A 71,529-nucleotide genomic window follows, 5' to 3' on the forward strand; every position below is an offset into this window, starting at 1 on the left:
TGTTTCCCATTCGTTTTCTTTTCTTGAGGCACAGTTTAGAATTCAGAATTGCAGAGGGAGGGTGGGTCTGTGATTTTTACAAGCTGATGGGTCTGTGGCTTCCTGCCTCCTGGATGACTCATGTTCGCTCAACTCAATTCTAAAGTGTGATAAAAAGAGAGAGGCAAATCTCATAGACTCATAAACTTTAATGTCAGAAGGGACCTTTATGATCATCTAGTCTGACCTCCTGAACAACGCAAGCCACAGAATCTCACCTGCCCACTCCTGTAACAAACCCCTGACCTATGTCTGAGCTACTGAAGTCCTCAAGTCGTGGTTTAAAGACTTCAAGGTGCAGAGAATCCTCCAGCAAGTGACCCATGCCCCATGCTGCAGAGGAAGGCGAAAAACCTCCAGGGCCCTCTCCAATCTGCCCTGGAGGAAAATTCCTTCCCGACCCCAAATATGGCCATTAGCTAAACCTTGAGTATGTGGGCAAGACTCACCAGCCAGATACCCAGGAAAGAATTATCTGTAGTAACTCAGATCCCACCCTATCTAGTGTCCCATCACAGGCCATTGGGCATATTTACCCCTAATAGTCAAAGATCAGTTAGTTGCCAAAATTAGGCTATCCCATCATACCATCCCCTCCATAAACTTATCAAGCTTAGTCTTGAAGCCAGATATATCTTTTGCCCCCACTGCTTCCCTTGGAAGGCTGCTCCAGAACTTCACTCCTCTGAAGGTTAGAAACCTTCATCTAATTTCAAGTCTAAACTTCCTGGTGGCCAGTTTATACCCATTTGTTCTTGTGTCCACATTGGTGCTGAGCTTAAATAATTCCTCTCCCTCTCCTGTATTTATCCCTCTGATATATTTATAGAGAGCAATCATATCTCCCCTCAACCTTCTTTTAGTTAGGCTAAACAAGCCAAGCTCCTTAAGTCTCCTTTCATAAGACAAGTTTTCCATTCCTCGGATCATCCTAGTAGCCCTTCTCTGTACCTGTTCCAGTTTGAATTCATCCTTCTTAAACATGGGAGACCAGAACTGCATACAATATTCCAGATGAGGTCTCACCAGTGCCTTGTATAACGGTACTAACACCTCCTTATCTCTACTGGAAATACCTCGCCTGATGCATCCCAAGACTGCATTAGCTTTTTTCACGGCCATATTACATTGATGGCTCATAGTCATCCTGTGAAAAGAAAAGGAGTACTTGTGGCACCTTAGAGACTAACAAATTTATTAGAGCATAAGCTTTCGTGAGCTACAGCTCACTTCATCGGATGAGTTGTAGCTCACGAAAGCTTATGCTCTAATAAATTTGTTAGTCTCTTAGGTGCCACAAGTCCTCCTTTTCTTTTTGCGAATACAGACTAACACGGCTGCTACTCTGAAACCAGTCATCCTGTGATCAACCAATACTCCAAGGTCCTTCTCCTCCTCTGTTACTTCCAAGTGATGCATCCCCAGTTTATAACAAAAATTCTTGTTATTAAGCCCTAAATGCAAACCTTGCACTTTTCACAATTAAATTTCATCCTATTACTCCAGTTTACAAGGTCATCCAGATCTTCCTGTATGATATCCTGGTCCCTCTCTGTATTGTCAATACCTCCCAGCTTTGTGTCATCCGCAAACTTTATTATCACATTCCCACTTTTTGTGCCAAGGTCAGTAATAAAAAGACTAAATAAGATTGGTCCCAAAACCAATCCCTGAGGAACTCCACTGGTAACCTCCCTCCAACCTGACAGTTCACCTTTCAGTATGTTCCGTTGTAGTCTCCAGTCTCCCCTTTAACCTGTTCCTTATCCATCTTTCAATTTTCATATTGATCCCCGTCTTTTCCAATTTAGCTAATAATTCCCTATGTGGAACCGTATCAAATGCCTTACTGAAATTGAGGTAAATTAGATCCACTGCGTTTCCTTTGTCTAAAAAATCTGTTACCTTCTCAAAGAAGGAGATCAGGTTGGTTTGGCACGATCTACCTTTTGTAAAACCATGTTGTATTTTGTCCCAATTACCATTGACCTCAATGTCCTTAACTACTTTCTCCTTCAAAATTTTTTCCGAGACCTTGTATACTACAGATGTCAAATTAACAGGCCTGTAGTTACCCGGATCACTTTTTTTCCCTTTCTTAAAAATAGGAACTATGTTAGTAATTCTCCAGTCATACGGTATAACCCCGGAGTTTACAGATTCATTAAAAATTCTTGCTAATGGGCTTGCAATTTCGTGTTCCAGTTCCTTTAATATTCTTGGATGAAGATTATCTGGGCCCCCCGATTTAGTCCCATTAAGCTGTTTGAATTTGGCTTCTACCTCCATATCGTCATTCCCATTTGTCATCTTACTATTATCCCTAAGCTCCTCATTAGCCTCATTAAAAACTGAGGCAAAGTATTTGTTTAGATATTGGGCCATGCCTAGATTATCCTTAACGTCCACTCCATCCTCAGTGTTTAGCGGTCCCACTTCTTCTTTCTTTGTTTTCTTCTTATTTATATGGCTATAGAACCTTTTACTATTGCTTTTAATTCCCTTTCAAGATCCAGCTCTACATGGCTTTTGGCCTTTCCCACTTTATCCCTACATGTTCTGACCTCAATTAGGTAGCTTTCTTTGCTGATCCCTCCCATCTTCCACTCCTTGTAGGCTTTCTGCTTTTTCTTAATCACCTCTCTGAGATGCTTGTTCATCCAGCTTGGTCTACAACTCCTGCCTATGAGTTTTTCCCCCTTTCTTGGTATGCAGGCTTCTGATAGTTTCTGCAACCTTGACTTGAAGTAATTCCAGGCCTCCTCTGCCTTTAGATCCACAAGTTCTTCAGTACAATCCACTTCCCTAACTAATTCCCTTAATTTTTTTAAGTTAGCTCTTTTGAAATCAAAAATCCTAGTCACAGATCTAGTTTTCGCAAAAAGAAAAGGAGTACTTGTGGCACCTTAGAGACTAACAAATTTATTAGAGCATAAGCTTTCGTGAGCTACAGCTCACTTCATTTTGTTTATCCTTCCATTTAGTTTGAACTGAATTAGCTCATGATTGCTTGAACCAAGGTTGTCCCCTACAACCATTTCTTCTATGAGGTCCTCACTACTCACCAAAACCAAATCTAAAATGGCATCCCCTCTTGTTGGTTCAGCAACTACTTGGTGAAGGAATCCATCAGCTATCGCATCCAGGAAAATCTGAGCCCTGTTATTATTACTAGCACTTGTCCTCCAGTCTAACCATTCCTCCTGTCTTACTCAGCCCAGTGGCTGAGATGGCAGGTGAGGAGCACTCTGCACCAAGAACGGAATGTGACATGGATAGGGACAATGACACTGCTGCACCTCCTGTTGCAACTACTAGCCATAAGCTCTGATCCGCAGCCCATTGATGTCAGTGGAGGGTCTATTAACTTCAGTGGGCATCGGACCAGACCCACAGTGCTGAGAAGGGTTAACACTTGTGATGCAGGCAGGCTGGGGAATAGGGGGAGGCAGTGTTCCTGATTAAGGAAAATCTTTGGCTGCTGATCCAGATCTCTCTCCATTTTTACACTGTGGTGTCACTCCAGAGACTTCAGTGGAGTTACTCCTTGTGTAAACCAGTGGAAGTAAGATCAGAGTCTCCTCTGTCTTGCTTTACTTCCAGAGCTGTGTGAAATTTTAATATCATTAGAGGTGGATTTAAAGCAAGACCCTACCCAGATCTGAGTATCCCTGAATTTTGGGGAGGAGCCAGACTTCAGTGAGTGTAACTGTACATTTTCTTGCAGTATATTATTCAGCCACTAGGTGACCTTGTGTGCTGTATAGAGTTCCAGGCAGGGTGCGATTATGCTGGTAAACAAGGGAGACAAAGCTGGGACTCAAGCTACATTGAAGCCTGTTTGTCTCTGTCTTTAGCTGTGGTTTCTTGAATAAATGCCTCCTGTTTAAGAACGGCTATGGTTCTATAAACAATGATAGCGAGGAGGTGACCTGACAGAGGTACCTAAAATAATGAACGGTCTCGAGAAGGCCAGTTGGCAACATCTTCCTCACAAGGGGCATCTGATGAAATTAAAATGTATTAACTTAAAATCGGTGAAAGGAAGTACATTGGGAACAAATAACCTGTGGAACTCACTGCTACATGATATCATTTTAGAGAAAAAGATGGATCTAAAGTAAAATTTGGACAATTATATGGGTAATAACTAGCGTCTGAATTTATACTAACCAGGATAAAATCATATGAGCTATACCTACCATCATTCTGCAAGATAAAGGACTGCCACATGGGAGATGCACATGTAAGCCTGCTGTTGCAAAACTGTTAGAAGAAAAGGAGTACTTGTGGCACCTTAGAGACTAACAAATTTATTTGAGCATAAGCTTTCGTGAGCTGTACTCACGGCTGCTACTCTGAAAACTGTTAGAATTTTGCAACTAACTCTGCAGCATCTTTGGTGCTGATCCCTGTCAGAGGAAAGTTATTGGCAATGTGGACCTTTGGTTTAAGCTTGCATGGTCCTAAATGTTAAACTGGCCAGTTTAGCTTCATTGCCCAAGCAGAGGGAGAGGAAAGTAAAGTAACAACTTAGGACACCATCCAGCACACTCTGGAGGAATTCCCATTGACTCTATCTAGGAAGGCGTGTGTCCCCCTGAGTGCTTAACGAGGCCCATAAATTGTGGGAAATAAATGAGACCTTTCACGTCTTTAATTTTAGTAACTGAAGCTGCCACTAGTAGCAGAGGAATTTGATTACATATATGTTGATGGTCCCCTTTAAGAAAATCAAGGTATTGTTACGTTTCAGAGTAGCAGCCGTGTTAGTCTGTATTCGCAAAAAGAAAAGGAGTACTTGTGGCACCTTAGAGACTAACAAATTTATTTGAGCATAAGCTTTTGTGAGCTACATCTCACTTCATTGGATGCATTCAGTGGAAAATACAGTATTTTATTATTTTATTTTATTAGTATTGTTAGTAGCTACAAGCCGATCTTGGTGGGCGGGGGAAGGATTGTTACAGAGCTTATGTAGCCAATAGTTAATGGACAATGTGGACAAACTTGGACCTAAATCTCCCTTGTATAGAATAAGGGTTTACAGAAGCTAAGAACAACAGAAATGTTGCTATGGTGTTTTTCCCCCAACGAAAACCCCTTTTGCAAACATTCCCCAGCAATGTTTGCTACCCAACACTGTAGCTTTGTGCCAATACAAGGCAACCTGATGGTGAAACTGATTATAAGCAAAGGCTAAGCTGCTGAGTTGAGAGAGAGAGGCAAAAACCAAACCTTCAGAGCAAACAGTGAAGGAAATTGGATGTGTAAAAGCCTTTGTCATAGAAATTGAAGGTGTTGTTAATTACACAAGTACAGAAACTTGCAGTGTAGAACTCACAGGGGCTTGATTCTAGACTCCTCACATCCCTAAAATGTCCATAGGATTTAGAAAGAAGAAAAGGAGTACTTGTGGCACCTTAGAGACTAACAAATTTATTAGAGCATAAGCTTTCGTGAGCTACAGCTCACTTCATCGGATGCATTTAGCTCATGAAAGCTTATGCTCTAATAAATTTGTTAGTCTCTAAGGTGCCACAAGTACTGCTTTTCTTTTTGCGAATACAGACTAACACGGCTGCTACTCTGAAACCTGTCATAGGATTTAGAGGCAGCTTTGGGGGCCACCAGGAATGCAGTTTATACCAGGAGTTTTGGTCCCCTTAAGGAACTTTATCAAATGAAAATTTAAAGACCCAATCTTGCTCATAGAAATAGCTGGAGTCAGGCTCAGTTACACTAAACTGCAGGATCAGACGTATTTTGAATGTGACATTTAAAGGAAGCAACTTTAAAGCCAGTTCGCTCAAGAGACCTCTCTTTTTCTGAACACTGCTGACGGCTGTGCTAGCACTGAAGGCTAAATCCACCAGCTGATTTTCAGTGACAGAGGGAAAGCAAATCGTAATTTTTTCTCTCCCCCTGCTCTCTCCTCCACTCCCACCCCTCAATTAACTTTTTCATTTGGAAAGCTATATTGCCACATGTAACATTCCTTCGTAAATCTGTGGAGTGGAGCCAACTAGGGGAAGCCCAACGAAAAACCCTCAGACAAAGGAGACATTGCAGCATCAAAGTATGATGTGTGCTTTACACTTTCTTAAGGAACATGCTACACAGCAAAAGTATTGGCACAAGAGTGGAGACACAAGGCAGGTGAGGTAATCTTTTTTATTGGACCAACTTCTGCTGGTGACAGAGACAAGCTTTCGAGCTACATAGAGCTCTTCTTCAGGGCTGGGAAAGGTACTCCCAGCATCACAGCTAAATACAAGGTAGAGCAGATTGTTTACCACAGGTAGTGAGCAGCACATATTCTAAAGGATCATACAGGCCTGTTTAACACCTCTCCAGTCATTGCGGGTGGGGGTTTAAAGGGTTATAGATTGTTGTCTATAAAGCAATACATCCAGTGTGTCTATTTGGGCCATGATTTTTAGCATCTAACAAATGAATTTAAGCTCCCAGTCTCACTTTTTTGAAGGAATTTTGCAGGTTTCCTTTGAGGACGAGGACGGAGAGGTCAGCTATAGAGCGATCGCTTTGTGATAAGTGTTCATCCACAGGCGATACGGGATTTTTTGTTTATCATTTTTCTGTGTGACTTCATTCAGGAGCGAGGGGATTGTCTCTCTGTTTTACCCACATGGTTGTTATAGGGGCATTTAGTGCACTGGATAAGATATGCCACAAATTGTGATAGACGTGTGTAGGACCAGTGGATCATGAAAGGTGTGTTGTGGGAGGTGTTGATCATTGTAACAGATCTGAAAGAAAACCTGCACAACACCTTCAAAAGACAAGCATGGGAGCTTAAATTCATAACTCTGCTAGATGCTAGAAATCATGGACTGAATACAAAAATAAAAGGAGTACTTATGGCACCTTAGAGACTAACAAATTTATGTGAGCATAAGCTTTCATGAGCTACAGCTACAGCTCACTTCATTGGATGCTGTAGCTCACAAAAGCTTATGCTCACATAAATTTGTTAGTCTCTAAGGTGCCACAAGTACTCCTTTTCTTTTTGCGATTACAGACTAACACGGCTGCTACTCTGAGGACTGAATTAAGACACTGGATTTATATTTTATTACAACAATCTGTAACCCACTAAATCCCCCGCCCCCAGCTTTCCTACCCCCCTAGGACTGGAGAGGTGATAACTGGCCACTTCACCTTGAATGATCCCTTGAAATATATGCAAAAAGAAAAGGACACGCTGCTACTCTGAAACTTGAAATATATGTTAACTACTTATGTGAAACAACCTGTTCCACCTTGTATTTAGCTGTGACTCACTGAGTGATTTCCCAGACCCGAAGGAGAGCTCTGTGTAAACTCAAAAGCTTCTCTCTCATCAACAGAAGTTGGTCTAATAAAAGTTACTACCTTATCCACTTGTCTGTCTAATATCCTGGGACCAACTTGGCTACAACTACGCTGCGTACCACAGAGTGGAAGCAGGAGACAAGAGATTGAGGCGTAGGGGGCAGGGCAAGCTACGGGTTCTTTTCTTTTTCTTTTTTTTTTTGAGTCAGTTATTGCTAAGGCAGCTGTACTTCTGGACACACTCAGGATATGACATCACTGGGATGGGAGGGGGGGAGGAAAGATCAGGCAGTTTCTTTAATGAAAACCCCAGCAAGGGTTGGTCGTGTGTTAGTTTTTCCCTGACCCTGGGATCTCATAGCTAAACCGAGGGAGCCCAGAAGGAAGCCGGAGGATCTAGCTAGCTGACCTTTCCATACACTCGAGAGGGATTTGGTCTCTAATTCAGATCAGTTCTGGAGTTAGGTGAGTGTTTGGATTTGTTTTGTTTTTAAACTTTCCTTAAGAAGTTTCTGGCTTGGTGAGTGTTTGGATTTGTTTTGTTTTTAAACTTTCCTTAAGAAGTTTCTGGCTTGCTCTGAGAATAACTGTCTCCCAGTTAAGCCCCTCCAACTCCAACCTCATGCTTTCCCTGCTAGCCTGTTGTGTGTCACAGTCCCACTGGGAACAAAAGCAAATGCAGCCAAGTGGATTGATTCCCCCAACTTCAGACCCCAGCAATGAAGTTGCGGAGGGGACATTTCAGGAGCTGGATGCTGCAAACTAGCATTGGCTCAGCTGGTGTGCTTGTAAATATTTAGTATCAGAGGGGTTGCCGTGTTAGTCTGGATCTGTGGCACAGGACTCTTTGCCGCTTTTGTAAATATTTAGTGACCCCATATTTTGTGACATCCGGGGCGAGCGTAAGGGGCCAGCCATAGCAGAGGGGGAATGAATGTGGCTTTCTGAGACGATGAACATAGTAAATGTCACTTCCTGGAGCAGATGAGGAGCCAAACCAGCCAAAGTTTGGAAGCAGTATTCTGTGCTTAGCAGAGTTTGGATGGTGGCCAATTGCCACTGTAAGACTATGCTGAGGAAACTGACAAGGGTCTGGGAGTATGGTTTGTTGTGTTTTGCAGTTAAATGTCCCATAGCTAGTGGCTTGAGTGAGGCCATTGCATGTCCTGGCATCTGGTCCCCATACATGTTGGAGTGAGAGCATGGAGTTTGGGAGGAGCTTGGGTTTGATCAGAAGAGGAGTTGTAGAGGGTTTCGTGTTTTTGGTTTCATGTCTGACCGTCACATGGGAGCTGCGTGGCTCACATGCTCCGAACAGGCAGCAGGAGCCACTGAGCCCAGGCCTTTTGGGGTTGTGCCTCTGTAGCGACCGTTACTCAGGACTGAACCTGGTCCCTCCAGAGCTAGGAGCATGAGCCTTTATTGATTTACACAGGTGTTTACACAGACCCCAAATCCCCTAGCTGGCAGCTGTGGAAGACCCATGTCCTCTGTGGATCAGACACAGAGTGGGACGTGTAACACACACTGGCCAGGGAGCTACATCTCCCTTCTGCTTTCCAAGTAAGAGGATCGGTCTAGTGAGAGAGAGGCTGGGCCGGTGGTGAAGGCATTGGCCTCTGACCTGGGTTCAATTCCCTCCTCTGCCACAGACTCCCCATGTGACCTTGGGCCAGTCACTTAGCCTCTCTGTGCCTCTGTTCCCGGATAACGGCGGCACCCTACCTCACAGAGGTGTGGGGAGGAGAAAGACGTGGATTGTACGGTGATGGGGGCCAGATAGACTGAAGCTGTCTCCTTGTTCCTTGGGGAACAAACACTACAAGGAGGTGTGATCAGAGGCGAATTCTAAGAGGGTGTTGGAGTAGCAATAGCCAAGGTACGTGATGTCAGGCACTCAGTGGGCTAGCACTGGGCAGAGTGATAGGCCAGCCGGTAACACCAGCTTGGGGCAGGGGGATTGTGGGGCAGGCAGATGTGACAGTGGAGGAAGCGGCAGGTGGGCTGGGTGGTACCAGGCAGTGGGCGTGGAGGCAGCAGATGGGGACTGCCTGGCAGTGGGCAGGGTAAAGAGGGCAATGAACAAAACCAGGCAGGGGCCAAGGGTCTGGAAGCAGAAATCTGCTTGGCTCGGTTGTAGGGTTGTGCAGTAGGGGACAGAAGGGGGGTTCCAAGTCCTGAGCGGGGAACAGCCACAGGAGTAACCTGGGCACCGCTCTCCTGGCTGCAACTTCCCAGTCTGTGTCCTGATTGCAGCAGCCAGAAGGGTGATTCCCGACTTGGGTTTTGGTGCCTAGTTGCTATGGTGATTGGTGGTGCCTCTGAACGGCTGCGACTGTTCCAGCCCCATTCTCGCTGTGCGGGAAGTTCCCTTCCTGGGACCCACAGGCAGATTCCCATGACATCTAGCAGGTAAATGTTGCTCTGCGCTCCTTGGAGATCATCTTCTCTCAGCTGGGGCTCCTTCAGATCTTCCTCTCCCAGACTAGTTCGCTTTGGCCTTCACGCCCCAGCCAGCAAGCTCCCACTCCCAGCAAGTGTCTTGGAACGTCTCCTGGAATTTTCCATCGTTTGCGACGGCATCTGGGATCGGCGGTCAATAACCCCGTTCCTCCAAGGCAGTGCAGCCGGGGTCTGGCTTCAGCGGGAAGTGAAAGGAAACCAGCCCTGTTTGGGGACCATTGTGGTCAAGTGACCATTTTTAAATAGAATACTTTCATGTCCCCTTAGATTTGGTTAAACTCAAAGGCTGTACAAGGACAGGGCGCAAATGGCCGACTTGGGCATAATGCTGCTGGAGCCCTAGGGGACTTCTGATCTATTTCCAAACATACGGCTCTTTGGATCAGGGTTGCACTACACCAGTAACGAGGCTCCCAGCCTGCAAATGCTTATGTGCATGCTTAATTTTAAGCCTCTTCGTCCCATTGACTGCAGTGGCATGTGCATACGTGCATGAGGGATCAGAGCTCAACTAATAATCATTAATACAGGTGCAGGTGGCTGATGGGGCAGCTGGCTGGAGAGGTTAATATCCCATCGAAATATCTCGCGATTATCCTTTTTAAGCTTCAGTTAGCAGCTTCCTCACTGACTTCGCCCATGCTTGTCTGCTATGGAAGTAATGTGTCAGCAGGGGGACTTTCCTCTTTTACTGGTGAGGGAAGAGAGGAATTCCCTCAAGCATGAGATTGAAACGAAGACTCTTGCAGTCAAACTTCAGTCAGCCACTGAGACAGCTTGGAGTAGTACTACAGGCCTCTTTATTTTGTCACACAGAGTCTGCCTAGCTGGAGTCTGCAGCACACGGCCGCTTCGGGTATGGGAGAAAAAACAAAACCCACCCAAGCGAGTCTCAGTGCCTAGGTCAACTGACTCAGGCTCCGGGTTTCACGCTACGGGGCTAAAAATAGCAATGTAGATGTTCTTGTTTGGGCTGACTTTTTTCTTTTTCTCTGTGGAGGCTCCACCCCCTCCCCCCGAAGCCCTCCCTGCCTGCCCACTACGCGCTCCTCTCCGACCCGCCCATCATCCAAGCCGCTCGCTGATGGGTAGCCAGTCCCAGGGCCCCTCCAAACAGCTGTGGATGGTGGGTGCTGAGGGCCCCCTGTTTTTTTTCCATGGAAGCTTGAGCTGTGGAGTACCCACGGAGTCAGCACCTATGGCTGGAGCTTGGGCTCTGAAACTCAAACAGGAATGTCTGCTCTGCTATTTTTAACCCCGTAGGACAAGCCATGCAAACCCAAGTCAGTTGACTCAGGCTCTGAGAGCCATTGCCATGTTTGGGTTTTTTTGCAGATACACAGGCCCCAACGTCACCCACAAATCACATGCATGTAGCTTGAGAGAGGAAATTGGTGACTGTCAACTCCCAAAACCCAAGGGTGAGTGAACTAAAAGGGTAACTCTTCACAAGGCTAGTAGAGAGATCTGGTACACTCATGAGCAGGGCAGGGGTGTAGAGTTGGGAAGGGGGTAGGACCACATCTGTCCACTAGAGGGCAGCATTGCGGGGGCATGCAAACCAGTTTGTTGTAAACTCAGGCTCTGCGCAGATTCAGGCAGCCTCCATCAGACAGGTTGATCCAGGCGTTGATGTTTGGAGGGAGGCTCACATTTTGCAGAGAGGCCCGCAAACGTTGGTTGCTTGCCTTCCTACCCCCGGGTTCAAAAATGCAAGCAGGCATGGGGCCCCTTGCTTCAAACTGGGGCCCTGCATTTCCTAAAGATGGATTTTTACCCCCACCAGAAAGTCATGCATGGATTTGAGGGCCTGTGATCTGTGACCTGCCCCTGGCTGAGCATCTCCTTAGGAGCTGGCGGCATGTCAGAGCCATCCATTGGGGTGGTGTTAGAATGTTAAATGCCTCGCTCCGTCCCAGTGTGAGAGCAGCTGTTCCTCTGCTTTAAAATTTGGATCGTGCTGCTCAGTGGCTGTTTGAGGTTACCGGAGCCAGATGCTTGTGTGAGCGTTTGACCACTGGCATGCGAGAGGGGACTTAATTCATTAAAGGTTTCAAACAGCCTCCCAGCACTGCATTTAATTGTAGATCAAGTACCAAGCTGTGATCTCAGCCAATGAGCAGATGGATACATTTTCTTGGCTGATATTTTAGTTTTGGTCACCCAGTGCTCTGAGTTTTCTTTCTCATGGTTTATTAATAATACTTACTTATTAATTCTTTCTGGTAGCACTCACAATGTATGAAGGCCCAGATCCTAAAAGATATTTATGTGGCTAACTTCCAGGCATCTGGGCAAGTCACAACCACCCTGGCTCAGTTTCCCCATTTCTAGAACTACAGTATATTTGAGGATCTGGGCCTAAACGCTTTTCAATGGAGAAGGAAGCCCATTCCTTGCCTTGAGGAGCTTTCAATCTAAGCACAGCAAAACTGAGCAAGGAGAGGGATGCACCATATATACCCTAGTTCTAAAAATGGGGAAACTGAGGCAGGGAGGGTGTGACTTGCTCAAGTGCCTGAGAAAATCAGAGTCGGAGCTGGGATTCTGTTCTGTTCTCATACTGTGCCCATCACCTTGGTATCTGGGCACTTGGATGAGAACTCAGGAGCTCCCCAGTCTCTCTCTTGCCACAGCCCTCAGTTTATCACTTTCCCCATTCGTGCGACTTTCCTTTCCTCTTTTATGTGTACCTGTGTAACAAAGTGGAGGTGACGCTCGATTGTTTGATTACCCCTGTGCCCTGCACCTTACACTATACGCTGGCTGGACTTCTCATGTTTAAAGTTTCTGTGCATATTGGGAGGTCTCTGAAGCTGGACTGATGATTAGGGGAACTGAAACTTAGCCAGATGGGCTGTGGGTGCCGTTTTAGTTGTGGCTTCCTTCCGCATCTGACCCTGGAGGAATATTCATTTTGTATTTGGCTGTGGCAGTGTGATCTAGTGAGTAGGCGCTGAACTGGGAGTCAGGAGAGAGCAGGGTTCTATTCCAAGGTAAATCAGCCAGGACCCCATTGTGTTTGGTGCTATACATACACATAGTAAGAGAGAGCCCATGCCTCAAAGAGTTTACAGTCTAAATAGACAAGACAGACAAAGAATGGGAGAGGAAACAGGCATCAAGAGGTGCAGTGACTGCCCCGGGTCACAGAGAAACACAGCCAGGAACACCAATCCAGGTCTCCTGACTCCCTGCTGCTGAGGTGCTGTGTGACTTTGGACAACTCATGCAACCCCCACCCGTGCCTCAGTTTCCCCATCTGTGCAATGGCACTGACGGGACTGGCCTGGAGCTTTGGCAGTTTGCATCTGAAAAGCGCTAGCCCTCACACCAGTAACGCCTGTCCTTTTGAGGCACAGAGGAACCTGTTCTTGGAAAACTATTATGAGAAGCCCTACGTTTCTTCAGTGTTGTATGCATATAACTATAGCGGACAGGGGCATGATTATTTTAACCAAGATAGTTATACTAGTACAACTCCTAGTGTGGACACCGTTATACCACTATAAAGGTGCTTCTGCTAGCATGGCTTATTCTCCTTTCCGAACAGGCAGGGCAATACCAGTGTAAAACACTTTTCTCCCAGTATAACTCTCTCTTTAACTTGCTCGTGGAGACAGGCTGTGAGTTACAACTCTGGATGTGGACAGCTATTTTGGCTTAACCCTGGCTTAGGTGGTAAATTTACAGGCACAGACTAGACCAATTAAACCGGTTTTAAACCGACCTGGATTTTCCCTGGTTTAATTAAACCAGTTTAAACTAATCCGGTGCCTCCTCTCAGTGTAGACCAGGCAATGTGCCTAGAGGAATGAACACAGTGCAGCTGGTGCTGAAATTGGCAGCTGAGTCAATGCTGGAGCTTATATTCGTGCCTGACCCAGCCGGTACAGGAACAGGGCTCCCCCTTGCTTCCTTCGTCCCCCAATAATGCAGCCTTTCTCCTGCAGCTCGCTGGCAAATGAATCCGGGACCCTGGCTGGTGAATGGACCACTGTGGGGGGGGGAGGGAGTCGTTGCTTTCCAACTTCCTGTCTCCGCAGGCAATTGTGAGATTCGCCTGCCGGGACAGGCCCACTCCCGGGACAGGAAGGGCCCTGCTCATGATGGGGGAGTGCAGCAGGAAAGGCAGCTGGAGCTCCGGCAGGGACGGCCACCTGTTGGCATCCCACATCTGCTTCCGTCCATCCTGATGCTGGGGCAAGGACGCTTTAGGCTGTGCTGCTCGTGAGGGCTGGGAAACTGGATGGAGCTGGTGCTATGAATGCCTGGGAGACTACAGGACAGGCTGATTGGTCAGGCACTGGGCTGGAAGTCAGGAGACCTGGGTTCTATTCCTGGCTTTACCACGGGCCTGCTGGGTGACCTCAGACAAGTCACATCCCTGCCCCGTGCCTCAGTTTCCCTTCCTATCTGTTGGCTATATAGAGTGTAAACTCTCTGGGGGCAGGGACATTCTCTCACTATGTGTACGTACAGTGCCTGGCACGGTGGAGCCTGTAGATGCTATTGCAATGCTAGTTCTAATTCACTAAATTCACTGCAATCCAGTTAGCAATGGGCCCAAAATCCAGGGTGCAAGTGTCCCTGGTCTCTGCGGGAGGGAGGATGATGCCATCCTGAAGTTTAGGTTCTCGGGGTTGATTTGAGCGGCTCTGTGGCCTTTCGGTGCCTCTAGTGGACTGATTTCCATGAAATGAAACAACCATTAGACCATGGAACCAGACTAAGCCACGCAACACAAAATGGGTGGTTTCTCCGAACCCCTCAGCAAGGAACTAATAGCAAGTGCTGTAGTAAGGTCTCACCAGCGGAAGGAATGGTAGGGGCGATCGAACCCTCTGACTACCGGAAGCCACAAATGGATCACTCCATAAGTGCCCTTTCTGTACACTCCCCCTGAAGCACTGGAACAGGCTGCTGTCAGCGACAGGCTACCGGGCTAGATGGACCATGGTCTGACACAGAGTGACACTTCTTATGTATGAAGGGGCACTGTGCAGGGGTTAGGGTGCTAGACCTGGGTTCAGTCTCCTGGTTGGCCACAGGCTTCTTGGGCAACTCACTTAGTCACCCTGTGCCTCTGTTTTCCATCCATAAAATGGGGTTAATGCACTTCCTTACTGCACCGGGCAGTGTTGTGTTGTGAGGATAAATGCGTTGCAGATCATGAGATGCTCCGATACTGTGGTAATGGGCCATATAAGTACGTTAGACTGGGCAAATCCCTATGCAGACTGGCTACATTGTAATAAGCCACGGTTTCAAGCAAGGGAAAGACTGATTGGGACAAACAGCAGCTCTGTCCATCTGCACCATGGGTTGCATTGGTTCCTCTCTGACAGTGGCTATAACTGGGCCAAAGGTTGAAGGGTTATTGATCTACTCCAGTGCACGTCCTTGCATGCCCGGAAATATCACCAGTGATTAAACAACAGCTCAGAGAGAACTGATTCATGATTCAGCATCTTTGTTTTGCAATGGTCTCCTGGTCACTAGAACAAATTAATGAAAGCCTGTGGTTTCCGATCAGTTCCCCATTTGCGCCATGATTCAACCCCTGGGTGGCATCGCAGCCTATACCATGTGCAATTGGCAGGGCTGACATCGCTCAGCAGGGATGAGTTCTGGGCCTCCCAGAGAAATATCTAAGGACATTCTTTTAAAGAAAAGAATACTTGTATAGTGCTTTTCACCTGCCTGTCTACAGATCTGTGGTGGAGCGTGTTAGCCCTTTGTGGTTCCCTGTTGGGAGCCCCAAGGTCCTACCACATGATTCCCCAAGAAGCAGTGAGCTGAAAAGAAAAGAGCAGCGAAGGTGGGTCCTCGAGGCTTGCCTAGATAGGACTCTCCGGAGCAGCCACTTTGGAAAACCACAGAGACCTGGTCCTTCCAGGGCTAGAGGGGCTAGCAACAGCCAATCAGGGCCCTGCTGACCTGGATAAAAGGTGCTGCCTGGGGGTTAGTGGGGTAGTCACTGGCTAGGATTGGAGGAGGGAATCTCTCTCTGACCACAGGAGCCTGACAATACATGGAGTTCATGGCTGGCTGAACCTGCCCAGCTGGGATTGCAGAGAGAGGAATCTGAGGATGCTGGCCCTGACCTAGGGCTGGAGATAAAGGGCCTGGGTGGAAGAAGCCAAAGGAAACAGCAGTGACAGATTGGAGAGGGCAGTACGTGGCTACTGTGCATAGGGTCCCTGGACTGGAACCCAGATCAGTGAATGAGCCACGTTCTGCCACCACCCACTGGTGTAAACCCCACAAAGGGGATGGGGCTTATTTGGGACTCTGAACAAAGGGCTAAATTTAAAGGGCCCAGAGCTGCAGCTGAGGACCTCGGCAAGGGCAAATAGACTGTTTATTTACTAGACTCTTTAATACCCTGGAAGGGTCATTCAGACTTTGTGATTCAGCGGGAGGGCCAAGCCACTGAAGGCCAGCAGCCTGCAGGTGGCACCAGGGGTGAGAAAAGGAAGGCAGTACTGCACCCTGCCACTTGGAGGTGCTCAAGAGGTGAGTGCCCCTATACAGGATCGCAGCTCAGTAGTGCCTCACCAAGCACCCTGGAAAGATAGAGAAAAATTAAACTAAGGCAGGCAGAGTGACTTGCCCAAATGCAGCAGCAAATCGGGACTAGAAAGCAAGAGCATGACCCCAAGTCCCTTTTTGCTGTAGGCCTGGGCTTTAGATTTCCAGAGGCTGAGATTTATTTCAACTGTATCCTTGATAAAGTTTGTAGGCACCTGCTGTAATGGAACAGACTGTAGCTGCTGCTTGTTCTTCCCCCCTGTGGATTTGATGCTTTGGGAAGGAGTTTGTTCTGTAATATGAAAATTAAAAGCAAAAAATGTGCCCCTCTAGGCCACTGTGTTGCTCCAGGATGCATTAAATGAAGAGGTGGGAGAGATCGAGGGAGTGTCTAACGGTGCAAGGCGGCTGTCTGAGCTTATTGCACTGCAGCTCCTGCTAGCCACCTAAGAAGCCGCTGCAGCATGTACTGATAATTGGAGGCCAGACTCTTCCTCCCTGAGCCCTCCTAGAATGTCCTGAGACTTGGCCATCTTCCTACTGTTTATATGGAGAAGTCCTGAGCACATGGGCACGGCTGGAACATCATCCACCCCGCTGTGCGTGCATTCGCTCTTTATAAATAAGGTTGGCTGCTCAAAATCAGAGGCTACTGTTGGAGGGAAGGGGGAAATCTGGACCTACACTTTTAACTGCAGGTTTCCTCCCCTCAGTCTGTTGAAGTAATGCAATTGATTTCCAGGCCTTTGTGTGAAACCATAGCTGAGCGTCTCAGCCCCCTATGAATAATAATACTTTGTACTTGTATAACAGCTTCCACTGCAAGCACTCCTAATGCCCCTGTGAGGTAGAAAAGGATCTTCATCTCCATTCTGTAATCAGGGAAACTGAGGCACAGAGGGGCAATGTGACTTGCCCAAGGTCATGCAGGGAGTCTGTGTCAGAGCCAGGATTTAAAGTCCATTTCAGTGCCTTAACCACAAGAACCAGAGTGGTGATTAGACTGCAAGGCAGCAATCCCTGGCCTCATTGCTGTGGAGGGCAAAACTCCCCCCAGTTCAGTGGGACCAGGATTTCACCCCCTGGGCTCTTAGCTTTGTGCTTTACCCTCCCCATCCAAGATTTGTGCTGATCCTAAACTGCCCACTCTTGAGGGAGATTGAGGAATGATCTAGCTTTTTTATGGGTTTGTGACTCTACAGACTGACTTGGTTTTGACAGGGAACGTTCTGCCTCCTACTTTTTCTGAAGATCTGTTTTCTTCCAAATTCCTGTAAGGATTTACAAGGCCTGTGCAATTTGGCAGCAGTGCCGACAACGACTCACGAAGCAAAACCATGGCAAACAGCTCATGTAGGTGCTGACTGCATTCGGGGTAGACTGGAATGTAATGACCAGGCAGGTCATCCGCTGCCTTTGTAGCGGATTAACTAAAGGACTTGAGCACTAGGAAATCGGCTTGTTCTGGTGCACCAGTTCATCTATATCTTTCATAGAGACACTGTAAGAAAATACAGACCAGATGCTTAATAGCTTCATTGATTTAAATTGGGTTTTAGTAACACAATACATATCCAAAAAGGAAATCAGCCTCCATTTGCATAATGATTGAAGAGATCAGTGTGTATGATAACAAGAAAGTGATACAGTAGAATAAGTTTGTATGATGAATAGGTCCTCGGAGCTGGCTATTGGAGAAGAGTCACTTCCCATTGAGTATAAATGAGCTGGAAAGAGCCGTAGACTATAATGTACAAATAAACACCTTAACAATTGGTGGAACAGGGATTTAAAAACCTCTATTCATGGATCACAGGTTTTCACTTTTTATGTGCCAGGCTTTATGACAGAGGTTCCGAAACTCTCTTGCTGAGCCCCCCCTTCGGCACTTCCTGGCTCATGCTGAAAACAGGAGCGTAGCCACAGCGGGGCGAGTGGTGGAAGGGGCTGGCCACGCCGAGTACAAGCCGATCTGAGACCACAAGGACGTAATCCAAGCAACAAGGCTGCTTACACTGCTGCAGCTACACTTCTATTTTTTTTAGCACGCTAGCTCGATCAGACCTAGCATGGGTATGACTCCTCGAGCTGGAATTTACCTCTCCTGTTCGCCGTGTAGACAGACCTACTCATGGACTTGAGGAAGGAAAGCCTTCCCACCACAAGGGACGCTCACAAGTTGAACACCTTTGATATCCCAGCTCTTCACTCCACCCAGGGAAAAAACCCTACCACAAGCAGAGTCTTTACCTGGCGTGGGAGAAGTGCCAGAGGCTCCAGGAAGCCCACTAGGGACTTGTTATTACTATTGGATTTTACATGGAAGATGCTCAAGTGCTATGGTGACATGCAGCAGGATAAAACTCTAAGATAGATAAAATAGGTCCATGGGTGAAATTTTCTGGGCTGTGTCCTACAAGAAGTCAGGCTAGAGCAGTGGTTTTCAACCGGTGATCCGCTGCTCCCTGAGGGTCCACAGCCTGTGTCTAAGATTTCCAAAGGGGTTTGCACCTCCACTTGAAATTTTTCAGGAGTCCACAAATGGAAAAAAAAGGTTGAAAATGGCTGGATTAGCTGATCTTCAGGATCTCTTATGGCTTTAACTCGATGAGTATGTGACTTTAGTGGAGAGATGCTAATTTAGCCAAGCCGAGGCTCTGGCCCAAGGTATGCAATGGTGACCAAGCTCCAGACACGGGTGCATGTTATGTAGCGTGAGGGACTTTGAGTCCTATTTTAAGTGCAAATCTTGATGCAACCTTAACTATGGTGTCATTACCAATGCCCAAATAGTGTGTGTGTGTGTGTGTGTGTGTGTGTCAATTATATTTAAGGCACTGATCTAGTGAAAGTATTGAAGGACCTACTTCACTTTAAACATGTGAATAGCTCTGTTGAAGTCAATAGGAGTCCAGTAAGTTGCATGCTTCAAGTTAAGTGCGAGCTTCAGCACTTTGCTGGGTGGGGGGGCCCCAGGCGGGTCTATTTTGGAAGTAAATGTAATCCTAAATGTCCAGAAAACTTGCAGTCATGGAAAGCTTATCGATATCAGCAGGGTGTGCCTTGAAAATGTGACAGCCAGGCAGGAAAATACAAGATAGGGCTCATTCTTTATCCGGCAGTAGTTCCAGGCTCAGTAACTGGGTGGATGCTTTGCGTTACAAACCACCAACCTCCCTCTCAGGCCCTCCTGTGCTGCTAGGCAGGAAGCCGTGATGCTGCTAGAGTGACTTGGAGCCGTAGCCAACAAGAAGGCCTGTTACCACTCCCAGATGCCCCCGCTTCTCCCCCCAACACTGCCCTAGAGTGGCACTGAATACAGCCTCAGAGGACTTGAACCTTGTTTCCCATGCTAAGTGGCAATGTCTGCTCTTTAGTCCACAGTGGAGTGACCAAAGCTCCCTAAAAGGGGGGGAGGGCACCTGAACTGTGGCCCCACTGCCCGCATCCCTTTTCCCCCAAAGCTCCGCTCTTGCACCCCCTCTTTCCCCAAGACTCCACCCCCTGCTCGCTTATCTCCCCCCATTGCTTGCCTTTACAGCTGGTAAAAAGTGATTGGAGCTATGGCTCCTGGTCCCCCTTGTTCCAGCGCCCTTGGCCCACAGGTGCAGTTCTCGCTGGCCTCAGTGGAAAAGCCCTGCTAGACTGAGAGCAGCGTTTGCCCTCTCATTTGGAGCAAAAGCCACCCCTGGCCAGAGGGGCAAGAAAATCCCTGTGCCCCAGTGGGAACTGAGGATCTTGCGCTGCCCTCTGTGCGGGGTGAATTTCACCCTTGCTTTCATGCAACAGCAGGCAGCTGTTAGACAGGGAGGCACAGGGCATCCACGATGAAAAGATGAGCATCAACAACAACCAGCTATTGTCTCCAGTTCTTCCTGAGGGATAAAATTAAATACTCTGATGTCTGGATAATTTGCCCTCACCACTCCGACGCTATTGACTTCTAGCCATACTCTGTCTATTGCTGCTGTGTGCTCTTAAGTACCTGTGGAGTTCCACCCAAGAGGCGTTTTCTCTTCTCTAGTGGCTGAAGTGAGTCCAGTGTACCTTGTAATCAAGTCCGCAAAGCACTGTATCGGATCCTGTGGGATGGAAGCTGTGTGTATATCTGTGACCGTTGTTGTGACAGGTGAATGGGGTACTGGATTGGAGTTCAGGTGGCCTGGGCTCTTCTCCCTTCTGCTTGAGACCTTGGGCAAGTTGCTTCCCCTTTCTGTTGCCCCTCGTTCCTCTCCCACCCTTGCTCTGACTTGTCAAAGTAGTTGGCAAGCTTGTCAGGGTAAAGACTGTCTCTCACTTGGTGGACATGAATTATTAAAGTATTAGACCACAAAAAAAAAGAAGAGAATATTTTTTGAGGCGGGGGGAGGGATAGCTCAGTGGTTTGAGCATTGGCCTGCTAAACCCAGGGTTGTGAGTTCAAGCCTTGAGGGGGGCCATTTAGGGAAATGGAGCAAAAATTGGGAACTGGCCCTGCTTTGAGCAGGGGGTTGGACTAGATGACCTGAGGTCCCTTCCAACCTTGATAGTCAATGACATACAGCACCCAACACAATGGAGCCCCGATCTCATGTGCTTAAAAGTATTAACGCTGGGAACTGTAGGACAATGCAAAATGTATTTTAGCTGATCGGTGATGTTTGGCGAATCCTTTGGCTCTTTGAAAACAATGCAGAGATTTCAGTTCATAGCCTGAGTCCAGCAGAAACACAGACCCTCTGCTTCTGTGGTAGTAAATTCAGGAAGGCAACTCGGGGCATAATTAGCAGTTTATTGAATGGCCAGTAATCCCACAATTCATGGTAGTGTTCAGGGTGACCTCCAGATGACTCCTGGATGGGATGACCAGGGGGTTATCCTGGATGGATCAGGAGTCACTGATGCAATGGTGCAGAACTAGCTGCCAAAGCTAGTGTCAGACCTGACATGGCTTTATTATTTTAAAGCAAGGTGCCGATGGCGGCTGATGCAATCCAGCAAGGTGGCAAAAGGAGGTAGACTGTGTGAGACTAGTTTGCATTGTGTTTCTGCTGTATGGGTAGGGGAGTTGATCCTTTTCTATCACAGTGTGACACCCAAACGGTATTTCCCTCAGGACACAATTGTACATGGGATTTGGGCCTAAGGGGCTTTAAAGAAACAGAACACAAACTCCTGCTAAATAATAAGAGCAGTGTGACTGGCCTGTTACCCATACTCACCCAGGCTGGCCGCAGGGGCAGGTCACAGGGAGCACTTTTATGAGCTGGGAAGCTCTGGGGGGTGGGGAGGAGACGACTTCCCGTGTGCCCAAAAAGGAAATCAACACCAAGCCATTTGAGTGACTGGACAGGGGAGGGGGAAGGAGGAAAGCTGCCTTGAACGCTTCTGATACTGCTTTTTGTTTTGCTTTAGAGCAGCTGCCCTTGAGATATTGGTGTGAGCAGAGCCTTTCCCTGTTAAGATTATGCTGTTACTCAAGAGATATTGCTTTATGAAGAGGCTTTCAACATAAGGTGCCTCCATCTTTCACACGCAAGGCTTCCCACCCAGCCAGCCATGGTAGCACCAGCCAAACATTTATTACCATTTGCCTTATGCAGCACCGAGACGCCTCAGGGTTCCTGTTGCCCTACGCGCTATAAATACATCCCTGCCTCCAAGACCTCACCATCTAAACAGACAAAACAATAATCTTTCCTTTATCTCCATTTTGCAGATAAACTGAGGTCATGGTCACATAAGGAGTCTGGGTAGAGCCAGGAATTGAACCCAGATTCCCTCAGTTTACATCCAGTACCTTGGCTACAAGACCATCTAGTCTCTTGAATGTGCCACCAATTCATCATGAGCAGCTTTAGTAAGGGAGAACCAGTTACAGTTGGTGTCATAAATAACAGGTTCAATATTTCTGTCTATTTTCCTTTCAGAAACCCACGATGTCCACCCTGACACTTCCAGGTTAGAAGTCTGCCTTGGGACGTGCCGCTGCCCTTTTAAACCTGGCCACCCCAGCCCAGAATGGCTTTGTGCCTCAGCCAAGTTTTCAACAAAGACAAAACCTTTCGCCCCCGTAAGAAATTCGAGCCCGGCACCCAGCGGTTTGAGCTGTACAAGAAAGCCCAAGCCTCTCTCAAATCTGGGCTGGATTTGAAGACTGTGGTCCAGCTGCCTCCTGGGGAGAATATCAATGACTGGATAGCGGTGCACGTGGTTGACTTCTTCAACAGGATAAACCTTATCTATGGGACGATGTCGGAGTTCTGCACCGAGAAGAGCTGCCCCATCATGTCTGGTGGGCTCAAATATGAATACAGATGGCAGGATGATCACAAGTACAAGAGGCCGACTAAGCTCTCAGCACCCCAGTACATGTGTATGCTGATGGAATGGATCGAGATGCTCATTAACAATGAGGACATTTTTCCTACCAGGATAGGTAAGTGGACTCTAGTTCTTACATTCAGACAGCAACTACTGTGATCATCTCGTTTGGCCTTCTGCAAAACACAGGCCAGAGAACTTCACCTAGGGATTCCCCCATCCACCCCCAACAGCTTGTGGTTCCTCATAGATTTTAAGGCCAGAAAGGACCATCATGATCATCTAGTCTGACCTCCTGCACGACGCAGGCCACTGACCTCACCCACCCACTCCTGTAATAGACTCCTAATCTCGGCTGAGCTACTGAACTCCTCAGCTCATGATTTAAAGACTTCAAGCTACAGAGAATCCACCATTTACACTACTTTAAACCTGAAAGTGACCCTTGCCCCATGCTGCAGAGGAAGGCAAAACCCCCACAGCATCTCTGCCAATCAGACTGGGGGCTCCACATGCTGCCCCCTCCACACATTGCTCCTGGCCCTGTAGCCCTTGGGGGGGCCATAGAGCTCTGCGTACCGCCCCTGCCTTCAGGCACCGCCCCCGCAACTCCCATTAGCCGCAGTTTCCAGCCAATGGGAACAGCAGACTTGGCACTCGGGGTGTGGGCAGCGCACATAGACTCTCTAAGCCTCCCTGTAGGGGCTGCAGGGACATTCCGCAAGTGGTGTGGGGCCAGGGCAGGCAGGGAACCTGCCTTAGCCCCGCTGCACTGCCGGACAATTAGCAGCCTAAAATCTCCCAGTTTGGCTTCAGTAGCCTCTGAGATAGGGCCTGATTCCGGGAGACTCTTAGCAAAACCAGGAGGGTTGGTAACCATACCACCAGCCAGGCCATCAGCTGGCGTGAGCAGCAGCACGAACCCCTGAGCAGCTGTCCAGCTGGAGCAGCGGCCTGAGCCCTGGGCCACTGGCTCACCCGAGTCGCCCCTGGCTGCCAGCCAAGCCCCAGGCTCCTGGCCAGAGCTGAGTCTCGGGGTGTGGGGGAGGAGAGCGAGGGCAGGGCCTCTGGGCGGAGCATGGGCAGGGCTACGGCCTGGGTTAGAGGAGGCTTAGCCTGCCCTTTGACACCTGCCGCACATGCCAACAGGTGTGTTCTTAAGCCCAACAGCATTAGGTTAATGGCTGCTGAAAGCATTCACCCTCTGTGGTGGTAGCTACCATGTCTGCTTGTTCTCAGCCTTGCTCCTGCTCTGGATCCAGCTGTGCTTTACTCCAGGTAACCTGGCTCTGACACTGGTCTCCTAATCCTGGCTACTGATGTCTTCTCCAGCCACTAGCCTGACTGCTTACATCCCAGTCTCTGGCATTCAGAAGTGCAGATCAGCCAGCAGTTCCTTCCAGCCCTGGGATGTGCTGGGCCCTACGAAAAATCAGGCTGCTTATTTAGATGCCTAAATATGGATTTAGGAGCCTAACTATAGGCCTGCATTATTGCAAACCTTCAGCTGGGCTCTCTAGCTCTTCCTTAATCACAAAATATCTAGCTAGCTTTTGTTCATCATCACTGCAGTATCTGAGTGCCTTCCACATGAGATTGGTAGCAGCAGCGAAGTCTCTAATGGACTACATAGTCTCTTGCACATCTCTCTTTCTAGGCTAAAACTCTGCTTGGTTGTTGGGTGGTAGGGTAGTTTCAAGTTCTTGTTTTTTATTTCGGGAGTGCAAGAGGGGGTTGGGCCAGAGGGGGTCTCTTGCAAGGCAGGTTACAGCTGGTCATTTAGTTTTGTGGGTGATCTTGATAGTTTAAAAATTCGGTTTTGTTCTGATTCAGAATGAAAGTAAAAAATGTCAAAATTCTCAGTGGAAAGGCAAAGCCCTTGGGTTCCCAGCCCTGGGGTTCCCAACCCTAGGGCAGCCCACCTGGCTGCTTCCCTACAGCCACACATGCTGGAAACATAGGGGGAGCAATGAACCTGAGCGGCCAGGCTCCTGTGGTCTTAGCTCCCTGTCGGTCTGTCAGGCAGGCTACTGAGGAGCCAGGTGGGTCAACCGACAGAATCCTGCCTGGCAGATGGGGCTCTGGAGGAGCCCTGTCTACATTCTGCCGCAGCTTTGTCAAACTGCCCCCCAAAACAGTTTGATCTAGATGAATTGGCCAATTCCAACAATAGCTGATTGAGAAAACCCTAACGATGGCCACTTTTTTTTTTTTTTTTTGCTTCCCAAAAGCTTTTCCCGTGACAGTCATCCCAGAACCCCTCTGTACTGGGCTGTTTCTGGGTTTTTTTTCAGTTGTCCAGTTGCCAGCTATTTTTCACCTGCATCACTGTGTCCTAGTCAATGCCATAGAAACACATGCCGTTCTGCAGAAACCCACTGGGGTTCAGAGAAAGCCGTTATTGATAGACCTCCAGGAACAGGCAGAACGTTCTCATGCTCAGAACCCCTCTCCTGAGTCTCACAAACAGCGACGTGGAACTGACTGTGGCGTTTGTGGGCGTTCTTTCTGGCTGATAGTAAGAGAATATGGGTCCGTATCCATTGAGCCCTGCAAGGTGGATCTATGCTGTCTACACTGCAATTAAACAGCCCCTTAGCTCAAGCCCTGCAAGCCTGAGTCAGCTGGCATGGGCCAGCAGCAGGTGTCTAATTGCAGAGTAGACATACGCTGAAAGGCTGGAGCCTTTCGTCACACGCCATTGTCAATCCTTCCCCAATTAATGACTCTGACAAGCTGAGGTTAATTACTTTGTAGTTTTGGCATTGCAGAGGATGGAGCTGCCTGGCCGAAAAGGAAATGCCACATTTATTTGTTTCTGATGAGGGCTCTTCTATTTTATGAACTCAACGATAGAACGAGTTTGGGTGAGAGCGACAAGGCAGGGGCATTGGAGCCAGTCGAGGGAATGAAAGCACATAAACCAAAAAAAGATGCTCAATGTGGTCTACAAAGAACCAGACCTTGTAGGGCAGCCTGAGGGATACACTGGGAATGGATCAAGGTGGTGTGAAGGGAAGACGTGGGGCAGGGGAAATCTGCAGTATTCAGAGATGTTAAAAGCCAGGAGGGACAATTATGATAGTCTAGCCTGGCCTCCTCTATCACACAGGCCATAAAATCTGAAAAAATGCCTGCATCAAGCCCATCACTTCTGTTGGAGCATATCAGGGCCAGGGGATTGGCAGTCTGGCTTCGGGGTTAGCATTAGGAGCGGGCTGAGGGTCCAGGAGCCGATTACCAGAAATCAGGCCTGGTTGGAACACCAGGAGATCAGAACTGAGAGACAAACCAGAGGGCAGGGATCATGAGTCAGTTACCAAGACTCCAGACACCGGAGGTCTGATCAGAAGGCAGGACCAGGCAAACACCAGACCAGTGGTCCATGGCAGAGTGAAGCCCAATTGTACAGATGACTACCTATTTTCTCCTCTGGCTTAAATAGGGGCTGCAGCCCACTCAGGAGCTTGCCCAATCAGAGCAGAGGGGTGGGGCTTGTGCCCTGGTTGGGCTTCATGGGCTCCAGTCCCAGCTGCTATCTGAGCTGCCAGTGGAGGACTGGAGTGTGGTGAAATCCGGGTCCATGTTGCGAGTTGAGACCCCTGGGGCCTGACAGAGCTATAGCAGAGCTTCCAGAAAGAAATCCAGTTTTGATTTAAAGAATTCAAGTGAGGGAGAACCCCTCACAGTCCTAGGTGAGTGGTTACAATGGTTAATTCCCCTCACTCTTAAACATTTGCACTTGATTGCTAGTCTTAATTAATCTAGCATCAGCTCTCCATCAGTGGGTCTGGTTGCAGGTGGTTTTTTTCTGCTGCGTTAATGAGCTGTCTATTATCGGACTCCTGCTCCCTGGAGGTACCTTCATTCTCCCCACCCCCCATACCAGCGGCTGTGTGTGCATAACCATGGTCTCCAGTCCCTTTTCCAGCAGCGGTGCTGCGTGAACCCTTATTATCCTCTTTCCTCCATTGAGAGGGGCTGTTTGTGTCTACCTTCCTCCCTCTCTCCATGCCAGGGGTTTGATATGCCCCATTCTGCAATACCAGGGTCCCCCATTCTCCACTCGCCTTCCCAGAACTGGGTGCACTTCCCTCTTCTTCCCCCCCTTCTTCTTGCTTCTTCACACATAGTGAATAGTTTGCAAATGGCCCCCAGACTGTAAAATGTTCCTGTGATTCAGGACAAGGATGGGGTAGAGCAGCATCTGTTTGAGGATAAATCACATGCAGACAGAAGGGCAAAACTCATCCCATGAATTGCTGGCTACAGAGAATTAAATCCTGCTCCAGAAATTCCGCCCCAGGGCAGCTGAACAGTGGAGTCCCACGAACATTTGACATGTCGTATGATTCCCGTGCCAGTGTTATGGTCGGGGCCCTGTCCTTATGTATTCTATTCACTCGGGCAACACTCTGACCTGAATCTGATCCTGACTAGAGGAGGTGGGTGCTGGTGTCTCATTTTCTCTCATGTTGGTCTCGCGTGCTTCCTCTCCTTGCGTGATATTGCCATGTGCAATAGAACTCCCCAAGGGCAAGCAATCTCTTCTGCTCTCTGGCAAGGGCTGACTGACCGCTGACAAACCAATCTTTTGCTGAGAAATGCCAAGTGTTGCCTGAACTCCCTAATGTTGTTTGTGGTTCTCCTCGGCCATCTGAGTCATCCAAAAATCACACACGCAGAGGCGGGGCACAGTTCAGCAGGGCTAGTCAGCCAGCTGTATTGACAGGCAGGGAAAGAGATTTGCTACTCCACAAACCAACGCACTTTGTGCAGCTGGGGGTGGAAAATCGTTCCTCCTGGCTCTGGGAAATCGGATGGAAATTAGCGCGGATGGTTGGCTCATGGTGTCATTGACTCCTTTGGTTTTTTGGGCTGGGTACTCAGCTGATGTACCTCTGCAGAGCTGCTTTGGCTTCCGCAGAGGATATACCCTAGTGCAGGATCTGGCCGTTAATGTTTGTTAGCGCTGGAGCAGATAGGATGGGTCGTTGGGGAGCTCAGACTGAGTCTCTTTTGCAGCCCCATAGTTTCAAAGGGCCAGATTTTGATACCCTTAGGCTTTCACTCTGAGTCGTCCCACTGGCTCCCATGAAGGAACGGGTCTGCTCAGCATCAGTGAGGGTAGCTGAACCTGGCCCTGGATTTGCGGGTGCAATTACATTGGGTTAGACTGTCGCAGCCCTGCCTTGGCCAGGCAGGGAACTTGGGTCTTTTCCCCTTCCCCGCCCTGCTTACCCCTGATGAGACTGAGACTCCAGCCTTGAGAGTGGAGAGCAGGAGTTATGTATCTGATACAGCTCCTTGTGAGTGACTGGGATGGCGGGCATGGATTGTGAAGGGCCGAGTTCCACCACTTGCCCTTCGTCCCTGGCCAGTTTAACTGCCGGGGTGCATGGCAGGAGGATGAGCTGCTCCATTAAAAGGGAGGAAGTAACTTTCCCCCTCTCCAAGGGGGAGCAGGGGAGGAATTGTGACTTGGACTCCCAACTTCTTCTCTGCATTGCCGCGCCGCCCTGTGCTCGGGACAGGATGGTACAGTTACAGCCCAGCCCACTGAGCGCCCAGGGAAAGCTCCCATCCCAAGCTTCCCAACCACGAGCAAGATCTTGAAGAGGGCGATAAGGGACACCTTGCTGTGGGTTGCCCAGAGCTGTGCCCTGGGCCAGCACTTCCACCTAAAGAGAATGCAGAATGGTTGGTGCCACCATCCTGGGGGAGGCAGGTGACCTCTGTAATTAAGGCTGCAGGTACCACACTGATTGGAGTCCCGGGGCGGGAGGGGGAAGGAAGGAAGGAGGGAACACAGGGAGAGCCCAGCTTCCAGAGGCTATTCTGATTGGGTGGGGTGAATGTGTAGACTGAATCAGGGAAATAGCCTTCCCTCCACTCCCCTCACCAGGTCAGGGGAGCAACTCCACAGATGCTACCTCCACTGGCCGCTTGGAGAGGGGCGGAACGGAAAATCCACATAAGCCGGGGGCAAAGCCAGGGGACCCACTGCTGTTGGTGGCTGAGATCCACTCGGGCAGGAGCCTCACACCCCTTCTGCTGCCGGGGTACCCTCGGGGGCTGCAGAAGCACAGGTAGGGTTTGCCCCTCAGCAGCAATGTCAAAGGAGCGAGGCTGCTATGGGGTGGTGATCTGGGCATGTGACCGTTCCGTTTTCTTCAGCGAGGAGGCCTTGTGCATCTGGTAGCTGGGAAGGACTTTACTGCCCCCTGCTCAGCTCCTATCTTGTCCCAGCGGAGGAGCTCTTCTGTGGGCCTGAGGGGAATGCTGAGCAAGGCTGGGGTGTTGCTAGACACGGCAGCCCGTTATGCTGAGTCCTGACTGAGCTGCTGTGCCCGCTCATGGGATGGCTTCCTTTCCCCAGATATGGTTGCTGTCACACAGTGCTATGGGACACGCACACACAGGAATTATAATTTGCATTGCGATAGCACCTATGGACCAGCTCATGGACCAGGATCCAATTGTGCTAGGGGCTGTACAAACTGAACAAAAAGACAACCCCCAAAGAGTTTATAATCCAAGAGTAAGACAAGAGGCAACAGATGGATGCAGATGGACAGGAACAATGAGACAGTATGGGCTGGGATAGCCGCATGCCAGCTGCCTAACCCTTGTTGAGGTGTTTGTAGGCCTCACGGAATTACTTTATGTAGAAGCTTGGGCATAGGGTTACAAAGGACAGTGGTGATATGAGTCAACAATGGAAGATAAGGTTAAAGGCTAAAGACTTAGCTTCACACACCCACATTGTACTGATTTACTATGCCAATGTTGTTAAAGCAGTACAACTACCCTAATGTGGATGTGGTTATACCAGTATAAAGATCCTCATGCTGGGATGGCTTATTCCTTTATGGGAAGAGGAATAAGCTATAATGGTAGAAGGACTTTTATATTGTTCTAACTGCAACCATATGAAGGATTGTACTGATAAAACAATATCCACAGAAAATCAGACCCTTAACCGACATAGTGACTCCAGTACAAAACCTGTGTAGATCAGGTCTACAAATTGTAAAAGAGCGCTGAGCACCCTTTTAAATTCTGTCAATGAAATTAACAAGCTTTGTTCATAGTTAAGCAACTATGTGAAGTGCTTTCTTTCTAAACACAATCTGGGCCTTCCATGCCCTTTCCCAAAGAACACAATTAACAAAACAAAACAATCTGATACTTTCCCAATAATAAAGGGGGGAAACATTTGGACGCAGCATGATGCGATTGTAAAACCAGCCAGCTGAGAAAACAAGGAGGGTTTGTTTTTTTTTGTCTTTTCCCATCTCCTTCTAAAATTAACACCATGTATAATTTGCAGCTGCTGTCCTGCCATTAATTTTAAGTGGTGTTTTAAAAAAAAGTTTTTAAAATCCTCTTTAAAGAGGAAGAGGCCGTTCTGTTAACAATAATCTGCCAAAATGGGATTTAATAATAATAATAATTCATTGTATTGATACCGCTAACTTGAATTATTCCTTTCTACAGTTTCATGGGACTTATTAATAATGAAAGAATGCAATTAGCTGGCACTAGTGGTACATAAGCAGACTCCTGGCAGGGAAGATGCAAAGACTGCTTAGAATTGTTTCCATAATTTTGTATACTTTTGGATTTCTCTCATTTTAATGTCTTTCTACCCATTGTCCCACATGGTTTCCGTATTTTGAAGCAATCAGTGCAGTATGTGGAAAACACATCTCCTGGAGCATTTAAACCACAGCCCTAGGTAGGTTTCAAGTAAAACGTCCCAATAAAGTTAAAATTAAGGTGCTAAACCATTGTACGGCTGCAAGTCACCCCTAAGACCAGGGTCCTGGCCAAATATCAATTAAGGTAATTAAGGTAAATTTTGAGTACTTGTACCCTTCCGAGGGTTTCAGATGGATACAGTTCTCTTCGCTCGATGGCCTCACTTGTTGTTGTGTTCCTGAGTGCTGTTAAGCAGTTGCTATGTGTCACCTCAGATGTGGCTGCATTTCTGTAGAGGGGAAAATGATTCTTCTAGGTGCAGATTATCCAATAAGGTTGTGAAGTTTGGGAAGTGTTTTGGAATCAGTCACTATCTATGAGGTCTTGTCTTCCAAAGTGAATTAAACTCAACTGAATTAAGGCCACCTTAATTCTGTGTCAGTGTCCACGCAGGGATTTACTGTGGTTTAACAAATCCCTTTTAAAAGTTCATTTGGATTCATTTTTCTGGGTAGACTAGCCCTGAGTTGCTCACTCTAGTCAAAACAATCCTATAATGTAGGATTATGGCAGCACCATCGTGTATCATGTGATAGGGAAACCTTTCATTTAGTTTTGTTCTATATTAGGACTTTGGTTAACACAGTGATAAAAGCAGCAGGCCTGGATTTTAGAATTAGGCATTGTCTTTGTGGCTGGAATTATAATAATGGATTATTGTTATTTACATTAGCACCTAGAGGTCACAACCAAGATTGGGGCCTCACTGGGCTAGAGCACAGGGGACCCATTAATGCTCTGCTCCATAACGTGATGCCTCTCCAGTAAGTAACCCTGTTCCGCATCGATAACCAACCTCATTTCCCCACAGTGTCCTCAGTCGTGATTTAAAGCTGAGCGTCTGGAAGTGCAGGGTCGGTGCTGCTGGGAATCTTTGGAAGTCAGGTTAGCTCTTTTTCAGAAGGGTCTGATTGGGACTGGGGAAGGAGTTTAATTTCTCAGCGATGGCTAATGAGCCGTTAGTGAGGCAATTTTATCCATGCAGCAAAGATCAGCTGAAGGGAAAGCATGTTAAGCATCACGCAAGCCTGCCTGACACCAGATTCGTTCCAGCTGAATGGCCCTGTGTGCCTCTGGCTCAAGAAATCTTCCCCTTGTTTTCTACCTGGAAGGCTCCTCTTTCTTCTAATGAGGATGGAGAGAGAGGGAGGCTTATTTAGCTCCGGATGTCCCTGCCCCCATGGCAAACGATGCTCCATCATTCTAGGGAGCAGCTCGGTTAAGAGCCAAGATGGGACGGCTTGAGGAGCAGAAAGGCGAGTTATTTATGCCGCTCCATAAGGGACAGATGAGATGTGGAACATGCCTGGTGTGGATATTTTGTTCTCGCAGAGGTGCAGTGGCTGCCAGGGTGATGGCTTGGTACCCAAAAGAACATCCATCGAATTTAGATTCAGGGCAAGGGGAAGTTCAGTTTCCCCAGCTCCTTGCTGATGTGAGACAAGAGGCGAGGCTGGCACCCGTTGCTTTGGAACTTGCCACTTTCCAATGCTGAACTGCGGGTAGGAGCAGCAGGGTGATAAGAAGCCTTCAGGGCTTTGAAAATTCACAGCAGCACATAAAGAGAGGGGGGTGGAAGCTTATCAGATTTCCACCCCACTTCCTGCCCAGAGGAAGGCTTTTTAATCATCTTGCAGGCCACCATGCTGAGTGGATCCTGTGTACCACAAACAGACAGCTTGCCTCTTCCTTTTTTAAATACTTTGGCACGGTCTGGGTTAACAGTTGCTTCTGAGCATGATGAGGATATACATTCTCCTGTATCTGCTGCAATTGCCCGGTAGAAGCTAAGATTCTAGAATGATACATCCATGCTTCAGGTCATTTCCTGGCTATCTCAGGGGTCAGGAAGGAATTATTACTTCCTATGCACAGGTGTGTTGTGCTTATTTTCCTGTTTCATCCAAAGCAGGGTGGCAGCAGGAATCTGGACTCGATGGGCTGGGATAACAAATTTTGTATTATTATGATGAGCTCTCTCCCTAGGACCGGGCATAGTTCTTCAGATCTTATAAAAGGCTGATGTGGCAGCTTATGGGATGTAGGAGTGGATGAGAAGGGACAATGAACTGACATGTCAGAGGAGAGCATGATGTGGAGAATTCACGTTCAGTTACAGCTGAACATCAAGCACTTGCTCAGGGGTGACTTTGCCAAATCCAGTTTGTCCGATCTGCCTGATTGATTGCTTGGAAACCTTTCTGCCTTATTCACCCACAGCTGCCTGTCAACGTCCCCTGCACACTCCAAATCAAAGGCAATACCAACTCCAGTGCCACATGGGCTTGTGTATGTGTTCATGGGGAATCATAACACTGTGGAACCATGTGGCAGAAATGGGGACTAGCCTATCAGTCTTGGGCCGTGGTAACTGGAGCTGACGAGTGTGGTGCATGGGAGTTCATGCAAACACTATTTTCCCCGGTTTTTGTCTCGTTGGGAGTTCATCCCTCCAGAGGGCTGGGCACTGAGCTCCACAGAACTAGCTAAAGCCTAGCGATCTGTAGAAGAACATTCTTGCAGAAGGCGATGGCAGAGCAATATAAATTCTTGGCCCTGTGATTGTTGATCTTTTAAAGAGAAGGTTGGGAGTGTGCATATAGGAGGTGACTCTGGCTGGGAAGACATCGTCTCTGTGTTCTCAGTAGTGGACTTCTTCATCTCCTGGTCTGAACAGGGAACTTCCATTCCCTACCCATCACTGGTTTGGTGTCACAAAACACTTGAGACTCTGCCCTCTCTAAATTGCCCCTTGCCCAAAGAGAATTCTTCAGTGATGTCCCTGGGTGGCACCTCCCTTGCCCAAGTGCATTGGCTATTCTCATGAAGAAGAGGGCATGGCCAGAGTGTCTTTACACCCCAGTGGTCCCCAGCTGCTGAAATGTCCCTCAGAGCTGTTTGCAGTCAGATGTAAGTTAGAGCAGCCCTGAGGCTGCTCTAAGACACTCAGAAGTCTGGACTGGTTCCTGGCCAGCCCTAGAACCCAGAGTGATGTAAAGCTACCTTTCCCACTCCCCTTGGTCCTGCACCAAGTGTAAACTCAGAACAAAGAATCTAGTCTTCTGACAATACTAGCTCTGGGAAACCGACTTTATTTCCCACCCCAGCCCCCTGACCTGCTTTTACCATGTGATCTGATTTTATAAGCACTGCCCCACGGGTTGTTTGCAGCATACACTAAAACTGGCAAGTTGGATCAAGTTTCTTCCTTGCTTTTTGTTTTGGTCGGAAAAGGGATCAGGGAAGCAGGATGCATAACCAACACTAGGTCACAAACACAGAGCTCAGAGTAGCAGCCGTGTTAGTCTGTATTCGCAAAAATAAAAGGAGTACTTGTGGCACCTTAGAGACTAACAAATTTATTTGAGCATAAGCTTTCGTGAGCTACATGAGCTGTAGCTCATGAAAGCTTATGCTCAAATAAATTTGTTAGTCTCTAAGGTGCCACAAATACTCCTTTTATTTTAGCCCAGTGGTGGCATTGGTCGCACTCTGAGTTTTGGCCTTTGAAGTGCTGACTTTTGTGAATGGAGGATTATGGAAACATCTTTTGTCTTTTTTTAAATCTCTCTTGCTGAAGAACCCAGCAGTTGCCCAGGAGGAGAGCAAGCAGTCAGTGCTGCTTGAAAACAGAGCTTAAGAATTCCTTTATGAAGAACTTGCCTAATTCTATGTCAAGTCTTAGGAAACTGCTTAAAAAAAGAGAACAGTGATTTTAGTGTGGAAAGAGATGTACAAGTGGCTGTCACAGAACACAGCGCCTGTAATAGCTACAGTCAAGCAGAGGTTATTGTGAGTAGACCTGGTCAAAACTCAAGATTTCCATTTCATGGGACATTTTGCCATTTCAAAATTTTTCATTCCAAACAAATATTTTCACAGCTTCCCACCAAACAGAACTTTTGAAAAATTCCAGTTGGGGGAAAATGTTGTCTATCCATGTCCTCCTCTTCCGAGACTTGCAATGGTATATTTGAGTGAGGCAGACACTTGCCAGGTAGGAACAAGGCTGAGATCAGCCAACCCGTTTTACCACCACCTGGTAAACATTTAGCAACTACCAAGCTAGGCTGGATTTGACCCGGAATCCTGTAAGTGAAATTCACTAGATCCTCTGAGAGGAGGTTGAGTTGTAGGTCAGGGAGAAAGGGTAGATCTGGATTTACAAAACACCTCCTCTAATCTTCAGATGGAGCCAAATTTTTCAGCTGGTCCCTATTTAACACCGCCTAGTCCCATTTCCTTTATCTAACACTGGCTGCGAGAGCCGGTCAAAACGAAACCCAGACCAAACCCCCTTGAACTCTGCATCCAGGTCCAAACTTCATGGCTTGGACCTACCGTGGTCATTGGACTCACCGAGATCCAACCCTGACACTTTTATCATGGTTAAATAGTAGTGCTTTACACAGAGCGCGGTTGGACTGTGGTGAACATGGCTGTAATTAACACATGCTCGTTCATCTTCATCGACGCACCAGGGGTTCATCGGAAAATCATCGGAAGCTGCGTTGTGCAGATGCAACTCCACTGAGATGTCTTTAAATGCCAATCTGTGCGTCATTAGGCTGGGCAGCTTCATTGATTAAACAGTCTCTTGCTACGTTTCCAGGGAGGCATGACTTCAAAGGGGGGACCCAGCATAGCCCACTTGAAAGCATGGTGCAGAAAACCAATGCATGGCTGCTGGCACTTCCTCAGCTAGTCTTTGAAAGTGGTGCCTAATAGTGAGCAGAGGTGAAAGAGCACCGTTAATGGGACTCTTATGCATATATCTTATAAAGCCTGGTTAGAAGATCAATCTTTGGTGTGGAGCTTGTTTTCAGACATGGCTAAATATACGTAATGGGGTGAGGGGGCTGGGGCTGGAATTGGAATGGCTTTAGTTGCACCACCTGTCTGCAAACCTGCCACCCTGAGATTTCCATTCTGCGAAGCGGCTGCCGCTCCAGATCCTCTTCTCCATGTTCCCATGTAACTTCCATTGAAACTGGCACAGGCCTGGCAAATCTGATGGACTAAACGTAACACCAGAATCCAGGAACTTCTGTGGCATAAAACCACGATGGCCACTGACTTGCTGGCTCAGCTCGGACAAGTTTAGATGAATCTTCTCTGAGCTTGAGTCTAGCTGTGTCTTTGCAGGCTTGTATGGTGGGGGAAGTGGGATCCTTTCTCCCAGCCCACTGTGCATGGGCAGCCAGACTCCTGGAGTTAGCACCCCATCCGGGCAAGGTGCATTTGGGAGGAATAGCTGGATAGGGCACCTGCCGGTGTTAGCAGGTGTTAATCTCCATCAAGGAGACATAAGAACTGTCTATATGCCCATGGAGGCATTCTTTGTATTCCCCTAGCACCTACAGGACCCAGCTGAAATCAGGGCCCTATTGTGCTGCACGTACGTCTATGCTGCAGCTGGGAGCATGCTGCTCAGCGCAGGTAGACAGACATGCACTGGCTCGGCTCAAGCTAGCACGCTAAAAAGAGTCATGTAGCCAGGGTAGCGTGGGTGGTGGCTAGAGCTAATCACCTGAGTACAAACCTGCCTGGAACCTTTGCGTGCGTATTTGGGTGGCTGAACTACTACCTGTGCTACCCCGGACTACACTGCTATTTGATTGTGCTAGCTTGAGCAGCGCTAGCGCATGTCTGTGTACCCACGCTGTGAAGCATGCTCCCGGCTGCAGTGGAGATGTACTCCAGGTGAGAGACAGCCCCTGACCAAAAGAGTTAATAATGTAAATAGTCAAAAGACAGGCATGTTTTTAATTTTTGGTGAAAAGGTGGCTGTACAACAAAATATTGTCATTTTAAAGCATTCAACAGCTTTAATAATGCACACCCGTGTCATAGGAATTTGGGAGGGTTCATTAGCTAATGTCTGGTAAGGGCTTTCATGGTTGTTATTGTTACTGATAATTATTTGTAGCCCCTGTGGGGTCCAATCAAGGTTCCATTGTGCTAGATATTGTGCACCCCTTCTGTGAAAAGACAGCCACTGGGCTAAAGAAATTACAGTCTAAGCCCCTGATCCCGCAAACACTTAAGCACATGCTTAACTTTATGCCCAATGGGTAGAGCTGGTGGAATTTTTTTAACTGAAAAGTTTCAGAGTAGCAGCCGTGTTAGTCTGTATTCGCAAAAAGAAAAGGAGTACTTGTGGCACCTTAGAGACTAACAAATTTATTAGAGCATAAGCTTTCGTGAGCTACAGCTCACTTCATCGGATGCATTTGGTGGAAAAAACAGAGGAGAGATTTATATACACACACATACAGAACATGAAACAATGGGTTTATCATACACACTGTAAGGAGAGTGATCACTTAAGATAAGCCATCACCAGCAGCGGGGGGGGGGGAAGGAGGAAAACCTTTCATGGTGACAAGCAAGGTAGGCTAATTCCAGCAGTTAACAAGAATATCTGAGGAACAGTGGGGGTTGGGGTGGGAGGGAGAAATACCATGGGGAAATAGTTTTACTTTGTGTAATGACTCATCCATTCCCAGTCTCTATTCAAGGCTAAGTTAATTGTATCCAGTTTGCAAATTAATTCCAATTCAGCAGTCTCTCGTTGGAGTCTGTTTTTGAAGCTTTTTTGTTGAAGGATAGCCACTCTTAGGTCTGTGATCGAGTGACCAGAGAGATTGAAGTGTTCTCCAACTGGTTTTTGAATGTTATAATTCTTGACGTCTGATTTGTGTCCATTCATTCTTTACGTAGAGACTGTCCAGTTTGGCCAATGTACATGGCAGAGGGGCATTGCTGGCACATGATGGCATATATCACATTGGTAGATGCGCAGGTGAACGAGCCTCTGATAGTGTGGCTGATGTGATTAGGCCCTATGATGGTATCCCCTGAATAGATATGTGGACAGAGTTGGCAACGGGCTTTGTTGCAAGGATAGGTTCCTGGGTTAGTGGTTCTGTTGTGTGGTGTGTGGTTGCTGGTGAGTATTTGCTTCAGATTGGGGGGCTGTCTGTAAGCAAGGACTGGTCTGTCTCCCAAGATCTGTGAGAGTAATGGGTCGTCCTTCAGGATAGGTTGTAGATCCTTGTTGATGCGTTGGAGAGGTTTAGCTTATGCTCTAATAAATTTGTTAGTCTCTAAGGTGCCACAAGTACTCCTTTTCTTTTAACTGAAAAGTTTTCCCATTGGAAAACATGGCTTTGCCAAGATTGGAATTTTCTGCCGGAAAAGTGTTGATTGGATGAAATTTCCCCAGTTGGGAGAATCAAAACAAAAACCTGCATTTTGAATTGCCGCTTCTAAACTAAACCAAAACATTTCACGTTGACATCTTGTAAAATTTTTGTTTGCATCTGAAATGTGGTAATTTCCCATGTTGATCTTTTCAATTAAAAACACTTTGGGTCTTTTTTCACATAGCAAAATTTTTGGCTTCTTTGCCATTTAATTCCCAATGAGAAATATTCTGTTTCTTGAACAGCTCTGACTGTGGACCTGATCCAAAACCCACTGCAGCTCTTTCCAGTGACTTTAGTGGAGATATTCACAGTGCATAAAACTATACCCTTTTCTTGTAAAGACTTACAAATGTGCTTAATGGTAAGATGAGAGACAATAGTTGGATACTACAAGCAGATGGGAGAAGTGCCAGGAAATGGTAAAATGACGCTCGTCAGTGTAATAAATAGTGAGGTGGAATCCTCCATATTGTTACAGTGATGATGATGATGTACCAAGCCTTTTAAATGTTACTTGTTTGGAAATTGTCAAATGCTTAAACGCTGAAAATGGCTTTTGCTTCTGCCTTGCAGGAGTCCCCTTCCCCAAGAATTTCCAGCAGGTGTGTACCAAGATCCTCACCCGCCTTTTCCGAGTCTTCGTCCACGTCTACATCCACCACTTCGATAGTATCAGCAGCATGGGTGCCGAGGCCCATGTCAACACTTGCTACAAGCACTTTTACTACTTCAGCAGAGAGTTCAGCCTCATTGACCACCGGGAGCTGGAGCCTTTGGTAAGAAATTGCCTACTTCACGTGGGGGTGAAATTCACCTCTCTGCAGAGAGAGAACACAAAGCCTGTTCCCCACCAAAGTCCGTGTCCTCATCTTAATGGCCCTTCGCCATTGAACCCTGCCCTTCGTTCCCATTCTATTATTTTCACATTGACATACTGCCAGCAGTATCTGCCTTGATCACCCTCTTCTCCCCTCTTTCCCACAAGCACCTCCATGCTTTTTCCCTTATGCTTAGGAAGAACTCCCCATCAAAAATCACAAAACCACCAACTGATCTTCTTTTTAAGTCATTCCTTAAACCCTGCCTCTGCCACAGCACCCAGAAATACCTCATGGTATCGGTTGGGCTGGTGACCACGTGGCCACTGAGACCACCCTGGCTCCTAATTTGTGTAAACACACCTCTCTGAACTGTTGCCTTGCCTTCGCCCACGCTTGCATGTCTTTATTCACCTGTTGTCTATATCCAAGCTTGTGAGCCCTCCTGGGACAGGGTACTATGCCTCGTTTAACTATGTACTATGCCTCGTTTAACAGGGCCCTGATCCCTGGCTAGGGCCCTTGCGTGCTATCACAACAATAATTTAGGTCAGCCCACCTGGTTGGATTCCAGCCATGGTGATGGAAAGATGAGTGCAAGGCACTTATGAAGAAAAAAATCAAATGTGCAGCTACAAAATGGGGAATAAGTGGTTAGGTAGTAGTACTGTCAAAAAGGATCTGGGGGTTACAGTGGATCAGAATTTGAATATGAATCAACAGTGTGATGCAGTTGCCAAAAAATGGCTGATGTGTATCATTCTGATGCGGTCCTGCTTTGAGCAGGGGGTTGGACTAGATGACCTCCTGAGGTCCCTTCCAACCCTGACATTCTGTGATTCTAGGATATATTAGCAGGTGTGTTGCATGTATGGCACTGGAGGTAATTATCCTGCTCTTCTCAGCACTGGTGAGACCTCGGCTGGAGGACTGTGTCCAATTCTGGGTGCCACACTCTAGGAAAGATGTGGATGACTTGGAGAGAGTCCACAGGAGAGCCACCAAAATGATCAACAGGTTAGAAAACCTGAGATCTATGAGGAAAGGTTAGAAAACCCAGGCATGTTGCTTCTTGTGGAAAGAAGACAGATGGGGGACCTGATGAAAGTCTTCAGATATGTTAAGGGCTGATATAAGGAGGTCAATTGTTTTCTATGTCCACTGAAGGTAGGACAAGAAGTAATGGGCTTAATCTGCAGCAAGAGAGATTTAGGTTGGATATTGGGGGGGGGGGGGGAAAGCTGTGAAACAGGCTTCCAAGGGAGATGGTGGAATCCCCATCACTGGAGATTTTTAAGTACACCTGTCAGGGATGGTCTAGCTTTATTTGGTCCTGCCGTAGTGCAGAGCACCAGACTTGATGACCTCTGAGTCCCTTCCAGCCCGACATGTCTATGATTTTGTGGCTGCAGAGAATTGTGATGACATGAAGGGTCATTTGAATGGAGAGGGCTTTATATGAGCACAGAGTTCCTCCTTCGCAAATCTGATTGCAGGCTCGGGGCCTATATCCATGCCTTTAACTCCACTGTCCTCCCCCATTGCCCGGCTGCAAGAGACATTATTTCCTGACCCGATCAGGGTTCCTCCTCCCTTTGAGCACTGTACACTCTGTGTAGTGCCACATGGCTGACGCAGGGGAGTTACTGAAAATCTAGGTCTGCTGGAAGTTTGGGAAGAAACCTATCCAGGTGCCTAATTAACTATCCTGCCTCATCACTTTGATTCTGACTCAGGTTATGATAGCTCAGCTGGCCAAAGAGCACTCAGGGTCATATGACGTACCTATCAATAGTTTAGATCAGAATTAGTTTATCTTAATGGCCTGGAGCCCTGGCAAGTAGCACCTCATCCTGATTTAGCCTAATGACACTAATCATGACAAACTTGTTCGGTATTGATGAGCTGCAGCTCAATAACTATTCCGTCCCATTGTGGTTCTTGCTGGATTGATTCCCAGCTACTCAAAAGCGTGAGTGTCACATGGTTGGAATGGGAGGTTGAAGATGCTAAAAGGTTTTCAAAGAGAGAGCTTATTTGCCAGAAGAAGTGACTGATGGGTTCCACTGAGGCCACGAGGAGCTGAGCTGCTTGGTGCGATGATGCCAGTGTTCATCTGAAGGGCAACAGGCCGGATTCATCCTTGGTGTAACTTCATCTTCCTTGGCTCTTGGTGCATCTCTAAATTGGCGTCTAACAGAGCCAACCATTCATGATAGCTTGCGTGCTCAGCAGATGGCTTGCTCTGTGCGTGACCACCTGGGGGCTAAGGGAATGGCTAAGTCTTAGGTCAAATACTCTGACTCAGTGATTCAAACCCCAGCAAGGTAACTTCTTCTGAGTCAGAGAAAGTAAGTCCTAGGATCGTGGGGTGCATAGACCCCAGGCTGCCATGACCATGAACGGGTTAACAGGTAGACCAGCTCTCTCAGCTAAGCATAGACTCCTTCAGCAGAAGAGCAGCTGCAAGTTGGACTTCCAGAGAAAAAGAATCAAACTGTGAGTCTGGAAGAGGGTTACAGGAGTGGTGGACCAGGAAGCACCAAGGGATTGCGAGGAGCCAGTCCCTGCTGCATAATGAAGGGTCCCTTGGATCCCAGAGGAGTGAGCAGGCCTTGCTGGGGTCTCCTACCAACAAAGGGATCTGGAGCCAAGGGGTCTGGAGTCTATGGGGGCTGGGATTATAGTTTCTTTGCTAGGGTTCACTGGGCTCCTGGTCTGTTAGACTTTTTACTGCCCCTCAAGGGGAGAGGATATAGATGACTCAGCTGGAGTCCTAAGAGGAAGCCACCCTGCACAGGGCCAAATGACTGATGATGGAGGGAGAGAAACTGAGGCAGTTGCCATGGCATCATGCACAGCTGCGAGAGGGCGCTGACTGCGAAAGGCACCCCAGACCCCTGTGCAATTCGTTCACTTTCAGAAGTGATGGAAAATCAAGGTCCCATCTGCTTTGTGCAGTCCATAAATAGCTCAGGGCATTTCTCCTGTGAGCAGGGGGATTTGCTCGGAGTTCCTTCTCCAAAACTGCCCTCCACTTGACCATGTGCTGGCTGGCCGCCGCTCTAGTCTGCCCCAGAGATGGCTGAATTTTGCCAGGGTGGTGTGTAGAAGGCCAAATCACTCAGTAAGATCTAGCTAGCTGTTTTTGTAAAGTGGTTTTTCTCTGCTATACATGTGAAAAATATGGCTTATTAGTGCAGCCAAGACTCCAACCAGAATCCCATGGGCAGAAGGCAGCAGCTGAGCATGCCCCCCCCCCCAAAAACAGCCCCCCCTCTGGCTGAGACAGCAGGAGCTGTGCTAAGCTTGTCTCATCAGGGAGCTGCTCTTTTCCGCCTCTGGCCCCAAACACTATTAAAGACCAGGAAGCTGAAGAGGATGAGAGGGGGGGAAAAATGTTGCTATAATAAACCACTTCCCCCTCCCTAATGCGCTTTCCTTTAAGACACAATAAGTGGAAGTTTCAGTGCTAACATCCTTGCACCCTTTCAATAGGTCCCGGGTCTTTGTTTGTTTGATGGGTTTTTTTTGTTTGTTTGTTTGTTTGTTTGTTTTTGCTGGCTGTGTCCCGGTGTGAATTGTAAGAATGAGAAAATAATATTTTGCACCTAAATCGTCCCTTTCAGCAAAGGACCTCAATGCACTTTAGCAAGATGAATGAACTTGGTGAGGCCTCATCTGGAGTACTGTGTCCAGTTTTGGGCCCCACACTACAAGAAGGATGTGGAAAAATTGGAAAACATCCAGCGGAGGGCAACAAAAATGATTAGGGCGCTGGAGCACATGACTTATGAGGAGAGGCTGAGGGAACTGGGATTGTTTAGTCTGCGGAAGACAAGAATGGGGGGGGATTTGATAGCTGCTTTCAACTACCTGAAAGGAGGTTCCAAAGAGGGTGGATCTAGACTGTTCTCAGTGGTAGCAGATGACAGAACAAGGAGCAATGGTCTCAAGTTGCAGTGGAGGAGGTTTAGGTTGGATATTAGGAAAAACTTTTTCACTAGGAGGGTGGTGAAACACTGGAATGCGTTACCTAGGGAGGTGGTGGAATCTCCTTCCTTAAAAGTTTTTAAGGTCAGGCTTGAGAAAGCCCTGGCTGGGATGCTTTAGTTGGGGATTGGTCTTGCTTTGAGCAGGGGGTTGGACTAGATGACTTCCTGAGGTCCCTTCCAACCCTGATGTTCTATGATATTCTATCAACTTATCTTGCTTTTCAGAAGGGGTAAACTGAGGCAGACTAAGTGACTTGGTTGAAGTCAAACTGCAAGTCAGTGGCAGGACCTGGAACAGAACTTTCAGGGTCCTACTCTACCCACTAGTCTACAATGCCCCGCTCCACACAGGAGACCATTAGTCATCTGGTGTGACTCATATAACAGAGGGCAGATTCTTACTCCTAGCCATGGTGATATGGATTTTTTTTCGTGCACCCTTTCATGAAATTCGTATCTAGATATTTGTTGTTGTTCATTTGGAATATACACCTATGACACCTTCCTCCAGTCCTCTAAAGCAACAGGCTGATTTTGTGTGCAGCCTTGACAGCTGTTGACTGTGTTTCGGGTCATGGACTCAGTCAGCCCTTTTCATTGGGGAATGTAAGATATGCAGAGAGCAGCTGCATCAGAGAGCTTCTGTCTCTGCTCCTGCTCTCTCAGCTAGCCTCCCTTTCTGTCATAGAATATCAGGGTTGGAAGGGACCTCAGGCAGTCATCTAGTCCAACCCCCTGCCCAAAGCAGGACCAATCCCCAATTTTTGCCCCATATCCCTAGATGGCCCCCTCAAGGATTGGACTCACAACCCTGGGTTTAGAAGGCCAATGCTCAAACCACTGAGCTATCCCTCCCCCTCCCTATCCACCTGTTCCTTTTACCAGGTGGAAGCATGGTGTAGTGGCTATAACAGAGCCTGAGAGTCGGGAGAAGTGGCGCTTTATTCTTGGCTCTGCCGCTCACTCGCTTGTGTGACTCTCACAACCTCCCCAGGGTAGTAGATCATGACTGCGGTATCGTGGGCACTTGGGAACTGGACTGCATCTTACAGGCCTGTTTCATGAAAGTTAACAAACAGCCTCTCAAGTGATAATGACAGGTTTCAGAGTAGCAGCCGTGTTAGTCTGTATCCGCAAAAAGAAAAGGAGGACTTGTGGCACCGTAGAGACTAACACATTTATTTGAGCATAAGCTTTTGTGAGCTACAGCTCACTTCATCGGATGCACGCAGTGGAAAATACAGTGGGGAGATTTATATACACAGAACATGAACCAATGGGTGTTATCATACACACTGTAACGAGAGTGATCAGGTAAGGTGAGCTATTACCAGCAGGCGAGAGGGGGGCGGGGGGGCGGGGAGGAACCTTTTGTATGATAATCAAGGTGGGCCATTTCCAGGAGTTGACAAGAACATGTGGGGGAGGGGGGAATAAACATGAGGATATAGTTTTACTTTGCATAATGACACATCCACTCCCAGTCTTTATTGAAGCCTAAGTTAATTGAATCCAGTTTGCAAATTAATTCCAATTCAGCAGTCTCTTGTTAACTATTCCTCATGTTTTATTTCCCCCGCAACTGTCAACTGCTGGAAATGGCCCACCTTTATTATCATAGAAAAGGTTCCCGCGCCCCCCCCCCCCCCCGCTCTCCTGCTGGTAATAGCTCACCTTACCTGATCACTCTTATTACAGTGTGTATGGGAACATTGGTTCATGTTCTCTGTGTATATAAATCTCCTCATTGTATTTTCCACTGCATGCATCCAATGAAGTGAGCTGTAGCTCACGAAAGCTTATGCTCAAATAAATTTGTTAGTCTCTAAGGTGCCACAAGTCCTCCTTTTCTTTTTTTCAAGTGATAATGACTTTAACTTACTGCTGACCTGGGCTGGATTCATCCTGGTGGCCAATGGAAGAAAGGTTTGTATGTCAAGGGTATGATCAGAAGAATTTATGAAAACTTTTTTGTTATGGGGAGGTTGTTTTTGGTTTTTGCAAATAGTCAATGTTTAAGCAAACTTTTTGAAATAAAATCTGTAACATCTCTTTTTTTAAAGAAAGCCCAAGAAGACATGAGGAAAGTCGGATTGATTGAGACTTGGGCAGGTCAGTCCTGGCAACATGCTGAATGATACCTTGCCATTTCATCCTTTCTGAGTGTGGTGTATAGGAATTGGGGGGTACCCCTTTAAACAGTTTGGGAGCTGCCTCCTTGTCACCTCTTGCAGAAGCCCCCGGATCCTAACATAGCAATTTATATATATAAATCTGTAGCTAGGTCTTTGTAAATAAGAAACCCAGTTCTTTGGAACCCCACTCGGTCTCTTTTTCTCACATTATTCTTGTGTTGAGAGCAAAGATATGACACCGAGCTTACCATCAGGCTTATTGTTTACAGCCAATGCTGTGAAATCACTAGCACCAAACCCAGAGCAAATTGGTCACTAGCATCACCACCTGAACTGTTTCCTTGGCTTCTGTCCGTTGCCATTGTGGTTCTTTAGTATTTTCCTCTCTTGATCTTGCTAAGAAAACGGAGTGGATGTTTATTGCTGAGAAGTAACAAATTAGTGGCTTGTCTCAAGCTTGTTTCTTAGCTTTAAAAGAGTGTGGGGATGTGCGTTTGGGGGGAGGGGGAATGATAGAGCAATTTAGAGATCTGGGAGGCAAAAGTTGAAAACCCCAAAGCCCTTGTGGATGATAAAAAAAAAAAAAAAATTAAAATTGTTTCTAAAGGCTGAGAATATCTGGCATCCCCCATGATGTGGCTCCCATGGGCAAACTGGAGACAACAGGCATAACTGGCAGTGTGGACTCGTAGGCAGACCAATGGATGGAGAACCTAGGTCTCGGAGTCCATTCCTGGCTCTGTTGCTGGGTGACCACTGGAAAGTCTCGTCACCATCTAAGAATTGCAAAACCTGTTGCATCCCTGAGCAGATTGATGCAGAGAGGCATGCAAGTAATTTGAGCTCAGGAGGTCTGGGCTATTTAGTTGTGGGGAGGGTACTAGTAGAAAGGGGGTCCGGTTTCTAGATACTTTCTTCCTGAAGCTAAGTGAAAAGACACATTCGCTGTATCCAGCCATTCTGTAAGCGAGACTTCTGACTTCACTGGGGTTGCACTGGCCTACACTAGGTCTTAACTTGCCCATGTAGCCCCCCACAGTTGTAACTTGCATCTGGCATCCCACTTGTGAGGCTTTGTACTCTGCAAACCAGTCTTGGAAGGGAGCCCCCATCCTTGAAGGGCTACAGGGGCCTTCTGGACACTCCATATGGCCCATACAAGAGGGTTAGAGGCCACGGCCATCACATCATAGTTGCTCTGTACCAGCTAGTTCTGTAAAAAGAAAAGGAGTACTTGTGGCACCTTAGAGACTAACAAATTTATTAGAGCATAAGCTTTCGTGAGCTACAGCTCACTTCATCGGATGCATTTGGTGGAAAAAACAGAGGAGAGATTTATATACACACACACAGAGAACATGAAACAATGGGTTTATCATACACACTGTAAGGAGAGTGATCACTTAAGATAAGCCATCACCAGCAGCAGGGGGGGGAAAGGAGGAAAACCTTTCATGGTGACAAGCAAGGTAGGCTAATTCCAGCAGTTAATAAGAATATCTGAGGAACAGTGGGGGATGGGGTGGGGGGGAGAAATACCATGGGGAAATAGTTTTACTTTGTGTAATGACTCATCCATTCCCAGTCTCTATTCAAGCCTAAGTTAATTGTATCCAGTTTGCAAATTAATTCCAATTCAGCAGTCTCTCGTTGGAGTCTGTTTTTGAAGCTTTTTTGTTGAAGGATAGCCACTCTTAGGTCTGTGATCGAGTGACCAGAGAGATTGAAGTGTTCTCCAACTGGTTTTTGAATGTTATAATTCTTGACGTCTGATTTGTGTCCATTCATTCTTTTACGTAGAGACTGTCCAGTTTGGCTAATGTACATGGCAGAGGGGCATTGCTGGCACATGATGGCATATATCACATTGGTAGATGCGCAGGTGAACGAGCCTCTGATAGTGTGGCTGATGTGATTAGGCCCTATGATGGTATCCCCTGAATAGATATGTGGACAGAGTTGGCAACGGGCTTTGTTGCAAGGATAGGTTCCTGGGTTAGTGGTTCTGTTGTGTGGTGTGTGATGAGTCATTACACAAAGTAAAACTATTTCCCCATGGTATTTCTCCCTCCCAACCCACCCCCCACTGTTCCTCAGATATTCTTGTTAACTGCTGGAATTAGCCTACCTTGCTTGTCACCATGAAAGGTTTTCCTCCTTCCCTTCCCCCCCCCCCCCCCCCCCCCCCCGCTGCTGGTGATGGCTTATCTTAAGTGATCACTCTCCTTACAGTGTGTATGATAAACCCATTGTTTCATGTTCTCTGTGTGTGTGTATATAAATCTCTCCTCTGTTTTTTCCACCAAATGCATCCGATGAAGTGAGCTGTAGCTCACGAAAGCTTATGCTCTAATAAATTTGTTAGTCTCTAAGGTGCCACAAGTACTCCTTTTTCTTTTAGCTGATTTCTGATATCTTTTTACATATCAACTCCATCCTCTCCGCTGATACTTTTTCTGCTACATTTAAAAAAATAATAATAATAAAGCACTGGAGGAAAAAAAAGGCTGAAATTAGATTTTTACAGCTCAAGCCTTTATGGATTCTAGCTTCTTATGACCTCCTTGGCAATATCACCAAGGCAACTCTTAAAGGGGCACTAAGAAGCTCTCCTGTTTTGCTCCCCATATCTTACTTCAGCCCTATCCTCCTTTCATTCCTGAAACTTTTTCAGGGTGTCTTAAGTTAGATTCAGTTTAGAAATGAAATAAAACACTCCTACCAACCCTTCTCTGGCAGGTTTACAAATTCCTCTCAAATACACACCCAGCTGATTGTGAACCAGAGAAAAACCAGAAACTTGCTTTCCTGAGGCAAAATGATTTCGCTGAATTATTGGAATAGATCCTCAGCTGGTACAAACCTGCAGTCGGCTTTGCTCCTGTGAAGTCAACAGGTTATTCTGATTTCCACCATCCGAGAATCTCGCCCAGCTAATGTAGCTGGCGTTGAAAGACGGATGCACTGCAAGGAAAACATTCCATTTGCCTGAACAGAGCTTGCTTTCTATAGGGGCCTCTGTCTTGTCTTGTCTTTTCCCGTGTACAACTTCTGTGGCTAAGGACCAGTATTTCTATATGAAGGCTATAAAAAAAAATGTACTGCTTGTTGTTTGAGAGGAGATGGCATATAGGACAGTCGGGCTACTGGTTTGGGGGACTAAGTTGGTGCTAAGAGTGTGTATGTGCAGCTCTCTTTCTCCCTGCCTCGTGGTTAGACCACGTAAAGAGGTTTGAGTTTGCAACTGCCTCTGAGCTAATTGCCTTGGCTGTTTAGGTTAAGCTGTAAAGGTTCTTATGTTAAGATCCAGAGGTTCTGTGTTGGCCCCCGCAAAGAGTCCTTAATTTCTGTTGTGTGCATTTAGAGATGTGATATAGGGGGGCATGCATAATGCAGAGGTAGCATCTTCCTGGTCCCTACAACCACTGCAGCGTTTACCCTCTTAGGGAAAAATTCCCACTTGTGTTTTTCTGGAGCTGGCCCTTTAAATTTGGGTCAAACCCTAACCCTAACCGTTGTGCAACTGGCAGCCTCTTTGCCTTGCAGCCGGTAAGCATCTGGTGTGTCTTCCCTTTCTGCGAGGAGATGGCATCTTCTCCCACACGTGATCTTTTAAACATTTTTATTTCTTTAAACAACTCCCGGGGGGGGGATATTTCCAAGCTCTCCGCAGGATGCCGATTAAGCCTATCATGGAAATAGCTATTTAATGATTAGCCAGCTGGCTCCCCACTCCACCATGTGTTAGCTAGTCATGGTGCTTTTTATTTTTTTCTTAAAGCCCCAGCTCCTGGAATCATGTGATTAGGTGAGGTTTTAGAGTAGCAGCCATGTTAGTCTGTATCCACAAAAGAACAGGAGGACTTGTGGCACCTTAGAGATGAACACATTTATTTGGGCATAAGCTTAGGTTTCTAGCCCTCACGGTTGTGAAGAAAAAATTGAAAACATGAATTCTAAAGGCTCAAAAGGCAAATAAAAACCCCAGTATTATTTTTTAAGACTCTCATGACTTGTAAGACAATCTCATCATTTGGCAGGGGGAGGGGGGGCTGGCTTATGACTTTTGTACCACAAGGGTTGGCCATACTGAGGCACTGCAGCACAGATGGTACATAAATCATGCACTGATCTTCCTGCTGTAATATTTAGCAGCACAGAGTGACACTGTCCCTGTGGAATTGAGTCAATTTCAAAAAGTAGTCTCAGGTTCCACATTTGCCCCTCAGTCCCTCTCTCAGTCCTTGTGATTTTTACAATCACTTTTTTTTTCTTTTTCCTTTTTAATGTATTTTCCCTCCTCTCTTGTTATATGATAGCCAATTTCTTTTGTTGTATGCCTATCTGACTGTACAGGGGAAACTGAAACTGATTTATTGGTAAAATGGAAGAAATAAAGTATCTCTTTAATCTTTCAGCTATACTAATCTTAGGCTTTCTCTATAATTTGGCTTTTTTTTTTTTTTTTTTTGCGTTGACACGATCCCTTTAAGGATGAATTGAGAGCCTTAATTCTGAGAATGTGTTCACTTCTGTGATTATAAAATACCATTCTTAAATGATAATTTAATGTCTTTGTGTGTGCCCACCCTATAAATAACATTTCTTCTTCTAGCTTAGTAATGACCCTATTTTAATGACAATAGACCTCTAGAAAGTAATTAGCTCTCCATGCTCAGCATTTATTTCCTAAAAGAGGCATCTCTGCATACTGATTTTTTCTTTTCCCCCAAATAATTTATTTTGCAGAGCTAATTATCAGCCCAGCTAAGAGTTCTGTCTTAGCAGTGGTACACTCTTGGGCTTCTTCTTAAAGAAGGCAAATCATTAGCTTGATAAATGTGTTTTATGATCGTTTTAATGACTGGATTTGGTCATGAGACAAAGCTGCTCATTCCCTCCTTAGGTATCTAGTTGTGTCCAGTTCTGTGTCCCAGCCGTCAAACCCTTTTCCTTCCCCCCGTGAGTTGGGACCAGAACTACCCCCCCAGCTCCTGGAAATTCTCCCACCAAATCTGAACGAGCAGCGCTGTCCTATCTGCTCCCAGCCCTCAATCCTCCATTCACAGGTGTCGTCCCACACTCCAAGGGTTAGAAGATCAATGCCCATTTACTTATAAAAGTTCACCCATCCATAACTGAGATTAAATGACTGTGCGAATAGGACCTAGACAAAAACAATGCATCACAATGCAACAATGCTTTGGAAACAGCAGCCACAGTTAACAGTAATTCACATTTCTAACCATCCCAAAGGAACCGCCAGCACCACTGCAGTCCAGTTGCTTCAGAGGTGGAGTACAGTAGCCAATCGGTGCACAGGGCCCATCCAGTTTTGAATAAAGTCAATGGAAACACTCTTGTTGACTTCAACTGGAGCTGGATCACGCCCTCCATGAGCTACACCAAAGTGGAGGGAAAGGAAAGTGTTGGATAGGACAGCAGGGCAAACCCCTTCTCTTATGGAAAAGTGTTATGAGATCTTTAGTGCCCGCTGATCTAGACAGTGTTTGAGGTATCATCTAAGGGACTCTCCGTGTGAACTGCATGCTCCTGTCTAAACATTTCCACTCCAGTTGGTCTGGAAGGAATCCGCCCCCTTGTAAGACAGACTCAGCACTGGGTACAACTGGTCTCGAAGGGCTTGATCCAAAGCCCATTGACATCCATGAAAAGATTCTCATTGACTTTGGATCAGGGCTTATACTATTTGGAGCAGGGGCGTGGTTATTTGTTCAGCATATTCTGCACATCATGAACAACTGCAAGGCTAGAAAGATCCTAAACATTACAGCTGCGATTCAGTGACGCAATTAAGCTTCCCCCAGCTAAGCCCATGCTTGGTTAGGGGACTGAAGTGCTTTGCTAACTATGTTAAGGTGGTAATCAGAAATTCTTAGTACGCTGCCATGGGTGCAAGTCTCGGGGAGTACAAGAAATTAGGGGTCACTGTTCTCTTTTTAGGGACAGATTCTGACAGCCTTTCTCAGGTCAAGAAGCACTGTAATCCACAGGTAAGAAAGGTGAGGCGAAAGGTGTTATTTAAAGGGAGGAAGGGTATGAGAATGTAGCAAAAACAACCAGAACTGTGCAGACTGAGATTTTTTTCCTCCTCAGAACTCTTTTATTTCAAAACCAAGTAAGGTGATTTGGTGAATAAATAAATCTGAAATGGTAGCCAGGAGAAGGCCGAATGAACTTGTCTGAATGGGGTTTGTTTTGCAAGTTGGCTTTAGTTGTTGTCTCCTTGAAACATAGTCCCATTGGCAAGCCAGAGGGACCAGGTTCAGTATGATCCTCTGGTGAAAAATGCCCATGAGACAGCATGGGAGAGTGATGTCAGTTTCCTCATGGCCCTTCATCATTGCGGAACTGCCAAGCTGGCTGAAATTCCACCTTGATAAAACACATTGTTTTGTCTGTTCTTTTTTTTTTTTTTTTCCACACAGAAAGAAATGACAGAGAGAATTTGCCACTGAGGTGATGTCTGCCGAGAAGTCTGTCCTTCTACCCTGGAGCCCACTTGCAATGGGATGGAAATGCGGAATGCTGGACAATCTGACTCCGAGCTCTTGCTGTGGAAGGAACAGTGTTTATATTATCCCAGTCTCTGTTACGTGGATACTTTATTTTTAGAAACCATTGGCCAGAACGGGGATAGGACGTGTGTGTGTGTGTGTGTGTGTGTGTGTGTGTGTGTGTGAGAGAGAGAGAGAGAGAGTGGGGGGGGGGTTTAAATACATACCACAGATTTCATTCTTATCCCCATGAGCCCTAATCACCCGCTTCTTTATTCCCCGTCAATCCCATCCCCTACACACCTGGTGTGTCCTAAATTATGTGGTTTTCCTTTAATTATGGCACTGATGGCTGGAGGGTGAAATCCCTAGCTAAATGCTTCAGTGATTACATCTGCTCACTGGATTGTGACCCTATTTTGATGACAATAGACCTCTAAGCAAGTAGTTGTTTTGAGGGTGGGGACAAGGAAGGGGTTTGGATAAGGCAGGGGTTCAGATAATATAGGGTTTTGGATAACCAGGAGTTTACTATACCAGGATTCTGGCTGCCCCATGTGCAGGTATGTGAAGAAAGCTCCTTTTCCACCATTGCACGCCTGTGCACTAGCAGCCAGGACACAGACACTGGGAAGGAGTTGACTAGCTCACTTTAGAAATGTTCCTAAAAGGGTAGAGAAACACATGGGGAAAAAGCACCAAGAATCACATTCACCCTGCACCACCCCCCGGCTTCAGCCAGGCGAAGGGGAGCTGCGGAGCAGGGGCGCACACAATGACTAGCACCAAGAGAACTGATTTCCTCTGTGCTCTCCAACAGTCAAATGGAGGTGCTTATTATCTGAATACTGAGCCGGGGGTCTAATCTCAGTTCTCATGGCTTCCTTTAGTTGGGCTCTGGATCTTGTGCTTAATAAAAACTCCCAGGACCCTGTTTGACATTCCAGTGAAGTCAGTAGTGTTACACCAGGGATGAATTTCACCCACGCACATCCTGGTCTGTCCAGTGGTGGGTCACTGAGAGCTCTTCCTTCCAAACCCGGAAGGTTGGCTACAAATACAACCGTGTAACAGGGCTGGGTGAAGTTCAGCTGATGTGGTTTGTGGTAGGGAAGGAGAATGGGATTGTGGGAACCAGAGTCAATCTGACTAGAGCTGGTCAAAACTGACGATTGAAACAGTTTTGTACCGAACAATGGCTTATTCCTCAAAATGGAAATTTCCATGGGAATGATTTCTCCCCCACCTCCTCCTCGAGTATCCAAAAACTGAAACACTTTGGCCAAATCCCCCCATATCTTCAGTTTTCAATTGAAAATTTTTCAGTTTGTTGGCTCTTTAATCTAGCAGAGGTGTAACAAGATCCAACGGCTGGTAGTTGTTGCTGGACACGTTTAGATTGGAAAGAAAGCATATATTTTTAACGGTGAGCATCATTAGCCATTGGACCAGCTTCCTAAGGATTGCAGTTGGTTCTACATCACTAGCAATTCTAAATTAAGATCGGATGTCTTCCTAAAAGATCTGCTCTGGTTCAAACAGGAATTATTTCAGAGATGTTCTCTGGCCTGTGTTATACAGGACATCAGACTAGCTGATCACAGTGGTCCCTTCTGGCCTCTAATTGGGGGGTGGGTTGTTGGGTTTTTTTTTTTTTAAAAAAAACCCCAAAACTTTTAAAGGAAAATGGAGATGAAAACAGGATTTTTCATGGGAACAAATACCATCCCCACTAGTTCTGGCTCTGTTTTGGGGGTTGAGCAGAGCCCCAAAACTGACATCAAAACTCACTCGAAACTGCTGAGTTTTTCATTCAATTTTGACGTGAAACCGTATGAAGCTGTGAGTCTTCCTTCAGCACCTAAAGTAAGCCCCAGCTCCCTCAAAACCAGGTCTGCTTTCCCCAGAAAGCTTTGCAAATCTCTGGTAAGCCAGGGCTGCATTTCAAGGGCCTGATGCTGCGAGATGAGCATCCCTAGGCCAATCTGGGATGTCTGTGAGCATTGAGGGCTGACCCACCTCGTGTTCAGGCTCCAAGTCTTTATCAAAAATCCAACAACCAGGCAGCTGCAGGTGATGGCAAGATTTGCATGAAGTTTCATAGTGCTCTTATCTAGGAGTTTACAATCTAGTAGCTTCTGGTTTCAGGGCCAAATTCACTGCGGGGGCAACTCCACTGAATTCACTGAACGTGGCCCTTTTTGGGTAAAGGATCATTAATGTGTTTACAATTGCAATAAAATATCGCACCACCATCCCCATCCCTACATTTTCAGGGCCATGCAATTCCCACGGACTTCATGTGGTTAAAACCCCATGCAGCGCTTTTAGACATAGTCATTACAGTCATGCATCTCCCTTCTTCCACACTAACCAACCTACCAGTTGCTGCATCCCCACAGGGACCATTTTTTCAAGGAGCAATATTTCCCCTCTTGTCCCTTAGCGAAGATAACTTCATCAGTCTGGGCTATTCTAAATGGGTCTTGGAGCATCATGTATAGGTGGCCTTGGTGACACATGCATTCCAATCCGGACAGTGTCATTTTTGCAGGTATTGTCATGGTTTCTTCTCCCTTTGTGTATATAAATAAACGCTTCCTTTGAAATGCTCTATGAAGGACTTAGAGCAAAAATGAAGGACAAAGGATTTACAGAAAGGAACAAGCGATGTGGCACCGAATGATGAATCATCTTCCTGTTACTGCTTCTGGAAGGCTAACAGCAAGCAGCACGTAGGTTTCCCCATGTTGCTGGGTGGGGGGATATTTCACCAGAGAAATATGGGTTCTGTGTTGTTTCTAACTCTCTGGGAATGTTCCATCAGAGGAATGTTCTTTGCTTTGGAGACGTTCGTTGCATGACAAGTAGCGCATGTCGTGATACAAAGTGAAGGTGGGAAATCATAATGGGAAAAACCATCAATATTTTTGGACAAGCTCTCTCGGCTTTGAATGCCTCAGACACTGCTACTGGATGTGGTCTTATCGGAATCAAATCTTGCACCTTGGAGGATCTTACCATTTAAACTCTGATGGGCTGGTAAAATCACACGTTAGAAATTCCCCATATCATGCTTGTAATACCTACTAATGAGTGCAGTGTTACACTGGCCTTTGGGCAAGAGGTGAAGTGATTTCTTGGGTTTTTTGTTTGTTATATATCAAATGATCTGAGCCACAGTATAGTTACATTTGTGTCTTCCGGCCTTTCTCTGTAGAGGTTTTATATGTTATATGGCGTCAATATTTATATTGTGTGCTGTACTGTTTTTTTGCTTATGAAACTGAAATGTTAAAGCCAGTATTCAAGTGCACCAGCAAATTTGTGTGCTCAAAGCACTTACTTTATTTTTTAAATCTTGTATACCAGATGTGTATTTTTTACATAGAAACAAGAAAGAAAAAAGGAGCAAAAAGGGGGGGAAGTGCCACTCCAATATTTTATGCATAAAATAACTGATAAAATTCCAAATGTTCTCATTTTGTTACGAATTAAAGAAACATGAACAAACTGGTGTTTTCCAATTTTCACTGGTTAATTTGTTGTAGTAGGGTTATCAGAAACTGGGATAATTCTAACAATGGACCTGATCCAGAGGTCCCGACTCCCACTGATTTCAGTGAACCTGGCAACTCTCTGGGTCAGAAAAGAGGTATGGTAAAAAAGACTCCCAAACCACTGCTGGTAATCGGCTTGGAGTATTAACTCCACTGATGGAAAATTAGTGCATGATGCAAACAAATCACATGAGGGACTAGCTGAGAAAGGGAAGATTAAGACTCCAGTCCTGCAAATGCTTAGGTACATGCTCAACTTTAAGCGTGTGAGTAATCCTGTTGTTCTCAGGGAAACTACTCATGTGCTTAGTTACTTGTGCATAAGCTTTTCCAGGGTTGCAGATTGAGAACCTCACCTGTTTTGATTTTGATGCGAGTTTAACTAGGGTAAGGGTTTCTGGCCTGATGTATTATTTAAAATGAATGTAAGAGACGAGGCTGGATCCGGATTTCTGTTACCTCAGTGAAAATCCAGAGCAACTCATTGGTGTTTACATAGAGGTAGCAGACCAGAGTCAAGCCTATTTTGTATTTCTTGGAATTATCCAGACTTTTACTTACCTATCTTTTGTAAAGCACTTTGAAATCTATGAATGAAAAGGGCAATAAAGGAGTTAAGTATTATTTAATTCCACGAATATAGCCCATTGGCATGACCCAGTTACAGCACAGCTAGGTTCCATTCAGATGGTGTATGTTAATAATGTTGGAACTAGGTTAGGAGACAGCAGCATTGTAACTGGGTCGCATGAAGCCCTCTGTGTTGTTTCTAATATCAACATAGTGTACCCAGGCCTTTAAGTTTACTGTGTTCTACTTCTCTTACGTGAATTGGAAATAGAGGCAAATTTTGATATTGAGCCCATCAAGCTAACATGCCATCGGAAGTTAGCTCTTGGATGATGCCTGGTGGTGAATTTTTTTTACATTACTTTTTAGCTGTATTATTTATCATTGATTGCTTTACTTGATGGGAGAATGTGTTAGGTGCCTCACAATGGATGCACCCCTTGTCCCAGTGAGCTCATGCATGCATCAAAACACTGGGGAAAATGTCCTTTTAAAAGAAAAAGCTGGAAAGAATTGGTGTTACTTTTTCCAATGTACAAAATTTAGGCCCTGATTTGGCTTAGCTTTGCAGCCTGTGCGTAGTGCCATGGAGTTCTGTGGAACGACTCCGTTTGTAACATTAAGATAGTGCATAAGGCTTTGCAGGATCGGGGGACGAACGCTGTGTTAGCCTGACTTGCAAAGGTGCGCTGAGCACCTGCAGTGCCTGTTGACTTCAGCTGATTTTGAAGACGCTCAAAATTTCTGGAAATCGGGCCCTACACAAATCTTGGGGAGCAGTGTTTTTGGGTGTGGAGAACAGTTGCATTATTATTTTATTTAGCCACAAAAACCTGTTAGACAAATTCTCCTCTCAGTTACACTGGTGTAAATCTTGCATATCGGCACTGACATCAAGAGAGCACAGTTTACCCAGGATAACACAGGAGAAGCTGCGTGGTTGGGTCCCAGTGAAGAGCTATGTAGTCTGTAAATACACATTGTTAGGGGGCTTATTCCTTCACCCACTTATTTCCCTGGTCCTTCTCGCATGAACAGAGAGCAACCATATCCGAAGTCCAAAGGTGTAAACAATTCGATGTTTATTGGGGTGAACTTCCAGCAAACATGATTCCAGTTTCCTTCCTTAGTGTCCCCCTTCCCAGCTCTGACACCACAGAGCCTTACCTGTGTCCCTGTTCCCATTCCTGCCCTTAGCCAAACATGATTCCAATTTCCCCACCCCATTCCCTGTTCTCATTTCCCCCATTCACCCACCCACTTCCTGACTGACTGCAGACTATATAGTAAAACTTGAGTTCTGCTTAGCTATACCTTAACCAATCATTTTCCTGAAATTTAACTAACCAATCCTAACATATTGTAACATGATTATGTAACAACTATATCCAACCTTAATTAGTTTACACCCAGCAAAATTAATGATACAGCAGACAGGAACTATCACAGAACCAGACAGAGATTATACAGACAAACAATAGCAAAGTGAAAAGGAGGACTTGTGGCACCTTAGAGACTAACACATTTATTTGAGCATAAGCTTTCGTGAGCTACAGCTCACTTCATTGGATGCAACTATGGGAACTATAATGACAAAACAATACAGAAATGAGGATTTCACATCCCAGCTATTGATAAGTGAGTTCTTGCCAGACAGGATGCTATCAAACTAAGTTTCCTTTTACATTTTCTAGGCACTTCCTTTTCTCTGGACGCGATAGGCACTATCAGGACAGGATTGTATCCTAACAGCCCAATAGCACCTGATTTCAATGTGACTAGTTTGCAATGTGAGGAGGTGACCGGTCGCTTCCCAGCTTATGGCTGCCCCTGCTGCTTAGCCAACGGCCTTAGCCAAAGAACAAGGCCTCAGATTGTCACAGGAAGAGAAGGCTCTTATACTGGCAGGCAGTGACTTATACCTCTATAACTAGCCAAGTGATAAGAATACACCTAAATTCTTTACAGACAGGCCTGAATATCTATATCCTAACACACATAGGTGAGGGGGATCTGGTATTATAAACCTATCGCTATCTACCAGTCATTCTGGAGTTCTAATCCCTCCTGCGACCTGGATTCCCTCAACGGCACTGGACCAGTCGTAACCTCTCTTTTTATTTTCCCCATCCCAAAATAGGGATTTGATGCACCTCCCTGTGACGGGGTCTACCCAACCCTGCACCAGTAAGGAAAGGGTTTAGCAGGTGGTCCCAGGCACCCCACACCTGCAAAGCAAGCATGGCTTGGAGGAGGAAATCGAAAGGAGAACAGGCCAACAGACAGCGGAGGTGAACTGGAGCCTTGCAAGCAGTCCTCCTGCCTGCCTGGCTATAGCGAGGGGACCAAACCTAAAGGAAAGAGACTTGGGATTCTCAGAAGGTCTGAGATTTTGTCTTTGATTTCCAGGTATTTATGGGCTTTCCTTTACCTGTGGGGAAAGAGGGGATGTAGGAAGCGATCCAGGCAGGCAGCAGTATAGCATTTTGGTAGGGCAGCTCTTAGCTGCTTACACTGGGCCCGGTGGAGAGGGTGGGCCCAGGTTCACCCACCAACTCCTGGGGGGCGCTGAAGGTAGGAACAGAAACTTAATATGGGGAGTCTAGGGGAGAAAAGGCCCTGAGGACTGAAAGGGCAAGACCCTGAGGCCTCAACCCAGTGGGAGACTGGAGACACCCACCTAACCCAGAGAGTTACCGCATTGCAGGACTCTTTATGTACCTGGAAAGGGCCAGACATAAAACACGTGACCTGGCTGGAGGGCTGAGTAGTGGAAGGGGAAGACCGTGGCTGTCAACAGGGGTGCTAGAAACAACGAGGGCCTGCCTGACCACTGGGTGGTGCCAACGGTGCGTGACCCCCTTCACGCTCGCTCCCAGGGGTGTTGTTTAATATACTGTGATTGCTTGTGATGGTCTCGCTCCAGTGGCAGCTTCCAGCGGCTAAGTCTACCACGACCACATAGCTAGCGGTGGCTTTCTCTCGCGCTGATGCTAGGGACCTACGATTTTGCCGCTGAGGTTCCCAGATTTGATTGTGACTTCAGCGTGGAATTCACAGACTGCAGCTTGGAATTGTCCCGCTCTTTATCACCACTGGCAAAGCAGCAACGCTTCCTGGAAGTACCTCCTCTGTGTAGCCTGATTTAGGGTGTTAATAATAAGATTAATGTAATTTATCGATTTAATTTAAGTAATTAATCGTATTAATAATAATTAACTATGAATATTAATTAGTATGGGTCCTAGGCTCGCCAATCTGTTTGATCAGAAGATGAAAGTTCTTGTCCCAAATCAGGCTACACAGAATTTACAAATCTATAAATCTATTACAATAAATACGTAAACTATAAGAAAAGATAGGTAGATAGATAGATACAAGCAAGCAGGTTAGTCCTATAGGCTATAGCTGTATATAAATATCTTCTCTCTGAGGTACTTATATGTCCCCCATTCCCAGAGTATCTGAGCATCTCACCTTCTTTAAAGCATTTAGCCATAAAAAGCCCCTCTGACAGAGGAGTGGTTTATGGAACAGACAGTGTTGTTAATATTTGTATCTTCTTTTACCCTTTGCAAGACAGTAAACAGGCCAAACAGCCCCTGAGAGTTTATCCCCATCCCAGCACAATAGCTGTGCGAGTCTTAGATCAGGTACCCGTCGCTACAATTTCACTTGCAACATGGTGTGAAGAGATCCACAACCCTCTAGCCTCCGAGTGCGAGTCTTGAGCCTCTGAATGATTCATCAGCTTGGTTTCCCTTGTTGTCCGACCTCTGGGGCCTGCCCACAGGGATACCTTTCTGTCAAGAGTTTAGCATGTTCTCCTGCTGGAAAGGAGAACTGGTGGTGTTTGGTTTGTGCCGCTGTTATATTCTTTAGTATGATCCTAAGGCCTCAGCCATTGCTCAGGTAAGTTGGCTATTTGGGGCAAATTCACAGGTGATATGGAAGTGGGGCTGAGTTACACATTGGTAAATAGACCTAACTTGTTCTCTGAAGGCCTGGAAAAAGGTTCAAATTACCTTACAAAGCAACTTTAGGAAGAGTAGATATCTCCACCTTACAGAATGGGGGAAAGGGAGGCAGAGAAAGAGCTCATTGATTGGCTTAAGGTCACACAACAGGTTATGACTAGAACTTAGCTCGCTAGATCTGTGGCTTATCATCAGGTCCACACTGCCCTGCTTGGCTAGGGGATCTCAGACACCAGAGTGTGGTAATGCTTGGTGAATACTGGTGTGCTAATGGCAGCCACAATGATGTGTGGGGCAAGCCTCCTGCTCCTCACTGTGATGGAATTCAGCCTCTCATGCACTCCTGTGGGAATCTGACTTTTTTCCTGGCGGATGAATTCACCACAGGGTTGTATAAAACTGGTTTGGTTTTGGCTCCTGGGGAAGCGGGATTCCGCAGCAGGGTGTTGGGTGAAGACTGGCACCTGTTTGGTTCAGGTTTTACGGGTTTGCTTCCTTCGCAGCCCTTCCTTGAGCTTCGCATGGAGTCGGGAATCCCGGAACGCAGCATGAGTAGAAAGCTGGTGAAAAGGCTGAGTTCTTCATGGGCTTCCACCCAAAGCTAAAAATTGGCCTCAGTGAGCTTGGAATGCGGCCCAGGCTTGACATAAGGGTTCGTGAACCTTGGCAAACCTTTCTCTGAACCTGTCCCGAGTTTGGGATTGACAGAGGAATCTGAGAGCTGTTGTGCGCTGGGGAGTGGCTGTGTGGCAGGACTCCATGTTAGCTGGGTGCTGTCCAAGGAAGTCAAGTAGCACAGAGGTTTCAGAGTAGCAGCCGTGTTAGTCTGTATTCGCAAAAAGAAAAGGAGTACTTGTGGCACCTTAGAGACTAACAAATTTATTAGAGCATAAGCTTTCGTGAGCTACAGCTCACTTCATCGGATGCATTTGGTGGAAAAAGCAGAGGAGAGATTTATATACACACACACAGAGAACATGAAACAATGGGTTTATCATACACACTGTAAGGAGAGTGATCACTTAAGATGAGCCATCACCAGCAGCAGGGGGGGGAAGGAGGAAAACCTTTCATGGTGACAAGCAGGTAGGCTAATTCCAGCAGTTAACAAGAATATCAGAGGAACAGTGGGGGGTGGGGTGGGAGGGAGAAATACCATGGGGAAATAGTTTTACTTTGTGTAATGACTCATCCATTCCCAGTCTCTATTCAAGCCTAAGTTAATTGTATCCAGTTTGCAAATTAATTCCAATTCAGCAGTCTCTCGTTGGAGTCTGTTTTTGAAGCTTTTTTGTCGAAGTATAGCCACTCTTAGGTCTGTGATCGAGTGACCAGAGAGATTGAAGTGTTCTCCAACTGGTTTTTGAATGTTATAATTCTTGACGTCTGATTTGTGTCCATTCATTCTTTTACGTAGAGACTGTCCAGTTTGGCCAATGTACATGGCAGAGGGGCATTGCTGGCACATGATGGCATATATCACATTGGTAGATGCACAGGTGAACGAGCCTCTGATGGTGTGGCTGATGTGATTAGGCCCTATGATGGTATCCCCTGAATAGATATGTGGACAGAGTTGGCAACGGGCTTTGTTGCAAGGATAGGTTCCTGGGTTAGTGGTTCTGTTGTGTGGTGTGTGGTTGCTGGTGAGTATTTGCTTCAGATTGGGGGGCTGTCTGTAAGCAAGGACTGGTCTGTCTCCCAAGATCTGAGAGAGCGATGGCTCGTCCTTCAGGATAGGTTGTAGATCCTTGATGATGCGTTGGAGGGGTTTTAGTTGGGGGCTGAAGGTGATGGCTAGTGGCGTTCTGTTGTTTTCTTTGTTGGGCCTGTCCTGTAGTAGGTGACTTCTGGGTACTCTTCTGGCTCTGTCAATCTGTTTCTTCACTTCAGCAGGTGGGTACTGTAGTTGTAGGAATGCATGATAGAGATCTTGTAGGTGTTTGTCTCTGTCTGAGGGGTTGGAGCAAATGCGGTTATATCGTAGCGCTTGGCTGTAGACAATGGATCGAGTGGTATGATCTGGATGAAAGCTAGAGGCATGTAGGTAGGAATAGCGGTCAGTAGGTTTCCGATATAGGGTGGTGTTTATGTGACCATCGCTTATTAGCACCGTAGTGTCCAGGAAGTGGATCTCTTGTGTGGACTGGTCCAGGCTGAGGTTGATGGTGGGATGGAAATTGTTGAAATCATGGTGGAATTCCTCAAGAGCTTCTTTTCCATGGGTCCAGATGATGAAGATGTCATCAATGTAGCGCAAGTAGAGTAGGGGCATTAGGGAACGAGAGCTGAGGAAGCGTTGTTCTAAGTCAGCCATAAAAATGTTGGCATACTGTGGGGCCATGCGGGTACCCATCGCAGTGCCGCTGATTTGAAGGTATACATTGTCACCAAATGTGAAATAGTTATGGGTCAGGACAAAGTCACAAAGTTCTGCCACCAGGTTAGCCGTGACAGTATCGGGGATACTGTTCCTGACGGCTTGTAGTCCATCTTTGTGTGGAATGTTGGTGTAGAGGGCTTCTACATCCATAGTGGCTAGGATGGTGTTTTTAGGAAGATCACCAATGGACTGTAGTTTCCTCAGGAAATCGGTGGTGTCTCGAAGATAGCTGGGAGTGCTGGTAACGAAGGGCCTGAGGAGGGAGTCTACATAGCCAGACAATCCTGCTGTCAAGGGCTGTTAAGGGTGGGCTGAGGACGTGGCTGCTGGGTCTTCAGTTACACTGGGCCCTCATGTCGGGTGTACACAGAAGTCAGGAGAAGTTGCAGGGGGACTGGAAAGTTATCCTGTGCCCTGCCTGCAGATTAGGGACTGGAGTCCATCCCTCCCCCACAACCACTGCAGAACTCCTGACACTCAAACCCCATTGACTTGGGTTTTGTGTTGATGGGGCATGAACGTCACCATGAAAGGTTTTCCTCCTTCCCCCCCCCTGCTGCTGGTGATGGCTTATCTTAAGTGATCACTCTCCTTACAGTAAAAAGAAAAGGAGTACTTGTGGCACCTTAGAGACTAACAAATTTATTAGAGCATAAGCTTTCGTGAGCTACAGCTCACTTCATCGGATGCATTTGGTGGAAAAAACAGAGGAGAGATTTATATACACACACACAGAGAACATGAAACAATGGGTTTATCATACACACTGTAAGGAGAGTGATCACTTAAGATAAGCCATCACCAACAGCAGGGGGGGGGAAGGAGGAAAACCTTTCATGGTGACAAGCAGGTAGGCTAATTCCAGCAGTTAACAAGAATATCAGAGGAACAGTGGGGGGTGGGGTGGGAGGGAGAAATACCATGGGGAAATAGTTTTACTTTGTGTAATGACTCATCCATTCCCAGTCTCTATTCAAGCCTAAGTTAATTGTATCCAGTTTGCAAATTAATTCCAATTCAGCAGTCTCTCGTTGGAGTCTGTTTTTGAAGCTTTTTTGTTGAAGTATAGCCACTCTTAGGTCTGTGATCGAGTGACCAGAGAGATTGAAGTGTTCTCCAACTGGTTTTTGAATGTTATAATTCTTGACGTCTGATTTGTGTCCATTCATTCTTTTACGTAGAGACTGTCCAGTTTGGCCAATGTACGTGGCAGAGGGGCATTGCTGGCACATGATGGCATATATCACATTGGTAGATGCGCAGGTGAACGAGCCTCTGATAGTGTGGCTGATGTGATTAGGCCCTATGATGGTATCCCCTGAATAGATATGTGGACACTACTCTGAAACCTCTCCTTACAGTGTGTATGATAAACCCATTGTTTCATGTTCTGTGTGTGTGTGTATATAAATCTCTCCTCTGTTTTTTCCACCAAATGCATCCGATGAAGTGAGCTGTAGCTCACGAAAGCTTATGCTCTAATAAATTTGTTAGTCTCTAAGGTGCCACAAGTACTCCTTTTCTTTTTGCGAATACAGACTAACACGGCTGCTACTCTGAAACCTGTCACCCCTAGTGGTTAGTGTTAGGCCCAGGTGTCAGGAATAACGGCCTGCAGCTGAGCCTGGGACTAGTTAGCCCGGTCTGCAGGCAGACTAATGAGCACAGCTGAGCTACCCCAGAACTGCCCTGCTGGCCAGATGTCCTGACTGTCCAGCTGGATCCTGTCAGCCAGCTTTTAAGCTCAACAGCTCCTCAATGCTTATGCCTGCAGTTGTGATTGCTCCTGCACCTGCCTTGCCTCCCAGCCCTGCTCCAGCCTGGCTCCTCACCTCTTAGTTCCTGACGCTGGCTCTGACCCTTGGCAACCCGCCTGGATCCTGACTAGTCCAACCACTAGGCGTCACTGCCCACACCCCACTGACCCCACCGGGAGAGCAGTCGTTCAAGTGGTCAGCCATTTATTCCTCTGCTGGGGTGCTCTCTGGATTCAGCTGCATTGTGTTCACTAACTACTATCCTAGGAAAGATCACAATATGTTAGTCTCGGAGAGAGGCAGTCTTTGAGCATGCCCCCCTTGTGGTGTGGCATGCCACTTCCCTCCCCTGCCTTCATTCCCTCTATGAGTTTCAGGAGTACTGCACTCACATCCAGAGACTTTAGAATACTGCCTCTCTCCTGGGGTCTAGCTTATTAAGTATCCCTGGCTCCCAAAAAGAGCCCCGTTTTGTCCCCCACTTATACTGGGGGCTCAACAGTTGTCCTTCTCAGGGCTGTCCATGGCCTCCCCAGCCCCCAAACTCTCTCCTCTTATGTTCAAAGTTTTCATAGGCCTCTTTCTGGAGACTGACCTGGCTAAGTCCTTCCTCTTACTCTGTTTGATTCACCCTCCCAGACACCTGACCACATCTTAAACTCAGGAGGGTAAATTACCCCAAATCCTGTCTGAGAGTAGAAGGAGCCTGCCTCCCCGTCCTGGTCCTTTACAGCCCCATGACCTGGGTTTTCCTGTTCCTCTCCCTTTCAGACATTAACCGCTCCCTGCGACCATCTTCCTTTTACTCATTGTCTGTTTCAGTTGTTCCTTTGGCCTTCATTTGCCTTCCTGGGACACCTGGAACAGGGTAGCTGGCCTCCCAGATTGCCTCCTCTGGCCTTAAAAGGTCAACACCCTGTTACAAGTTACTCCGCTAAGACCAGGATTTAAGACAATTGTAAAGGTCCATTATTAAAATAATCTTGGCGACCATTTATTTATTTAACCTTCGGTTACCAAGAGTTAAAATTCCAGCCCTGAAGTTTCTGGCATTCATTCCCTTCAGGGCAGAATAGAAAAAACAGTCTTATAAAGCCATAACATCTGCTGCAATCATTACAAGCTTTCTGCTCAGCTCGGTGAGGGGGGATGGGAGAGTGTCTGATGATTGATTACCTTTAGTCCTGCCGATGAGCAAACCAGAAGTCAGTGGGAATTTAGAAAGGGCTTCCAGGGAAATGAAGGGCTAATTACATTAGCACTAAAGAAAGAGAGAAACTGTTACAAGATAAAGAGCCTGTGTCTTCTTGGGGGATATTATGATGCAAAATCCTGCCTGTAATTTTTAAGCTCTTAATTGCTGTGTTGTTTCACTTGCATGGTTGTCTTGTATTTTTCTTATTGTGGTATATAAAATTATACTTAATTCTTGCTTTTATGGTAGATGAAGAAGGCTTCTGATTTTAGGGCATAACTAAAAAACCCAGATAAAATACCCCCAATAAAAATAATTGGTGTTTATGCAATAAACACTAGACAAACAGCAGAAATGGTTACTAAATTCATGTTAACTTCACCCCTTTTGCAGTGCAGTTTGTTTATATAAGTAATGTCACTGCTCCTTCGCTTGTATCTAAGGGTTTGTCTACATGGAGCAATAATACAGATTACAGGGGTATGCTTTCTAAAAGGCACTAATGTGTTTCGCATTAATTGGGCCGTGTAGACCCTGCTGGTGTGCTCTAAAGGTTCCCTAGTGTGCTTTAATTAGTGCTGTTTGAAACAGTACTACATGTATATAGAAAAGGAGTACTTGTGGCACCTTAGAGACTAACAAATTTATTAGAGCATAAGCTTTCGTGAGCTACAGCTCCTTTTCTTTTTGCGAATACAGACTAACACGGCTGCTACTCTGATACAGGTATATATAAACCCTGCCTGCTTGGTGTGGTGCTCTGTCCCCCTCTAGTGGCCTCTAGCTCGATTACAGATTGATGAGTCTGCTACAGATTTAGCTAAGAGCCATGTGGCTTTTAGCTCATGCAGTAGAGGCTCAGACTCTACATTTCAGAGGTCCCAGGTTCAATATCGCCCAGCAACATTGGGAGTCTGTTGGCATTACATATATATAAAGAGAAGTCCAAAAATCAGATGGTTTGGGGGCTAAGTACGTAGAGCTCAAAAGTTGCTAAAAATAACCCCTGCAAAATGAACTGAATAAACCATGAGAAACAGAAGCCCTATAGATGGACCAGGCAGTCTCTGTGCTGGATTCAACCCTGCCACAGGATGGAGGGGCAAATTATACATCCCAGTATCCTTAAGGGGACAGGTTTCAAAGTAGCAGCTATGTTAGTCTGTATCCGCAAAAAGAACAGGAGTATTTGTGGGACCTTAGAGACTAACAAATTTATTAGAGCATAAGCTTTCGTGAGCTACAGCTAACTTCATCCGATGCATAGAATGGAACATATAGTAAGATATCTATCTATCTATCTATCTATCTACATACATACATACATACAGATAAGTTGGAAGTTACCATACAAACTGTGAGAGGCTAATTAGTTAAGATGAACTATTATCAGCAGGAGGAAAAAACTTTTGTAGGGATAATCAAGATGGCCCATTTAGACAGTTGACAAGAAGGTGTGAGGATACTTAACTTAAGGAAATAGATTCAATATGTGTAATGACCCAGCCACTCCCAGTCTCTATTCAAACCCAAGTTAATGTGTTGCAAAATTGCCACCCTTAAATCTTTTTCTGAGTGGCCACAGAGGTTGAAATGTTCTCCTACCGGTTTTTTAATATTATGATTCCTGATGTCAGATCTGTGTCCATTTATTCTTTTGTGTAGAGACTGACCGGTTTGGCCAATGTACATGGCAGAGGGGCATTGCTGGCACATGATGGCATATATCACATTGGTAGATGTGCAGGTGAATGAGCCCCTGATGGCGTGGCTAATGTGATTAGGTCCTACGATGGTGTCACTTGAATAAATATGTGGACAGAGTTGGCATCGGGCTTTGTTTCAGGGATAGGTTCCCGGGTTAGTGTTTATGTTGTGTGGTGTGTGGTTGCTGGGGAGTATTTGCTTCAGGTTGGGGGGGCTGTCTATAAGTGAGGACTGGTCTGTCTCCCAAGATCTGTGAGAGTGAGGGATCATTTTTCAAGATAGGTTGTAAATCTTTGATGATGCACTGGAGAGATTTTAGTTGGGGGCTGAAGGTGATGGCTAATGGCGTTCTGTTATTTTCTTTGTTGGGCCTGTCTTGTAGTAGGTGACTTCTGGGTACTCTTCTGGCTCTGTCAATCTGTTTTTTCACTTCAGCAAGTGGGTATTGTAGTTTTAAGAATGCTTGATAGAGATCTTGTAGGTTTTTGTGTCTGTCTGAGGGGTTGGAACAAATGCGGTTGTACCTTAGAGCTTGGCTGTAGACAATGGATCATGTGGTGTGTCCTGGTTGGAAGCTGGAGGCATGTAGGTAAGTATAGCGGTCAGTAGGTTTGTGGTGTTTATGTGACCATCGCTTATTAGCACAATAGTGTCCAGGAAATGGACTGCTTGTGTGGATTGATCTAGGCTGAGGTTGATGGTGGAATGGAAATTGTCGAAATCATGGTGGAATTTCTCAAGGGCTTGTTTTCCATGGGTCCAGATGATGAAGATGTCATCAATGTAGCGCAAGTAGAGTAGGGGACAGATGCAGGATGGGTGGCAAAGCTGCCATCTTGCCTGGGGGTTTTCAATCTCATGGTCATGGGTAGCTTTAAGTTCTATCTGAGGTTCCATAGATATAAGGCGCCGATTCTGTGGGTACACCAGAGCTGGAGCACCCACGGGAAAAAATTAGCAGGTGCTTAGCACCCACTGGCAGCCAGATCCTCCCCTGCCCGCCATGATTATCTGTTCCGCGGTGTACAGCAGGCACTGGTGGGGGGAGGAACGGGGATGGGAAGAAGCAGGGAGGGGTAGAGTGGGAGAGGGAAGAGGCAGAGTGGGGTAGGGATGGGGCCTGGGGCGGAGCAGGGGTTGAGTACCCCCAGGGAAAGGGAATAGTCAGCACTGGTGTCCATAGATATTTATAAGGTGGCCAGATGACTGAGCAGACACAAAATATAACAGCTAGTGGTGTCTGTTCCACAGGAGAGAATCTTTATCAGTACGTTTGGGGAAAAATAAGTCTATTTTATACATAATTTTTGAAAGAAATGAGAAATTTTCATTTCATTCAAAAACATTTTTTGATGAAAAGTTTATTTCAGGGGGTACATACACATTTTTTACTGGCAAAAGGAGGGAGAAGGTAAAGAGGAGGTGGTTTCTTACTGAGACAAAATCTGTAGAAAAATTCAAAAGGTGTTTGGAAATTTTTCATTTTGAGTTTCTTTTCTAAAAACAAAACTTCTGACCAAGCACATTTCTCATGGAGAACTTCCTTGGTGTTCAGAAATTAAAATTCTGTCAGCCTTTGGATGGGAAGGTTTTGATCGGCTCTAGTTAGAAACACAGCACAAAGAAGGAAGGCCCAGTGGTTAGGGCACTGAAGTGGGGCTCAGGGATAACGGGGTTAAATTCCATGCTCTTCCACAGATTTTTTTTTTCATAGATACTAAGGTCAGAAGGGACCATTCTGATCATCTAGTCTGACCTCCTGCACAGTGCAGGCCACAGAATCTCACCCACTCACTCCTATGAAAAACCTTACCCATGTCTGAGCTATTGAAGTCCTTAAATCATGGTTTAAAGACTTCAAGGAGCAGAGAAGCCTCCCTCAAGTCAACCATGCCCCATGCTACAGAGGAAGGCGAAAAATCTCCAGGGCCTCTCCAATCTGCTCTGGAGGAAAATTCCTTCCCGACCCCAAATATGGCAATCAGCTAAACCCTGAGCATATGGGCAAGATTCACCAGCCAGATACTACAGAAAATTCTTTCCTGGGTAACTCAGATCCCATCCATCTAATATCCCATCTCAGGGGATTTGGCCTATTTACCCTGAATATTTAAAGATCAATTACTTACCAAAATCCCATCATACCATCTCCTCCATAAACTTATCAAGTAGAATCTTAAAACCAGATAGATCTTTTGCCCCCACTGCTTCCCTTGGAAGGCTATTCCAAAACTTCACTCCTCTGATGGTTAAAAACCTTCGTCTGATTTCAAGTCTAAACTTCCTGGTGGCCAGTTTATGCCCATTTGTTCTTGTGTCCACATTGGTGCTGAGCTGAAATAATTCCTCTCCCTCTCCTGTATTTATCCCTCTGATATATTTATAGAGAGCAATCATATCTCCCCTCAACCTTCTTTTAGTTAGGCTAAACAAGCCAAGCTCCTTAAGTCTCCTTTCATAAGACAAGTTTTCCATTCCTCGGATCATCCTAGTAGCCCTTCTCTGTACCTGCTCCAGTTTGAATTCATCCTTTTTAAACATGGGAGACCAGAACTGCACACAGTATTCTAGGTGAGCTCTCACCAGTGCCTTGTATAACGGTACTAAAACCTCCTTATCCCTACTGGAAATGCCTCTCCTGATGCATCCCAAAACCGCATTAGCTTTTTTCACAGCCATATCACATTGGCAGTTCATAGTCATTCTATGATCAACCAATACTCCAATACTCCAACCTTCTCCTCTTCCGTTACTTCTAATTGATGCGTCCCCAACTTATAACTAAAATTCTTGTTATTAATCCCTAAATGCATAACCTTAAACTTCTCACTATTAAATTTCATCCTATTACTATTACTCCAGTTTACAAGGTCATCCACATCCTCCTGTATAATATCCCGATTCTTCTCCAAATTGGCAATACCTCCCAGCTTTGTATCATCTGCAAACTTTATTAGCACACTCCCACTTTTTGTGCCAAGGTCAGTAATAAAAAGATTAAATAAGAATGGTCCCAAAACCGATCCCTGAGGAACTTCACTGGTAACCTCCCTCCAACCTGACAGTTTGCCTTTCAGTAGGACCCGTTGCAGTCTCCCTTTTAACCAATTCCTTATCCACCTTTTGATGTTCATATTGATCCCCATCTTCTCCAATTTAACTAATAATTCCCCATGTGGCACGGTATCATATGCCTTACTGAAATCTAGGTAAATTAGATCCACTGCATTTCCTTTATCTAAAAAATCTGTTACCTTTTCAAAAAAGGAGATTAGGTTGGTTTGGCACGATCTACCTTTTGTAAAACCATGTTGTATTTTGTCCCATTTACCATTGACTTCAATGTCCTTAACTTATTTCTCCTTCAAAATTTTTTCCAGGACCTTGCATACTACAGATGTCAAACTAACTGGCTTGTAGTTACCCGGATCACTTTTTTTTTCCTTTCTTAAAAATAGGAACTATATTAGCAATTCTCCAATCATTTGGTACTACTCTTGAGTTTACAGATTCATTAAAAATTCTTGCTAATGGGCTTGCAATTTCGGTGCCAATTCCTTTAATATTCTTGGATGAAGATTATCTGGGCCCCCTGATTTAGTCCCATTAAGCTGTTTCAGTTCGCTTCTACCTCAGATATGGTAATATCTACCTCCATATCCTCATTCCCATTTGTCATGCTACCATTATCCCTAAGATCCTCTTTAGCCTTATTAAAGACTGAGGCAAAGTATTTGTTTAGATATTGGGCCATGCCTAGATTATCATTAACCTCCACTGAATCCTCAGTGTTTAGCAGCCCCACTTCTTCTCTCTTAGTTTTCTTCTTATTTATATGGCTATAGAACCTTTTACTATTGGTTTTAATTCCCTTTGCAAGGTCCACCTCTACTTGACTTTTAGCCTGTCTCACTTTATCCCTACAGGTTCTGACCTCAATTAGGTAGCTTTCCTTGCTGATCCCTCCCATCTTCCACTCCCTGTATGCTTTCTGCTTCTTCTTAATCACCTCTCTAAGATGCTTGCTCATCCAGCTTGGTCTACAACTCCTTCCTATGAATTTTTTTCCCCTTTCTTGGGATACAGGCTTCCGATAGCTTCTGCAGCTTTGATTTAAAGTAATCCCAGGCCTCCTCTACCTTTAGATCCATAAGTTCTTCAGTCCAATCCACTTCCCTAACTAATTTCCTTAATTTTTGAAAGTCAGCCCTTTTGAAATCAAAAACCCTAGTTGCAGATTTATTTTTGTTAATCCTTCCATTTAGTTTGAACTGAATTAGCTCATGATCACTTGAGCCAAGATTGTCCCCTACAACCATTTCTTCTATGAGGTCCTCGCTACTCACCAAAATTAAATCTAAAATGGCATCCCCTCTAGTCGGTTCAGCAACTACTTGATGAAGGAATCCATCAGCTATCGCATCTAGGAAAATCTGAGCCCTATTATTATTACTAGCACTGGTCCTCCAGTCTATATCTGGGAAGTTAAAGTCTCCCATGATCACGCAGTTTCCATTAGTATTTACTTTATTAAAGACATTAAAAAGGGCTCTATCCATATCCAAATTAGATCCCGGAGGTCTGTAGCACACCCCAAGCACTATCGTAGGAGAGGCTTTACTAGTTTTCTTCCCCAATGTAATTTTTGCCCAGACGGATTCCGTCTTATCCATTGCATCCCTTCTTATTTCTTTACATTCTACCTCATCATTGATATACAATGCTACTCCACCACCTTTACCTTTGTTTCTGTCTTTCCTAAACAGCACATACCCTTCAATACCTGTAGTCCAGTCATGACTACTATTCCACCATGTTTCTGTTATCCCTATAATATCTGGTTTCACTTGCTGCACCAGTAGCTCTAGTTCCTCCATTTTGTTGCCTAGGCTCCTCGCATTGGTATATAAACATCTTAATTTTTGCTGTTTGGCCTCACTCACATTTTGGACCCTATTAGGCACAGTCATTCTACAGCCAGTATAACCTATTAGACTAGTATCCACACCGCCCTCGCTCCTTATATACATTCTCCTACCCACGGCTGTATCCTTTCTTACTTTGTCTTCTTCCCTCTCAATGCTAAAATCTGGCGTGGAGATTTCCTGGACATCTCCCATCCATCTCCCCCTAATTCCTAGTTTAAAGCTCTCTTTATCAGTTGTGCCAGCCTTGATCCTAGAAGTCTATTTCCTTCCCTACTCAGATGAAGTCCATCCCGAGAAAACTGTCCTCTGTCTGTGAATGCCTCCCAGTGGCCATACA

The 71,529-nt window shown here is 46.2% G+C and overlaps 1 protein-coding gene across 3 annotated transcripts; it reads left to right on the forward strand.

Moving 5' to 3' along the window:
* Positions 1-7,631: 7,631 nt before the first annotated feature.
* MOB3C (MOB kinase activator 3C) lies at positions 7,632-54,628 on the forward strand. 3 transcript variants are annotated; one of them, XM_038412131.2, is made up of 6 exons: positions 7,632-7,839; positions 22,281-22,789; positions 38,223-38,425; positions 44,526-44,574; positions 51,047-51,273; positions 51,319-54,628. In XM_038412131.2, exons 2-5 carry the CDS (start codon positions 22,372-22,374, stop codon positions 51,079-51,081), a joined length of 705 nt encoding a protein of 234 aa, XP_038268059.1. In that variant the 5' UTR covers positions 7,632-7,839; positions 22,281-22,371; the 3' UTR covers positions 51,082-51,273; positions 51,319-54,628. The 3 variants fall into 3 exon arrangements, with proteins under 3 accessions (XP_038268059.1, XP_038268064.1, XP_038268061.1); XM_038412133.2 differs by lacking the exon at positions 7,632-7,839 and adding an exon at positions 15,828-16,356; XM_038412136.2 differs by lacking the exon at positions 44,526-44,574 and having other exon boundaries at positions 7,634-7,839.
* Positions 54,629-71,529: the final 16,901 nt, after the last annotated feature.

Source organism: Dermochelys coriacea, chromosome 8, assembly GCF_009764565.3.
Source record: "Dermochelys coriacea isolate rDerCor1 chromosome 8, rDerCor1.pri.v4, whole genome shotgun sequence".
NCBI lineage: Eukaryota > Metazoa > Chordata > Testudines > Dermochelyidae > Dermochelys > Dermochelys coriacea.

What these genes read in the sequence shown, in the direction of transcription:
- MOB3C (XM_038412131.2), top strand. Translation starts at nt 22,372, where the DNA reads ATGGCTTTGTGCCTCAGCCAAGTTTTCAACAAAGACAAAACCTTTCGC. An exon ending in CATTTTTCCTACCAGGATAG is followed by an intron (nt 22,790 to 38,222) that starts GTAAGTGGACTC and finishes TCTGCCTTGCAG; the next exon opens with GAGTCCCCTTCCCCAAGAAT. An exon ending in ACCGGGAGCTGGAGCCTTTG is followed by an intron (nt 38,426 to 44,525) that starts GTAAGAAATTGC and finishes CTTTTTTTAAAG; the next exon opens with AAAGCCCAAGAAGACATGAG.